The sequence below is a fragment of the Sciurus carolinensis genome, chromosome 3 (genome assembly GCF_902686445.1).
Source record: "Sciurus carolinensis chromosome 3, mSciCar1.2, whole genome shotgun sequence".
NCBI lineage: Eukaryota > Metazoa > Chordata > Mammalia > Rodentia > Sciuridae > Sciurus > Sciurus carolinensis.
Genome location: NC_062215.1, coordinates 21,701,628 through 21,772,723, shown reverse-complemented (window position 1 = coordinate 21,772,723; position 71,096 = coordinate 21,701,628). Strand labels below are relative to the sequence as shown.

Genomic DNA, 71,096 nt, shown 5'->3' with positions numbered 1-71,096 from the left:
GAGGCACGGGGGATTCGAACCTCGGCCCTTGTGCATGCTAGGCAAGCACTCTACAAAATGAGCTATTTCTTCAGTCCCCATAAAAGATGTTTTCATTTATTCTCATATAGTCATATAACTTTCAGAATATAATACTTTCTTATCTATGAATATATTTCAAAATGAACAGAACTAATAACATTATAGCTCTATGGGAATTCTTGAAACAGTGTCTATTTTTGAGTAATGAGAAGCATTATTTATTTAAATAAGTAAAAAAATACAAGTACAGTCATGTCTGTCTTTTATCTCTCTTCCTTTCTCTCTCTTTTTCCTTTTTTTTTTTTTAAACTGGGAATTTAAACAGTTTTTTAAAACTGTTGTTGCTTAACTATTGAGCCACATCCCCAGTCCCTCTCCCCACTTTTATATTTTTCATTTTGAGGCAGGGTCTCACTAAATTGCTTACAGCCTCCCTAAATTGCTGAGGCTGGTCTTGAGCTTGTGAACCTCTCTCCTCAGCCTCTTGGGTCGCTAGGATCACAGGTGTGCAACACCACACCTGGGCATGAAGCATTTCTTGACGACCCCAAGATATGTCTTTTTGTTAGATATTTCTTCCTTTTGAAATACAATTTTTGATTTCTCACCTTATTTTTAAGATCCTCGATGGTTAGGTGATATCTGCTGTAGTCATGATCGAGTCCGCGGCAAGATCCGGGGCCATATTTTTCGTACCAACTCTTGATCTTTCTCTCCAATTCTGCATTTGCTTCCTCCAGAGCTCGCACATTATCCAGGTAGGAGGCCAGGCGGTCGTTGAGGTTTTGCATGGTCACCTTCTCATTCCCAGAGAGGAGTCCCCGTTCATTTCCAAGGGCACCTCCAGCATGGCTCCCAACATTGGGGGCGCCCAGGGCACAGGAAAAACCGCCACCAGCCACAGAGCTGCCGCATGCACTGCTGCCTCCAAATCCTCCGCTGGGTGGTCTGGCTGACCCAGTTGCAGACTGTACGCCAGTGCGCCAGGAACCACCAGAAAACCGGAGCGACATGGTGTTGGGGGAAACCTGTGCCTCTGCTGTGGGCAACCGTCAAAAAACAGAATATCTGTCGGGCGCTGATGGTTTCTTGGAGCTTTTATATACCATTATTGGGGGGTGTATCCTTTTGAGTTATGTCTGCCAACAGAAAAGTGGCATCATTTAGATTAGCATGAAATTATGTATAATTGGATGATTTAAAAAAAAAGTAATGAATGTCTAACATCTCTGGGTGTTGCTTCAGGATATTTATCTCACATAAAATAGGGTTTGTTCTATATTAAGTTCATTATTTTAGCTTCTAATTTTGAGTGAGTAATCCTTGACTTTCATCTGGTTCCTAGGAATATGCCATCATTATCTAGTGCAGGCTACGATCAAATGTTGAAAGTTAACTAAGATCTGGATAGGGCTCCGTCAGCTACGGTAGGGTCTCAATTACCATCGAGATGTGCAAAGGACTAGGACAGATAGTTCATCCCATGAGAGCCCCTCCCCCTCAAAGTGTGTTATTCAAAAAAATATATATATACCTGGTGACTTCCCTGTTCTTACTGTGATTACACCAGCTACTTATGACCTTGGACAATGACACACATGTTGACGTATTCCTTTATTAAAAAATATATGAGGACCTGCTCAGTGCTCTGTGTTAAACACATAAATAAAAGACAGGGTGCTAAATAAGTGGAGAAAAGAGGGTGTTACTGAGGTCAGAATCTGATGTCAGTTCCAGACAGGGGTTGGATGGTGTTTAGTCTTCCGTGTTCCTCTAAAGAGACAGGAATGGCTATACTAAGCGGAAAGCAGAGGGCCACATGATCAGGTTGAAATAAAAGAAGGCGACTGGTCACAAGGTTAGAGCCATGGTCCAGGTGGGAGGGTGAAGGCAGGGGGGATGGAGAGAGAATGGAGTTGGGAGGATATGGGCACTGAATGACGTGGGAGAGTAGGGACCAAGGGAGGTTGGGGACAATTCTTGGCAATTGATTTCAGATGTGGAGAACTCATAATTTTAACTGAGTTAGTGATGCTGGGTTCAGGTGAAGACACTGAGTTTAGTTTTGGACCAACTGGGTTCAAGGGTTTGGTAGGATGTCCCCAAAGACAACTGATAGGAAGAGTGAATGTTTAGAATAAATGCACTGAGCGGGGAAAATACCTGAGTAGTAGTGACGGGCGGTTGTGGAGAATAGAGGGCTAGGGTCTTATTTGTATGGACGTTCAACTTCATATCTGGAAGTAATCCTGGTGAAGGAATAAAGAGAATGATGGATCAGACTGAGGTGGGTTTGGGAATTTGAAGCAGGTTCAGAAGAAAAAAAGAGGGTCAGAGATGTTTCTAGTCCTCCTGAGAAAATAGCTATATGAATATATAGAAAGAAGAAAATGACACCAGAGAGACAGTCTGAGGAAAAAGGTGGGTTATGTCACTGGGTGTCAGTATGAGGTCATGGAACCAGCAAGAATGTGAATGCGATAAAGGTGAAGGAATATTGATAAAGGAGAAGGAAGACAGGTGAAAGTTGTTGTATGAGTCCATTTTCTGTTGCTGTGACAAAGTTGCTGAGACTGAATAGCTTATAAAGAAAAGAGGTTTATTTAGGTGACTTTTGAAAGTTGAAAGTCTAGTGAGTATCCTCTAGTGAATATCCTCTTGACTGAATCACAATGTGGTGTAGAAATGTGAAGGGAAATGACCACGTGATGCAGGGGTAAGTGCTTGGGGTGGCTGTGCTTGAAATGGCTGTGATTGGGGTGGCCTTGCTTGCTGAGCTTCAGGCTTAGGTAGGAAAGAAAGGTAAACAGTTGCATTGCTATAAGGACAATCAGGGGTATCTCTGGGAACAGAGTTGCTGTAACGTGCCCTAAAGCCCAGCTGGTGCCATGGCCAGCATTGGCATGGTCTTTAAAGACATATTCTAGGCAATGTTGTAGGATATTTTTCAAGTTGCAAAGAGCCTTAGACATTGTTTAAATCAGCCCTTTGTTTGCAGATGATAAATACTAAACAATTTACTCAAGGCCATGAGGCATGTTCCCAGGTGAAAGCTTGGCATATGTTCAGGGTGACTTTGAGATTCTGGTCCCATAATGATCCTCTTTTAGATATAAATAATTACTCTATGGTGCGTGCTCACATGAATATCTGTTTTATATATGGCTATTTTAGGCTTAACCTGTTATATGAATTTTAAAATTGCTCCTTGAATTGTTGAAGTTGAAATACTAAACAATGAGTGTATTATCATATACAAAGAATCATAAATACCTTTTGTCTGATTATTATTTAACTCACTTATTATTAATACTATTTATTATTACCTATTGCTAATTATTTATAATTACTTATTAAATAAAAAACAGACTAATTGGTTTAGCACATCTGCATTTTTTTTTATATGTAAATAAAGTGTTTCCAGAAGAACATTTCACAACAAAAAGAAAACAATGTATTTTATAGTTAAATATTGCTAGGAGAACAGATTTTAAGCGTCCTCATCACAAAAAAAAGATGTGATGTTATTTGAGCTATTTTACAATGTATATGTTTTTCAAGACATTATATTGTAAATACACACAATTTTTATTTGTTAATTTGAAATAAATAATAACAGCACAAAGTAGAAATAAAACAAGCTGTTTCTTTAAAAGGCGTTTTTCTAAATAGTTCTTTTCATTCAGCATCAGGACCCCTGGTAATCCCCGGCTGCTGAGCACACGTGTCCCTACTCTCCATTTCCACCAGGGGGCAATGTTCATTTTCAAATGGTGCTGGAGAGATGGAACCTCAGTGTCAGCCTGGGTCCTGCGTGCCCTCAGTTGGTAATGGTTAAACCACTGACTTTAGCTCAGCAGTTACCTTTCCTTGAGGTTCCAGAGTAGGGTGAATATAAAGACAAGATTGCTTTACATTGCAAGTGTGCTTTACAACTTCCAAAGAGATTTCTTGTATATTATCCACTTGAAACTTACAAGGAAGCTGGCAATTCAGAGAGAGAGGCTCCCTCCTTCTTTTCAAAGATGAAGAAACTGAGGAAAGAACTCTTCAAAGATAAATATAAAATGGGGTGAAAAAAGTCCAGAGTGGGCCTGGTGACTCACTGTGGTGGCCCTTTCAGTGTATATAATTATCTTATGGTCAGGTAGAAAAATAAAACTCAATGCAAAAATTACTCTTAAAAAAAAGCATAAGGATAGTTCTTAAAAAATTCTCTTCAGAATGTCAAGTTAGTAGCAAAATGAAGCTTTTGGCTACAGTTATGCTGCCTACCAAGTGACACTCATTAATTTATATAGAAATACTTAATGAGCATCTATTATGTGCCAAGCACTGTGTTAGTAGCAGTGGGAAGATGCAGAGGGGAAGAAAACAGAAGGTTTATCAACTCACGGAACTCATTGTTTAGCGGGGAGATGGGCCTTAAGTAAATAATCATAAAATTAAAAATTGTGTTTAAAATTTGGGAAGGAAAGAACATGGAACTATTGGAGGAGGACCTAATTTTAGGTTGAGGCAACCCTTTTGAAGAAATGACATTATGCAAATACCAGAAAGGTGTGAAAGTAATTTCCAGGCCAGAGAGTGGAGGGGCATTCTGGGAGGAGAAAATAATATAAACAAATAAAATATTTGCACTTAATACGAGAAGGTGTATCAGTTTGGTTTTCATGCCCATAACAAAATACCTGAAGCTGAGTATTTTATAATGAAAAGAGGATGATGTAGCTCACAGTTCTGGAGGTCCAAGAGTGTGGCATTGTCCTGTGCTGGGCTCTGGTGAGGACCTCATGCAGATGGCATTATGGTGGGAGTACATGTGAGAGGAAGAGACCACACAGGGAGGTGCCACACAGGGAGTTCTTTTCCTCGGTTTCTTCATTTTTGAAAAGAAGGAGGGAGCCTCTCTCTCTGAATTGCCAACTTCCTTGTAAGTTTCAAGTGGATAATATACAAGAAATCCCTTTGGAAGTTGTAAAGCACACTTGCAATGTGAAGCAATCTTGTCTTTATATTCACCCTACTCTGGAACCTCAAGGAAAGGTAACTGCTGAGCTAAAGTCAGTGGTTTAACCATTACCAACTGAGGGCACTTTTATAATGATCCCTTTGAAGATCTAACCAGGATCTCATGAGAACTACATCAATTCCTTCCAAAGGTAGAGCCCTCGGTGACCTAACTAACTCCCTCACCTCCGCACACGAACGCTTGGGGGACATACTCAAACCAGCTGCAAACCATAGCAGGAAGGAAGAGTGTGGTGTCTTCAAGGAACCGAGGAAGGCACGACCGGTGAGGAGCGTGCAGGGAGGGAGGAGAGCTGAGGGCTGCCCAGGAAGAGACCATGGGCCAGGTGAAGGATTCTGAAATGAGTCCTGGACATGAAGGGAGATCGGTCATGAGATTTAAGCAGAGGAGTGATATTGGAAAGACTGCTCTGTTTGCGGTGTGAAGAATGGATGGGAGGGAGAGAGAGTAGCCATGGGAAACGATTACGAAGCCAGCTGTAGTAATGTAGGTGAGCTACTAAAGTGACCTGAGTCAGCGTAGTGGTAGTGAAATTAGAACCGGGTGGAATGGGGATCATTTGGGAGGAAGTCTTGCCGGCACCTGGTGACGACTAGCGTGGCAAGGTTGTGGGGTTAGGAAGAGAATCAAGGATGTCTCCTGTGGTGGGCAAAGTAATGGTCCCCCAGGGAAGTCCACACCCTAATCTTCAGAACCATGACTGTATTACCTTACGTGGCAAAAGGGACTTTACAGATGTGATTCAGGATCAGACATAAAGATTCTATAGAGATTTCCTTACATGAATCACAATTGGGAAGCTGAGCACTTCTGTGCAGCATTGATAGCTATGCCCATAATTGTTCTAGAATTTACTTCCCACCTTCTTAATTGTTCAATTTCTGCTACCCTCCACAGTTCAGTTCAAGAATCACATTTTTTAGAAAATCTTCCCTGATACGCCATTTTAATTTGCTTTCCAACATTGCCTTGTCTGTGCTCCTCAGTCTCTGACGTGTACATCTACTGTGGCATGTCATGGGGGATAGTTATGACTGATTTAGCCTTTTATCTGCAGGACCTCACACATGGCCTGACATGTGATGTTCAGTCATGTTTTCTGAATAACTGAATGAACTTGATCCATTGAACTAAACTCTCAGGGGCTCCAAAAGCTTCCCTCCTCCTGGCAGAGCCCTGGGATTGATTGTTCTGAAAAGGCTTCCCTGCTAATGCTCAGCCGTGAACCAGACCCTCCATGTTGTCCAGAAGCCTTGTCCTTTCTCTGCCACACCTGTTTCTGCACATTTTTCTTCTGCTCTATTCACGGAGAGGAGGGTTCTCTTGCACCAATGCTGACAGCTTTTACCGAGCTCCTTCAGGAAGCTGTTCATTTCAGTACTTACCTTCTTACTTTGGTCCCAGAGAAACGAGGAAACAGCAAATGAATTGGAAAGCATTTGAGGGACTCTGCCTGGATTCATGTTTGGAAGTAAATATCCTCACTGACTCGGGCCCAGTGTCTTAGGTTCTCAAACCACCCGCTGCGAGTGGAGAGTTGCTATGATTGCAGACGAGGGGACTCTTCTGAAAGGTTGGGACCACCTTTAACAGAGTTAAGAGATTTTCCATAAAAGAAACACCGAATATGGAGAGCTAGCGAAGGTCCTAGCACATGGGAGGCCCTGGATGACATGGGTACTCTTCATCTTTTTTAACCCCAGGCTCTGGATTGACCTTGAGAGGTATTGTAGGCATTACTCATTTTGTCATTCACTTAACCAAAATTTATTGAACCTTAACTATTTGTGTGTTGAGAATTGTGCTAGACTTGGGTTTATAGTGACAGATAAGGCAGACATGGTTCCCATTTCACTGGGATTATAATCTAGTTTCTCAAACTACTGCCCAAAGAGTTCTGGGAAACACATGCCGACAAGGTTTTTCCTACAGGTACTCTTCATATGCAAAGAATGAAAGACTAGTTCTCAATTCTTAATCTCAGTGAAGGGGGACAGTCCCTTAGGGCACATTGTATGTGTGTGTGTGTGTGTGTGTGTGTGTGTGTGTGTGTATCATAGTGATATGGCATATGGAATATGGTTGGGTGGGGGACAAGAATGCCAGATATCCAGAAATTCATGATACAGTCTGACACAAGAAATTGTTCCATATTCCACAGGATGTTTGAATCTTCCATGGGGCAGTAATTAAAGTAAAAATCCTGTTTATAATGATTTGTCTGGAAACGAGTTCCAGTTTATGACAGAATGCAAGGAATTCTTTCTGCATGGTTGTGACTAAATTTTTCACTGTGTTTGCATTAATATATGTTGCACATTGAGTTATGGGATAGTATATATATGAAGGCATGTATTTAGGATTTAGGAAAAGTAAACATACCCATTGTGCATCCTCAGAATATTTTTACTGATTAGTCTGTAATAAAATAATGTCTAGAAATCTCTGCTATATTAGAAGGAGGTCGAGGCTCAAATTCAGAGATCCTGGGTTCAAGATGTAAGTCGGCCACTTGCTCTATGTGAAGCTTTGGGCAAGTCAGTAAGTGTTTCTGAGCTCTGCATAGGTCTCAAGGTTGTTCTGAAGATGATTTCCACATAGAGAGATAAACACTTTGATAATTGTAAATATCTATGTGTACATACAGAGTGCTATTGTTCTTCCATATTATTTGATAACAGAAGTGAAAATTTTCTCACTTTGGTATGTTCTCACCACATAACAGAGTCCTACACATAAAGAATAATTATATACATAAATGGTTCTAAACAGTATTTATGATCATTAGCATCTTGTAGCCATGTAAACACCTTTCCCTTAATTAGAATGAAGTTGAAATTCCATTGTGATGATTTCATTTTTTCTATCTTGACATAGTTTCCACATATAAATAATGTAATGCATGTTGCTTCTGCCAAGATGGGACATCTTGATCTTTGTCAGCAATTTTGGAGAAAATAATCAGTTCTACTAATAGGGCAGATGAAAAAAAAAAAAAAGGCAATGAGAAGACAGGAAGTTTAGTTTGAATCTGTGTGTAGACTCCCTGTGGACATTTCAGAAGACATAGGTTGCTAGGGATAAATGTGAAGGTTTGACATATTTGACTCCATGGAAATGTTATAGGCCAGGTTATATGAGCAAAGGCTTAACAGACTCACTCCATTTTACCTTGAGACTCCATGTTATGTAAGACATATTTCTCCCATGGGAACACCCCGCCTCTGTACCCATCATCAGTTGCTTAGCATGACATGTTTGGCAACACAAGGTGGCAATTCTTGTATAATGAAAAAATTGTTCTCTTATTCTTATTTTCCTAAACAATGTACCATGTCAACAGTGATGTCAAGAGTGATTGTCTAGATGTTAGTAACCATTCCTTAGTTTGTACCTAAGTAAGGTCATTTTGACCCACTTCCCCCTCTGCTAATGATTTCAGATCTCATGATGTTAGTTTGTAATTTTAAATCATAGCAACAGACACTTATTATTGATGTACTGATTTATGGTATAAAAAGCCCTGCAACCCTATGGTCCGGGTTGTTCTCCTAATAGCCATTTTTGAGGTATTGTGTGAGACAGTCAGTCACCAGCTTAATAAAGACTCTCAAATTTGGACTTCTCAAAGTGGCGATCGGTCTGTTCTTATGTTGTGCCCCATAACATAAACTCAATTGTATAGGAAATATTGCATTTTAAAACTCCCATGGCAACATGGGATTAATTCTGTGTAGTGCTTTCTGCCCTCTGAGTGGTTTTCTATTTCTACTATTTATGGGCTCTTTGAGGTCAGAAATTGTGTTCCATTCACTATTTTATCCCCACTACCAGGTCCAGTGCCTGACACTGCTGAACGAATGATCAACCAATAAATAGTGCGCACTGTGAGCTAAAGTCTGGGATAGACATTGGGTTCATTTAGATCAATTTCAGTTATTTAAAAAGGCAGAAAGACAATGGATAAGTTTGGGGAGAAGGAGGTGAAAGGGAGTGAGTGATGGACAGTAGGGAGAATGTTATTTCATTCTTTTTCTACAAAGGCGATTTGGAAGACAAACTTCTTTTCTTTAAAATACTTTTTTAAGTTGTAGATGGACACAGCCTATTCATTTTATTTATTTATTTATTTATTTATTAGGTGGTGCTGAGGATGGAACCTAGTGCCTCACACGGCTGGGCAAGTGTTCTACCACTGGGTGATAACCCTAGCCTAGAAGATGGACTTCTTATTGGAGAAAGAAAGACCTTAACAGGGAGTCACGTGGAGCTTGGAAGGGTGAGGATATATCTGAGAGGATTCATGGCTGCTAGTCTGTTTCTTTTGGCTTCCTATCAAGTAGCAATTACCTAACAACTCCCTGTACCTCTTCCCACCAGAAGCAACCCAGTTGTCCAAATATGACTCATCCACATCCCCAAACTGACTTCTATAACAAAACACCAGGAGAACCAGGGGGAAGAATTTTAAAGATTGTATGTTAAGACTCTTTCATCTTTTCTTTCTCATAACAGGCCTTGCAGGTATAAGCTGATGTAACTATAGACAGTTTTTGGTTCGGCTTTACTTAATTCCTAGGCTCTTTAGATTAAGAGTATGACTCACAAAACATGTTCATTAAAAAAATCCATTATAAAGGAAATTATTAATTTGTGCCATATTTCTTGTTATAAAGACATTCCATGCTTTCTACTTCTTAGAGTACAAGCTTTGTTTTTGGAGCTAAAAATGCAGTACGAGTTGACAACATTTAATACACTAGACGAGGAAATAAATGTTCAGTCACCATTTTTAAAATTTTCACTTTTTAAAAAGGAAGGCTATTGAGGTTTAGTGTGCATAGAGTAAAATTTAACCTTGTTAATTTTATATCAAATGTACAATTCAATTAATTTTGATATATTCAGTTATATCATGGCCACTAGAAACAAGGTAGAGAACATTTCCATAATTTTGAGACGTTCCTTTGTACCCCTTGGTGGCAAATCCCCCCGCCCCCATCACCCGGTCTGTTTTCTAGTCCTACAGCTTGACTTACTTAAGAATATCATATACCTTGCAAGCAAAAGGTCTGGGGTTCAATCCCCAGCACTGATTAAAAAAAAAAAAAAAAGAATAATGTCATATAAATGAGATGCAGTACATAGCCTTTGAGTCTGGCTTCTTTTACTTAGCATAATGCTTTTGAATTTTCACCATGTGGCTTACAGTAGTTTCTCCTCATATGCGGTTTTGCTTTGCAGGGTTTCAGTTACCCACAGTCAACTGAAGGCCAAAAATATTAAATGAAAAATTTCAGAAACATACAACTTTTTAAATTGTGCACTCTTCTGAGTAGCGTGATGAAATCTCATGCTACCCCACCTGGGATGAGAATTATATTTGAATGTGAATTATTTCCATGATGTATATACAACCCATCCATTAGTCACTTAGCAGCTCTTTTATCAAATTGACTTTGTGGGATGGCAGTGGTAGTGTTCCACAAACCCTATTTTACTTAATAATGGCCCCAAAGTGCAAGAGTAGTGGTGCTGGAAATTTGGATACACTGAAGAGAAGTTGTAAAGGTGAAAAGTGGAAGTTTATTATAGGTATATATGAACAATATGAGGTTTGCAATGTACCTCTCTTGGACAAGTTGTGGGAGGAGGCCATTGTTTTGTCTTTATTATACAGATAAGAAAACTAAGGCTCAGAAGAATTGAAGTAACTTCTCTATGTTAACACAATGTGTAAAGTAGTGCCAGGATATGAAGCCCAGGGATCGACTTGAAAAGTCATGTTTATACCATGAGGAGGCACTTTCCCCAATTTCCACTGTCAGTCATTCCAGATGGGAAATATTGAATGTATCCTTATTTAATCAAGCTACTTCCCTGATAAAGGTGATCCTAACAAAGTTATTCTCCATTACCAAGCAAAATGTCAAGCTATTATAAACACCAAGGCCAGGGTGTAAAATGTTAAGGTCCTTAGCAGCATTAGAGAATATCTTGGGAGAAACGAACTTTTTCTATGCAGTAAAATTTCACATGGGTGCCAAATTGACACTGCCAGTCTCACTGTGCACTGCTTAGCAGGATTCTACAACAATTTTAGGATCTGTAAAAATGTGTACAGGATTAAAAAAAAATAGCTACATGACAAAGCTATATAGTATTAAGTGTCATGTACTATTGAATTTTTTTAAAAAATTATTTTTTACTACAAATACCAATATTCTTGTCAAAATTTTTAGACAGATTTTATTTATTCAACCCTAGTACCACAGTATCAAAGTTCAGTCAAGATCCTGACTGAAGTGAGAAGGGAAGAAAGGCAGAGGGGATAAAGCTTAATAACAACTGTCTCATAATAACTTGTCTCAAATCAATGTTATTGGATATGAAAACTTTTATTTCTGCAGAATAAGGACAATGGCCATCTCACATTATGAACAATGCAATAGATCCCAAGAATTTGGTTAACTTTATCAGGTAATAATTTAAAAAGATTGTGTTTCTGAACACAGCCAGCAAAGCACTTCTACACACAGTAGGAACTCAGTCCTTACCTAGCAATACCTGTTTCAGGGCTTCACAATAAGGCATGTTGGGACTTCAGTGGCAGGACTGTCTTAGACTGGTTCCCAATAAGAGTAGCTGGTACAAATATCCACATATAAAGAGGTATGTGAACTGAAGTGGAGAGCTTCTCAACTGTGGTAATATTTGGTGCGAAGTTGGTTATGAAGTCTTCACTTTGAGGAAGTCCATTCATATTGAAATATGGCTTTTGTAATCAATTTGAGAGTAAGTCTAATGTAGAGGGAATCCCAAATGTCATGCTAACCAGGGTTCCCATCCTGGGAGAAAGTGGAGCTAAACTCAAAAGGTATTGAGGAAGGTTGCTATTTAGTGGGCATGGGTAATCCAGGAGACCACCAGGGAGCACAAGGTAATCTTAAGGGGGACATATTAACTCCAGTCCCTCTAGCCTCTTTTTTTTTCATCTTATGTTGCCTAGCACAGTACTAAGTAAAGCCATATGGGTTATTATTGGTTCACAGATGTGATTGGGCTGGCCCTGAAAATACCAGGTCTTTAGAACTGATCCTTGGGCAGAACTGTGGAAAGCAGAGACCTAGAGGTGCCCCTTTGGTCACATGGGCATCATCTGATGAACACCAAATAGTTTTGCTGGTCATGATATTTTACTGGGCTGGTTTAGTTTGGAAAATATCTTTAAAACAGGATAGCAATTGGGATGAAGTAATATAGGATGAAAATAAGGGCAGGCAAATGTGAGAAGACAATCGGAGAAATGTGAAATTTCTAATTTATTTTTTGGGATCTTATTTGAAATATTTCAAATTTCCAGGATTGAATAATTTAAAGCCAAGAGAGATGGGAGCTTACATCATATTGCATATCTTTAAGAAGTATAAGATGGGGATTTCTGGACCTTTTTACTCAGTGAGATTACTTAAATTGGTTTGAGCATATCCACAAGATTAAGTAAAGATAAACTCTGACAAATTTAGATAGTTTGCATCAGTAAGAAAGTTTATTGAAATTCATTAGTAAATGAGAACAGAAAGTTTTCCTTTTTTTTTTTTTTTCATGAAAGAACACTTTCTGGTAAAGTGAAAAGAAGAAATACAGAAATCACAAAACCCCTTTTAGACACCTTATTTTCAAGAAGTGAACCTGTTTCCACAGACCATTAAGACAGAAGTGTTGAACATTTTGTAACACAACTGTATGCAATGGCCTATGTGAAGGGAGACCTTTTCATCCCGATGCGGCTTATTAGTACTGCTTCTTGGTTTCTGATTCAACCATAGATGAAAGAACTCTACCATCAGGTGTCACTTCTTCAATAATTGTCTTGATTACTCTGGTTTTGTTAGTATCTGTTGATAATAATAAAAAAATTAGAATTTAGGTTAAGCAATTTGCAAAGATCCTTGCTAATTAATAAGCAAATATTTAAAAAGAAAACAAAATTACACTTTTTTAAAAAAGAGAATTCAAATTTTTATATTAAAAAAATCCAATCAATGTTTACGCTGCAGGTGGCATTTAGACCATGCCACTCTTCAAGACGTGTCAAAAGTGCATTTTGTTAAAAATACAAATGAAAATCCTAAGATTTTCATTTTAAAAACAGTTCTAGAGCTTAAAGAGCACCAAACCATCACATAAAGTTAAAACTAATTCTGATTACCCCAGCTAGTTTCTGCTGACCTTGGTCCCTTAGATGAGGACTCTCCAGCGGAGCCGGAACTGGAGGATTTGTAGCCTCCGCTTCCGCTCTGGCCTCCGCTGGAGCTGCCACCGCCATAGCTGCCGCCGTGGCCACCGCCGGAACTGCCCCCGTGACCACCTCCACTGGAGCTGCCGCCACCGTAACTGCCGCCGTGGCCGCCGCCGGAACTGCCTCCGTGACCGCCGCCGGAACTTCCGCCGTAGCCGCCTCCACCAGAACTGCCGCCGTAGCTGCCGCCGCCGGAACTTCCGCCGTAGCCGCCGCCGGAGCTTCCGCCGCCGCGCCCGCCGCCGTAGGATCCGCCTCCGGAACTAAAAGGTGTGAGAGTCGTATTTGCTTATTTCCTAACTCTGGAAAACGGTGCCTCGCACTCCGGTTGATTGTTATTTTAGAAGAGAAGCAAACACGTTCTGAGAAGACAGTAGTGCCAAGCATGTGTTTAAAAACCCACTACTTAAAAAAAAAACATTATTTTTTTAGTACACACGGCCGTAAGATTCATTGTTACATACTCCTTTTTCTGCACTCTGCCTCCTTACACCTCCCATCCTCCCATCCTCTGGTATTGGCAAGGAATTGGGGGTTCGGATAAGCCTTGCTATTCATAATATTGAATGAAAGCAATTGGGATAATTTTTCAGTTTTCCAATTTACCTTCCCTCTCCTTCTAGCAGGCTGCGGTAGGTTTGAATTTCATTCTCCAGTCGGATCTTAATATCCAGGAGTTGTTGGTATTCAGCATTCTGGCACTCGGTTTCAGCTCTAATCTGTTGCAGCTGTTCCTCCAGGGAGGAGATCTGGCCCTGAATCTGTGAGAGCTGCACGCAGTAGCGACCTTCCGTTTCTGCCAAGGAGGCTTCCAGGGATTGTTTCTGAAAAGATGATTTTATTGTTGCTTAATGACCTCGTTGTTCAATTGGCATTCTGGAGCTTATCAAATTAGATAATTAGGTACTATGTAGAAGAATCAGGGGAATGAATAGATTAGTGTTTTATGTGTAATGGCAGCATTTCAATCTCAGTATCTTTACATTGACATTAATAGTTCTTTTCCTCCGTTAGCATAGAGTTCCAGTTTTATTTCTACTTTCTTACTCCCAGCTCTGTGTTTCTGTGATGAAATGGAAGTCATTTCACAAGGCTTAACATACCAGGGCCAGTTGGGACTGTAGTTCAATTTCTAGACCTTGAACAGTGCGTCTCAATTCAGTAATTTCGGATTTATGGCTGGACATTTGTTCAATATTGCTGTCAATTTCTGTAGTCAGTTCCTTGCTCTGGAATATTAAAAATGGGAAAATATGAGAAAAATTGGACATGTCAACAGTACTTCCATGGGCTTTATTATGAAGGGTGAATGACTTACCTTTTCATTGAACCAGGCTTCGGCGTCCTTTCGGTTTTGTTCAGCAAGTTGTTCATATTGGCTTCTCATGTTATTCAGAAGTTCAGTCAGATCAACACCTGGGGCAGCATTCATTTCCACATTCACATCACCAGTAGACACGTTTTGAAGGTCTCTCATTTCCTGTTTGAGGAACAAAAAGATTTAATGACTGCATCATGACCACCATGAACCTTTTAGAAAATTATCTGGGGGAAATATAATTTTGTGTCACCTCTTCATGGTTCTTCTTCAGGTACTGCAACTCTTCAGTCAGGCTCTCGATCTGCATCTCCAGATCAGCCTTGGTGAGGGTCAGCTCATCCAGCACCCTGCGCAGGCCATTGATGTCGGCCTCCACACTCTGGCGCAGGGCTACCTCATTCTCATACCTGAAACAAGCATGATACATATATTGGATATAATTCTTAAAAAGGAGTTGTATATGGAAAAAAAGACTGTTAAAAAGAAAATATAGAGTTGATTTCATATCATGGTAATGTTTATCATATATCAATTCACATGAGAATATTAGCAATTACTTTAAATGCATTTTCTTCCTTTGAAGCTTGCCAAAAAAGTCATATTAAAATTTAGAATTTCTCAGACAATCCCGGTTCTATCACTTTGGATGAATTCAGGAAAATGTAAATGCTATTTTGGGCATCTAAAGTCATCATTATAAAAAAAAAATTGATGTATTCATAGTGATAGTATTGAACATTTAATTAGCTTACTTCATTCTGAAGTCATCAGCTGCCAACCTGGCATTGTCAATCTGAAGCAGGACATTGGCATTGTCAGTTGTTAGGGTGAGGATCTGGAGGAAGAGGTACAGTCATTTAAAAAAAGGTCAGATGCAGATACAGCTTTTATAGTGTGACATAGATAAACTGCATTTTTATGTTAGTCTCTTCCAAAAAGTTTTGCATGGATTTTTTATTTTAAATATAAAATATTTTAAACTTATTCACATACTTAAGTTTAAATAACTTATCTTGATGTTTCTACACTGTTTTATGTCGTCTCTTTCTGAAAACTATATGTAGTGCTAAAAATGTATTAGCCTGTTTAAACTTAGTGATTTTCATGTATTTCAGTCAACTTTTGACTGGCTCACACCTGTTATTTGTTTCATTTGTTATAAATATTTCTAAGTAGATATATTCTGAACTGGTAGGTGCAATTCACAGATTCCCTGGAGGCAAGCATTATCCCATTTCCATAATGGAGATTGCATGTTTTTTGCAATGTTGCTATTGAATGTGACTTGTTATCAATCTTAATAATATTTTGTTCTTATTTAATAATTTTTCAGTTCTTACATTTGTAAATGATCTAGCATATTTAACTGTGAACTCATTATAGGCTCATTAAAACCTAAAATTTCTCAGTAATCTGCCTTATGTAAGAAAGACAAAATACATGCTGGATGAAGATTGCCATGACCATACCTTCACTCAAATTTATCTTTGATGAGACCGGATTTTATTTGGAAGCAAGAAAAATCACATAAGCCAATACAGTGAACAACTCTACTATTCTTATTTTAAGGTTTGCCTGCCTGAATTACAGGTATAGAATTAGATTTAAAGTTGCTTTTTTAAAATGTTCCTTACCTGATTTTTAAGATCTTCAATGGTTTGGTAGTATTTGCTGTAGTCACGAGGCTCCCGCTGGCTTGAGTTGCCATGCTTTTCATACCACTCCTTGATTTTACCTTCCAGCTCATAGTTGGATTCTTCCAGAGCCCGGACTTTGTCAAGGTAGGAAGCCAGGCGGTCATTCAGATTCTGCATGGTTACTTTCTCATTTCCGGAGAGAAGGCCACCATCTCCTCCAAATCCACCACCAAAGCCTCCTCCATAGCCACCTCCGCCAAAGCTGCCCCCACCAAAGCTGCCACCTCCAAAGCTGCCTCCTCCATAGCCTCCACCTCCATAGCCCCCACCAAAGCTGCCACCTCCGTAGCCTCCACCAAAGCTACCTCCACCATAACCTCCTCCTAATCCACCAAAGCCACCTGATGAGCCCCCAAAACAGCCCCCACCAGAGCTCCCACGGCTAAAAGAACCACCACTGAACCCCCCTGAGCTAAATCCTCCACCAAGGGAGCCTTTGCTGCTGGAAATTCTGAGGGATGATCCTCCTCCACCTCCTCCTCCACTGCGGGAGGAAGAGTACTGCTTGCTTGAGCTGTATCGAACAGACATGGTGATGCTGGTGAACTCAGGGAGTGCCTGCTACCTGTCACTGCTACAGTGACAAGCCTTTATATACTGAGAGGGTGTGTCTCTCATATGTTAGGGTTTGCTTACTTGCATGGTTTTCTTTTTGTCAACTTAGCATATTTGACTTATGATTGCATAAATTATCTTCAGTAATAACCAATACCAATATGTATGCTTTTGAATTTGCCCTAAGAAAAAACAGGAGATTTACTATGTTGAAATTGAATATGGGTGGAGTTCAGATGAGCATGTTTCATTATGCTTTTCATCTTTTGAAGAACATTGGGCAATTGTTAAAATCCTTTTTCCTCAGCACTGATTAAGTTTGCACAGAATGTTTGCAGAGTTTTTGGGAAAATAATTTTAGCTACAAAGTTATGGTTAAAATAAGATTTTTCACATTCATGTTTTAAACAGTTTTAATTAATTGGAACAACAAATAGCATTAAGTCTACCAGAATCATGCTATAATAAGGATATCTTGTAAAAACCTGTAACCAACCAAAAAGAAAATAAAAACATACAAATAATTTAATTAGTGTTCAAAAGTTGCTGCATATAAGAAATAAAAGTCATAAAAGTACAATTTAGGAAATTATGTGTATGTGTGTTTGTTAGGGAATCTTTTATTGGGAGAGTGAGAATATATTATTTTGTGTAGAAAATTGGAAGTAAATAACAATTGAGAAATATTAAGATGTAATGATGCCTTTGTTTTTAACATTAAAAACCTGAAATCTGACATAATTCTGGGTTATTTTGCATTTAAAATTTTGTTTTAGTTGTCAATGGGCCTTTATTTTATTTATTTATTTATTTATTTATATGTGGTGCTGAGGATGGAACCCAGGGTCTCACACATACCAGGCAAGTGCTCTACCACAGAGCCACAATCCCTGCCCCTTGTTTTGCATTTTAAAATTCCTCATAATGAAGGTTTATATGAAGAATAGTATGCAGAATTTCTCAGCACAAGAACTGAAGAATTACCTCTAGGACTTTACACTAAGTTCCGATTGACCAGAAAAAGAGAATTTAGATATGATATGTTTGCAACTAAATATTTGTTTGCAAAAATAAAATTCAGAGTAGAGAGTACTTGCTCCAAAAATTATGAACTACAATTGCATGTATGTTCCCAAACTAGGTTCTGTTTCTCAATAAACAAACAAAACACATTTTTCTTGGGCATACTGTTTCAGAATCTGGTATAACAGTTTGTCTAGTGAAATATTTGATTTAAACTTTATTAATACATGATATGAAATTATTTTATATCCACCCAGAGGCAAGTTATAATATTACTGTTCAAAAATATATTACATTTGTATGTTTATGTGCATATAGTTACCCACATTTTACAATTATACTCTTCGTTTGATACTATAATGTAAAATCCTGTGGAACAAGATGCTGAGGATAGGGATGGTGGTTATTATTTGTAATTTGTATTTCAGGAAGCTGAAGCTGAGAGAGGTGATGATTTTTTCTGAACTGAAATTATAAGCATGGTTCCTTGACTTCTGACTTTTGACCTTTTTTTAGTATAACAATGTGTATATGTATTCTCAGTTGTGGTGTATTTGGTCCAATAGAACGAAATGTTTCTAATTCTTACCATAAACCTCTCCCCATGGGAAACAAAATAAAACAGGAAGAACTTGAGAAGCTTGAAGATATTGAAAGAATAGGAATTTGGCACTCATTATTTTATTGGCAGTTTCCTTTTCAAATTAAATTTATAGCCGCATCTTCCAGTTTATGATCTAAAGAAATAGTTTCTGCAGGGAAAGGGAATGTGGTTGAGAGCATTAATGAAGAGTTGATTGTTAGAGTGGAGATTACTACCCAACAAATTGCAGCTCCTCAGACTTGTTAGCACATGCAACTGGGGCAGTAGTTAAAAGAAAAAAAAAAACCCTACCATGGGAATTTGATTCTTGATCAAGATAACATACAGTAAAAGGAGGCTATGAAAAATCAGGTTATGAAAAAAAAAGTTTTCAGTAGGTTCAGAGAGGGTGTTAGAGCCTTGAAACTAAGGAAAGCTATTTGGAAAGAAAAAATTCAATTAAAGAGAGATTTTGATTATTTTACTGGCAATTATTGAAAATTTTGGTTCTTACCAATTTTGCCTTAGTTTTAGTTTTTAATTTTCTCCACCCAGTAGAAAAAAATGAGTATTTCAATCTGGTTTCAGAGAGTTAAAAAGTGGCATGAAGGGATTTCTGTTATAATCATTAAACCTAAGAACATGTGAAATGAAATCTTTTCATAAAAGTACCTGTGAACAAATACAGGTATGGTGGGTCTTTTAGTACTGTTACATTTAATTTAAAACTACCTGTAATGAACCAGAAATTATTTATTAACTTGTCTACTTTAGAAATTGATGCCATTATTTGCACTATTCATTTTTTGAATTCTTTGGCATGAATGAAATTATCGAGGTTCCATGTAGTAATTCTGCAGCTAAGCTGGATGAAAAATTATGATTCCAGTCTTGGCACAATTTACACTTGATGCTCATAATCCACTATAACTGTTACTTTGTTATTCTCAATTTAAATTTTCTCCATGGTAAGCACATTGATAGATGTTTGAAAGATAGAAAAATGAGTGAGATTCAGTTCCTGATCTTAAGGATCTTATCAGTCATTACAATCTAATTGAAGAGAAATGAATTATAATGTCAACTTAAATGCTTTAGTAGTTCAGCTACTTAGACCCTGGGTTTGAATCAGGTGGTAGAGGTACGAACATAGTAGTTTTTATGATGTTGAACGACACCCTAAGACTAATGAGCAAGGAGCCATGTTAGAATGGGGCCACCTGACAGAATTTCATGATGCAGGTAGAATTTAAGCTGAGTGTTGGGAAGGATGAATGGGGATTTTCAGTGTGTGCAACATCAGGGAGAGAACTGCTCTGGGAAGTGGGGACTCTTATGAATATGCCAAGCAGGTTGAGACTCCAAATGGACCAGTTTGGCCAGAACAGATTGTTCATATTCATTTATTTATTTCTTCAGCAAGTTTTATTGAGCACATGCAATTTGACCTGGGTTTACCTAGGTGACTAAGATACAGTTTTTGCTCCTTAAGGAGTTCATAATCTAGTTGGGGAGGCAAACAAAGATGCACATGAATCAGGGATAATAATACGGAGTAATCTAGGCTACATTTGAGGCATGGACAGAGGGGCCGGGGAGTGCAGAGTGGCATTCCAGCAGTCTGGTAAATGGGGCAGTGGAGGGAGAGAGGTGTAGACTTGATGGATTCGGTGCCCTCCTCTCTAAAGTAGGAATAATAACTTTTGCTTAGCTGTAGAGTTATATTGGGAACCAAATGAGTTAACTAATATAAAACATTTAAAACAGTGGTTGGTATACATAGAGTAAGAGCTTAATAAATGGTTTTGTTCTTCTTTTTATTTTTACTGTAATCTCTGTTTCTTAGAGCGTGACCACTGTCCAATCCACAGTCAGCCTGCAAAATACGAATGAATGAAAGAATAGGGTTAGAAGCTGGAAAATGGCCAGTGAGGGGGAAACTTGGCTGTGCAGGAGAGTAAGGGGCAGGGGAAGCTATGGACTCTGATAACTTTGTGATGAACTATGTCCTCAGTTTTTCTCTGAGTGATACTTTCATTTCTGACTTCATTCTTTTTTTTTCTTCATCTACCCAGTCACCAGTTTTGTTGTTTTTGCCATATCTGATTTTTTTTTTCTTTTTTTTCTTTTCTCTAATATCACTGCAAACCCCTAATCCGGCTTTCACCACTTTTCTCAGAATTACTTCACAGGCTTCTGAAGTGGTTTTTTTTTTTTTTTTTTTTTTTTTTTGGCTCATCACTACATCAATTAAGATCTATTCTGTTCACTGTGGCATGATTATTAATGTTCTTAAAAACGTATTGTCATCACTTCATCAACATTCTCAAGCCTCTGTGGATGGATTAAGTCTTTTCTATAACGTTGCTCTCCTTCTGTCCAACCTCATGCCCCCTGCGGTAAGGGTGGGAGAGAGGAAGGAGTGCTGCGTTCTCCTCACAAAGCAATTATGTGGCCTTGAGCAAGACACTCAGCCATTCTGTGTCGCAGTTTATTATCCCATAAATATGGATAATACTCATTTTAAATATTAAAATATAGATGATGATGATGATGATGATGATGATGATCTGTGATCCGAGAGAAAATGTTAGCATTTCCTTTAAAAAAATCTTTTAATTACAAGCAGGTCTTTCTTTGTCACTCTGGGCCAAGACACTATGCTTTGTTCCATTTTAGGACTTGCGTTGCTCTTGGCAAGGAGTGCCTTTCTTCCCCTTGGCTGGCTTATTCAAATCATCCTACCTCAACTTCAAACTCTAGCTTAAATGACATCTCCTTCATGAGATTTCTCACCATTAATCTAGTTCATGGCTGTCTCTTTCTTTCCATTTCCTGTGTTGCCCTCCAACTGTTTCATAATATGTTATAATATTCTGGCTTCGTTATTGTTCCTAATGCAACATGACATTTAATTTCCTTCATGGAAGGGAGGGTGCCTTATAGTCCTGCTGAACTAATGGATACTCGTTGTTCTCCATGTGCCATATCACCATGTGCCTTTCCCCTCTTTCTTTTTGTTGCCTTTCTCTGAATTTTTGTCCTGTGAGTTTTGCTATTGTCAAAAGCAAAGCAAAGGCTGGTGGAAGAAAACTAACTCAATTTTGCTTTGAAAGAAATGATACTTTTAGAATTGAGGATATTGTGTTAAAATGATATGAAATCTAAGATACTATATATAGGAATTTTGAGATATCTTAAAGAATATAAAAATATATACCTTAAAATAAGTATACTTTATATAAGTAATGTTTTGTAAAGAATACATTTTGTCCCTCACTTTTTCTTCTTCATTAAAGTTTATTTTTTGGTCATGGATTTGTTGAGATGATCTTTAGGCTAGTGAACCACTAAAATCTGTGGTTCTAGTCTAAAATTTGATTTTTTTTCTTATATTAGGAGAATAGACAGTTCTGTTTGGTTTTCTGGTTAGCTGACCTGTAGGTATGGTGTAATTTAAGGATTAAATATAACATGATTTAACTTTTAAATTTCATTGGCATGTCATAGATTTCTTTTTTTGTTTTGGTCAAGTTCATTCTGTGAAAGATAATTTCTTAATATGAATAAACTGCATTAGGAGGAGAAGTTATTGATCAAGAGCAGAAAAAAGAAATATAATAATCTTTTTAGTTTTTATATAAAGTAGTAAAACTGAAAGTACTAAACCAACCAACCAACCTCTACAGATCCTAATTTTTTTATTTTAATTTTCTGTTCTAATTAGTTGTACATGACAGCAGAATGCATTTATACATTTTGATAGATCATACATAAATAGAGTGTAATCTCACATTTTTCTGATTATACGTACTGCAGGATCACATTGGTCATGCAGTCATATATGTACATGAGGTAATAATGTCTGTTTCACTCCACTCTACTTCCCTCCCTCATACCCCCTACCTTTCCTTCTCTCCCCTGTACCTAATATAAAGTAACTCTATTCTTTCCTATTCCCCCCTTATTGTAATTTAGCATCCCCATATCAGAGAAAACATTCAACCTTTGTTTCTTTGGGTTTGGCTTATTTCACTTAGCATGATATTCTCTAACTCCATTCATTTACCAGCAAATGCCAGAATTTCATTCATCTGTAAAGCTGAGTAATATTCTATCATATATATACATATGTAATATATATATAATATATATGTACCATAATTTCTTTATCCCTAATTTTAAATATTAAAATTAAACACTGTCAAAAATTCAGTGACTGTTTCTCCTCCTTCATAAATAAAAGAAATTCCTTTAGTTCTACTTGTGGTTTTTCATCCAAATCAATAATTTCACAGATGGCTAGATATGGGCTATTGGCATATTTGGGCATAACTTCTTGTTCTTAGTTAGGGAGTTTGGGCCAATCTAAATAGAATGGAGAAAGTCTTGGATTAGAAATGGTATACACAGAGGAATGGTATGACTCTACATCATGTACAACCAGAGAAATGAAAAACTGTGCTCTATTCATGTACAATAAATCAAAATGCATTCTGCTGTCATGCATAACTAATTAGAACAAATTAAAAAAATAAAAAATAAAGTATATAGTGAAAGTCATAATCCCCTAGTGTCTTTAAGTGAATATATGTGATATATTTAAATTTAAGGAAAAAGTCTTATGAAGTTAAATTAATGTCTTAATTTTATTGTTTAGAGATTTTTAAAACGCTTCACTTTAAAAGACTCAACTTGGAGCTGAAGAAATAGCTCCTTCTGGAGAGCGCTCGCCTAGCATGTGCAAGGACCGTGGGTTCAAATCCCGAGCCCCTCAAACGAGGGAAAAAAAAAAAAAAAACTATAAAAGACTCAACTCCTTAGTTTTATAACAAATGGAACTCTTTCTTTGAATCACTTTTGTGGGGTAGGAATGGTAAAGGAATAGAACTAAATAATTATTTAAATGTAACATATAGTGAAGGGGAAATTTATTATAACCTTTTTGGCTCCTTAGGGTTGATGGCTGATAATGCCCAAAGACCATTTTATTTCTCAGCTTACACGAATTTGCAGATAACATTTGCAAAGTTAGTCCTAAGTTTGAGATTATAGAACTATTGGCACTTTTCTATGTTCCAGGGCCTGTGCTAAGTACTTTACCTGCATTTTTCTCATCAAATCCTGACATCAACTTTATGAGGTAGCTTTTCTTTTTTTTAATTTGTGAATGTAAGTAATTTGCCTAAAATTATTCCATAAAGGAACTCCACTGGGATTTGAGCACAGGTTTATCTTCTGAGCATTTGCTTTAATACAATAACTCTTTTAACTCTCTTGAAGTAACCTAAAATTGTATTTTCCCACATTGTGATTTAGAAAATTAATAAGTACATAAGGGATTTTATTTCCTTTTCCAGACTGGACAAGCCTTTTTTATTATTGTTTTTGTGATTAAAAAAATATACTAATATAAAAAGAAAAGGACTAATGGGGCAAGATTTTCTGACCTTGAAGAGGTCAGACTTGTAGGTCTTGCCTGTACCCAGCCTAGACTTTGCCCTAACTTTCTGAGGGTTCTTCTTGCTTGGGTTTTTGGAGGTTCCTAACTTTGTCAGGATTATCCTCAGTCCTAGACTAGTCATTAAAATAAATCACAGCAATTAGCCACCATGCATAACTGCACTGTTAATCCTTTTATGCAACTGGCTTTTCCAGATGCTGCTAATACCCATTATGGAGATTAATTCCCTTTCATCAGGTTTTACTCTAAGTCCTGGGGAATACAATAGTGAGCACATGATATATATCTAAATTAATTCAATAGTGAACTACAACATAAAGGTGTTCTATTGCTTTGAAATTTTCCAACTTCCATAAATTCAAGAGCTATCAAACCTTTTTTGTGTCTCTCACAGATATTTACCATATTGATCATTTTGGTTAAATGTGGAGCTAAGTAGAATTTTATAGTCTTAAAACTTAGATAAATAGTGGTTATTTATAGAGCTCTAAGATGTTACATTTTTAAAATTAATTAATTAGCTAGTTAATTGAAATTGTTTTCAAGAATGAAGACCCCACAGTCTATATTGGGGTGGATTGTAACATTCTATCACATTGATACTACCAATGTGCTCTAAGCATAAGATTAGCATGAATAACAAGAACTTTCATCACTAATGTTTATTCAGCATTTACTGTGCCAGATGCTGTGTTAAGGGCTTTATGTATGTTTCCCCATGTAACCCACTTCATCCTGTAAATCAGATATTATCCCCTGTATACAGAGGAGGGAATTGACACTTAATAGTGGTTATATGTTGTACACAGATTAATACAACTAATAAGTTAGCAGCCAAGCCAGAATTGACACCAGGTCTATCTACCTATAGATCTTACACTCTCAACTATGACCTTTCACCGATGAATTTTTAATTAAGCTTGGATTTGTGGTTTTAAAGACTGTTCAGAAATATAAATTACTGTGGTAAGGATAGAACCTTATTATTCTAGCAGGTCTCTTTTAGTACAGGCTGACAATTCCTATGTATAAATGAACTAAACGGAATTTTAAGGTAAAAATTTGAAGAATATTCTTCTTTGTTTAGCTGATTTTATATGCCATTCAATCTTATGGGACTCCTGGCTTTCACAAATGTCAGGCGTGACTTATGATCAGAGTTCCTTTTAAATGCACTGTCTGAGCATGCCTTAATTCTAGATACCTGTACAGACTTGAAACTAGACTGAGTTGCCTTTGGACAAAATGGTGAAGCTGTTAGAGTTTGTCATTGGTATCTCCAACCCTCTTCTCTCTTCCTCTTCTCTAGGTTGAAATCTGTCTGCACTTTCTCTGGAGCTAAGAGCTTTTTGCACTTTAACTTTTTTCTTTATTTAGGGAGGAGATATGATATTGTTCATTCATACTAATAGAAACATAACCACTGTATGTTGTTTCAGGAACCTTGGTCTTTGCATTTTGAGCTTTTCTTTTACTTGTGAAATGAGAGATTGTTCCTTATGTTAGGAATTTCAGTCTTGGTGAGAAGGAGGAAAGAAATTTTGGGCAGAAGTCTGCTTAAATTACACTTTGCCCCCTTAAAAAGCCTGCCTTAAACAAAAATGTAATTTAGTTTTTTAATTATTATTTAGAGTGCATGAATGCATGTGGAGGAGTACACTGTAGAGAAGACTCAAGTTCCTCACTTTTACCCCCTTTTTACTCTATATACAGATAGCTTTCTGCTTCACTATGCATATATCAGAATTCTGTTTCTGTAGTCTCCTCAGCATTTTAGGAAGTTGCGTTCTCTTCAGACTCTTTTTTCCCTTCCTTCCTTCCTCCTGAGAATCCAAAGTGCCTACAAGTAGAAGCTCTGGGCTACCCCATATCCTTTGCCACAATCTCCATGTTAGTCAACTGCACCTCATTCCCACAACCAGGGTCCTTATGGTTCTGCTTTTTCTGTGTCATTCTGCTGTGTCCCTAAGGGCCCATGATTTTGCACTTTGGTGCACAGGATGGAGAAGATGGCAGTGGTACATGGTGTTAAAGAATACCTCAGAAGGTGAGGGGGGGAAGGAATGCATGGGAAGACAGAGGAGTCTTTCAATGGAAGGCACTAATGATTGGAAGTTAGGTTGAGGAAAATTGTCTTTTTATTGTTGGTGTATATATTTCTGTAACAGAGAAGAAGAATTGAGAATTAAATTTACATGGATTAGGAAAATCTGTCAACAAAACATTAATATTGCAACTTGAGAGAATAAGAAAAGAGAAACTAGAAAATGTCTCCATGCATGTAGTAGAAATAATCTAGTTCAACAAAGTGTATTGAGTGCTGACCCTACAAAGCCGCTTACCCTTTTAGATCCTCTTTCCACCATTCTCCATCTCGCTGTCTGCCCCAGAAAGACAATCTTGCCCTCTGGCTTTCATGATGTTTGCCTGTTGGAGACCCCATAAGAAATTTGGAGAAGGGAGAAGTTTGAACCTCTATTCCACTGGTCTTCTCTATGACTTGGCTGTGTCCTTTCATTGAAAACCATACTCCTCTTAAAATGGCCCTTTTTATATGACTTTCCCTTTCTAAGTTACCTTCCTTTGTCCTTTTGGGCATGAGGGTGATGATCGCTGCCCATGGTGGGATTACTACCATATCCAGACCTTTGTAAATGGTCCTTTTATTAAACTCTCCTTGACTCGCTCTACGTTGAGTGTGCCAGATGTTTCCTGCTCGGCCCCTACTAGAAGGGATCATGGAGATCATCTTCTCCAATTCCCTCACTCTAATGAGTAGATAAAGACCACAGAGGTGAACATGACTTGACTAGGGCCACATCTTAACCTGGTAGTGTTATTCTTTCTGTTCAAAGTGGTCCTTATGGTCGCGTTGTGTCTGAGGTTATATCAGAGGTGTGGGGTGTCAATAGGATGTGTGGATCCTTAAGTAAGTACTGTAGTTCCCTTTAACCTAATCAAGGCTGGAAATACAGCAACACCCTCAGAAGAGACTGATCCTTCCCAGGAAAGGATATAGAGATTCCCATTATAGGAAGAGATAAAGTGTCTGGAAAAGGATATCACCTTTGCTCTCTATCCATAATGCTCAGAGTGTGCTTCTCTCATTCTGCTAATCTCATTTTTTATGTTGCATGTATTTACCAGGGGAAGTTTCTCAAATCGTACACAACAGAACCCTCCCACCCAGAGATTCAGAATCCATTCTTTCCCCCTGCCAAGCATGAGTACAGGTAAATTGTTACTGCTGGAAATATTTTGTGTCCTTGAGATGCTATGCAATCAGTAAATATATTAAGAACCATTGACAGGCAATGTGGAGCTTCTGGTTGCTTTTTAGTAGGACTGTGACTCAAGAAAAGCTTTTCTTTAGGATGGTTTACCAGATTGGAGTGTTCTAATTGGTTTGGAAAGGACTGGGAGCAAGGGAACAAGTTAGGAGACTGTTGCAGTGTCTAGATATGCTATTATAGACATAGGAAAAAATTAAAATAATGATTATTGTTATTTAATTATTGATAGAATAGTAAGGTTCACAAGAACTAAGAGAGCAGTGCTCTATTGGTGTGTTGTCCTTCAAAGAAAAGAAGGACAGTAAAACACCATGTCCTTGAATGCCTCTTTCCATTCCCCAAAACCTAGCCAAGTTAAAGGTACAATGAGGACAGGTCTGGGCCAGAATATTCAGATAAATATTGTCTTGAAGGACACTGAATTTCTCTTATGTATGCTGGGAATTAGGGCAAGTTAATGTTATCTGTAGAAAGTTGCTTTCTTGCATGCATGCCAAGTTTCTGGTTCTGGTCATATAATGGGACAAAGCAAGCTAACCTAATGCTGTTTCTCTAACCTAATCTATAAAACCCTTCCCCCTATGGCCACTGGTTTAGATCAGAGCACTGTGGAGAGGGAAGTGCTCGTAAGGTGACTGCCCCTGGACAAAGAATAATGGGGGAATGGTGTTGCTACTTTCTGGTGAAGCGTTGGGAGCACCATGTAAAATGAAGGTGCCCCTGTCCATCCTGTTGCCACTGGACTTTCTGGTGAAGCACCTGACCAGCCCATTGCCGCTGGATCTCTCCCATAAGCATTTCTCAACAAACCTTATATTTCACATCTCATTTCACTGTTTTCTTTGGTCTCTCAGCAACCTACTCTACTACCCAAGCACAGCAGGGTGTGACTGTTACATGACAGAATAGGCAAGTCTGGAGGAAGAGTGGCTTAGAAATACAGATGCTGAATTATATTCTTGGAAGGGCTGGTGGTATGTCCTCCTCAGGGACAGCCTTTTGCTTCAGTTTCTTTAAGATAAATCAGTGCGGGTTTCACAGGCAGGAAGCTCTGGATATACATTATATTTGTTGTTCGGAAACCTTCTGGGCTTCTTCCTTACAGTCCTTCTCTCAGAGAGCCTGCTTGTGGTTGCAGTTAAAGTAGGAGGAAAGAGAATGTCCTAGGTGGGATCAGGTAATAGATAAGATCCTCTGTGGCAGCCTGATGTCTTGGAACTACAGAAACCAGCTCACCTCTCTCTTCATCTTATCGGATGAAAGGAAAGATAGTGGGAACAGTAGGTGGAAAAATAATGAGGTTATGTGAGTTAACAAGAGTTAAGTAACAATGGATGATGATCTCTTCTCCTGAAGAGCCTACCTATGAGTAGAGGTGGGGCTGCTCCTGCTGAGTGTGAGAGGGTGTTTCCCCCATCTCTGGGGAGGAGTAGAAGAATCAGCACCTACCAAAGTTTCCATCACTGAATTTGAATATTTCTTTTGCTGTTCTCTTCCTCTCTATAGCACCTCTCCCCGTCTCCCCTATGCAGTTCTATGCTCCGAAGTTGCTCTCTGGTACTCCAGAACCACATCCTACTTTGTTTGTCCTTCCTTGACAGTCTCCATTTCCCTATTTTCTCCTCCTTCCCTATTGAAATTTTTTAGCCTGCTGTGAGAACAGGTATTAAGATTGCCATCTGGTTAGTCTAATTCACTCTAAGGTGTGACTTTCTGACAGAGATGGGAAGGACTGGAGAGGTTTTCACTGAAGCTCTTTACTTTAAAAATCACCTCTTATCTAAGTGGAATTTGGGGTATTGTGAAAATTTTGTACATTTTGATGAATATAGCTAAACTATAAGGTATGTTGTAGCAAGACAGAGGTAAAGAGGACTCTTAGATATCTCCAGGTCTTTTCACATCACTTCCTAAAGGGAAGGGCAGTATCTTGGCTTTGATTTTTCCATTTTTGTATAATAGCCATTTACTGAGTGCATATTATATGCCGCATATTTTACTGGGGCTCCACAGATTCCAAGATAAATAAGACATGATCCTTACCATAAACAAAGCCATTTCTTATGGTTTGAAGTGTAGGGAACGAGACAAATAATTACAAGAGAGGATGAAGAGTTTGATAATACAGACCACAAACCATATGAAGTACTGTCAAAGAGAAACTAGTTTCTAGATGACTTAAGGAGATGCAGTTTGAATGGTGTCTTAAAGAATGAGTGAGAATTCATCGCATGGGAAAAAATACTAGATAGACCAGCATGTATAAAGGAGATAAAAACATTCATGACATATTTGAAAACTGAAGTTTTTTTTGACATAAAGTATATGTGAATAAATGCCAAGAGATAAGACGGGAAAATAAATTGGGACTACAGTGGGAAGGGCCTTTAATGTCATTCTAAGGAATTTGGACTTGGTCCTATAGTCCTGGAGTGAACTGAAGGCTGCTAAATAGAAGATGAACATGGCCTTAATTTTTAGAAAGTTAACTTTGCTTACACGTCCTGGATGAATTTTAGCAGAACTGTCATCAGGGAGATGAGATAGGGGGATTTGCAAGAGAAAGCGAAACAATGAGAATATCAGAGTGGTATGGTAAGAAGGGAAGATAGAAGATAGAAATGGTGGCTTTTGACTGTTGACTGGTTGCAGGTTGATGTTGGGGGAATCTAAGATGACAAGAGGTTTTGAGTTTTGGACTTTGAGGAATGCCATTAACTAACATGCAAATGCAAGGAGGAGCAGGTTTATAAATTTAAGATAGGGAAGATGTGATGGGTCATCTATTCAGGTGGAGATATTCCATGGGCAATGTGATTCTGGGATTCAGGAGAGGAATGGTGACTGGATTTGCAAGTTACTAGCAAAGAGATTGCATGGCTTGCACAAGTCTTCCCAGGAAGAATGGGTGGAATGAGGACCAAGGTTAAGATCTTGAGGAACTGTAACATTTAATGAGAAGCAGAAGATCTTAAAGAATCAGGAGATAGAAGTTTGAAGAGAGCCAAGGAGAAGAGAATTTAAAGATGGAATGGTCAATGGTGTCAAAAATGTCAAGTAGACTAGAACTACAAAGTTGCTTTTCAATTTGACTGTTTATTCTGAAAAGATCCTATGAGTGCTTTTGTCCTTTAGGACTAGGAAGTGAATTCTCTCAAAACTACTAACTAAATTTGCATGTGTTTTTCACAGTCCTTATAGTTTATGGATTATATAATAGGAGGATTTGTGCACATTAAATGAAACATGAAAATTGATATAATAATTTAGGAGAGAGCTGAAGGCCAAAGATTATCCATGTTGAGGCGGCCGTTGAAGCCTTTAGATCACCTGGCTTTTATAAAGGAGAGAGAGCAGAGGGTTCAGACCCAATGGTAAGGAAACAAGGTCAGGCTTGGCACGAGGGAAAATACTCAGAAAAGAGTATAAAAAGTGAATAAAGGGAGACATGCTTCCTGAGTTGTCCTGTAGCTTCTGTTGATCAGCTGTGTGAGGGGCTGCCACCGCGTGTGGTGTGCCCGCCCAACCTGCAGAACTCTTGCCTTGTCTACCTGCTGGTGTAGGGCTCCGGGCACGGCACCCATGGCTGCTCCACGGGATGGGTAGGCTGGACTGCAGCTGGTGTCTGCAGGGGACAACCTCATGAGAAACCTGCTGGACTTCTGCTGTGGCCAGGTGGTGAGAGGTTTCAGCCATGGCTCCAAGCAGCTGGGCATCCCCACAGCTAATTTTCCTGAACAAATAGTAGATAATCTTCCAGCTGATATATCCACTGGCATTTATAATGGTTGAACCAGTGTTGGCAATGCTGGTTCGACGGTGGCGAGGATAGAATGAAACTCATACAAGAATGTGAAAAAGTCCATGGAAACTCGTCTCATCCATACCTTCCAAGAGGACTTCTATGGGGAAATCCTCATGTGGCAATCTCAGACCAGAAAAGAACGATTCTTTAGAGTCACTTATTTCAGTAATTCAAGATGATATTGAAGAGCTAAGAAGAAACTAGACTTACCAGAACATTTGAAACTCGATGACAATTTCTTCCAGGTTCCTAAAAGCAAAATGATGAATGGCCACTGGTGAAAAATTACCTTAATCATTTATTTCATTCTTCTTAACTTTGTAGTCTCATCTTGCTTACATTAAAAAAAAAACAAACATTTTTCTATTGTGGTAAATTAGTTTTAAAAGTGCCATGTTTTCTCTCTCCTTTGCTTCATTAGTGTGGTTAAGGGCTTATTAATTTTGTTTACTTTTTCAAAGAACCAGCTTTTTGTTTTGTCAATTTTTTTGAATTGTTTCTTTTGTTTCAATTTCTTTGACTTCAGCTCTGATTTTAATTACTTCCTGTCTTCTACTACTTTTGGTGTTACTCTGTTCTTTTTGTAGGACTTTGAGGTGTAATGTTAGGTCATTTATTTGTTGACAGAAACATCAGTATCACCAAGTCACCAGCAGGAGAATATGTAGCAACAGAGCCAGGAGAACCCAGCTCCCAGGAAGACCTGTCCAAACTCTTCAAGCCACCCAGGCTCCTTCCATGATGGATCTGATTCTCACTGCAGGCCAGATTAACACTTTCTCCCAGAACATCAAACAATTTACTGCTCCAAACAGGCAAACTCTTCATGGCTCATGATCTTCAAGAACACAACAAAGAAAAGGCAGATGGTAGGAAAGAAGTTAGGTAGACTCTTAAGGTCATACCAGGTCAGCTCCTAGAAGAAATACACTTGCATATTAAAATGCACAGAGGTTCCCTTTAATGTCATTGCTATTTTTGACTATAATGTATTTCTAGCCAATATCAAAACAAAATCTTGACTGCTTAAAAAAAAAGTGCCATGTTATCCTATTATGCTTACAACTGTTTGATCCATCATGCTCTAGTACTGAAAATAATCATTTAAAAATTAATTGTTTTTATGTAATATATTAATTAAAACGAATCACTAGAAAGATACTAAGTGTCTTGTAATGGAAATAAAATGTATGTAAGTATGGGTAAAAAAGCAAGTCACTATGAGAACTGTAATTCTCATGGTAAAATGGGAACATGTATGTTACCTGTATAGCATATGTTGGTAAATGGAGAAGACATATGAAAGTAATGCATTAAACAGAAGTTTGATCATTTACTATAAACCTAAGGAGAAAAATACAGTCTGTAACTTTGATATTTTGTGCATTAATGTATCATTACAGACATGAAGACTTTTGTGAAATATTTTTTACTCATTTCCCTGCTGAGGTCAGTTCATTGTACTATCTCTGTTTTTGTGTAGAACTGCCTCAATTCTGAGAGGCCTACATTCCCACTGCCTATCAGTTTCTCTAGTTTGCTTTTTAAGATTGTAAAATGAGTGTTTTTCAGTTCTATAGTTTTTATTTTTTGTGTTGGTCTTTCTTTCATAAGAGTATATAATTTTGTTTTTCAACATTTGTTGACTTTGGTTCCTGCTTTAAACTAGTACTGTTATCACTTTTTTCCCCCCACTTGGAATACCCTACAACTGTATACATAAGAGATTGCATCTGTGTATACCATTCCATTCCATCACTATATACAGAGATTAGGTGCATTTCTGTATTACATTTTGGAAAAACAACAAACTTCATCTTTGGATTTCCTCAGAATTTAAATGAATACATAGCTGTTCATTTGTATTTGCCAGTTTCTTAAAGAACACAAAAATTTTATTCCCCCTACCCCCAAGAAACTATTTAAGAGTCAATTACACTATGAATAACTGAGAAAGTTATGTATTTTAATGTGATTATATGTTCCAGAGCAAATCTAAACTGTTGTAATGGTGTATGTACAAATAATTTAATGCTAGCCTGAAGAGCATTTGTAGCTTGAGGGAAAGCTATAAACAAAATTTTATTAAATATGGAGGAACTTTGGATTGTGTAGAGGGAAATGAGAGGGACATGGGAATAGGAAAGATGGTGGAATGAGACAAATATCATTACACTATGTACATGTATGATTACATGAATGGTGTGAATCTACATTGTGTGCAACCATAGAAATGAAAAGTTATTTCCCATTTGTGTATGGTGAATCAAAATGCAGTCTGTAAAAATAAAAAAAAATAAAAAAACAACAAACAAAAAAAAAAAGAAAAGAAAAAGCAAGTGAAGAGTCATCTGGAAGACTGGGAAAATTTCAGGAAATCACAGCATTATAGCATGGGTGATTCACTTGGCAGGGTTTCCAGAAGGAGGTTCTTGCAGGCCTTGAGTTTCAAATTCTACAGAAAGACCCTGGAGAATGAAACCTAGCAAAAACCACACATGATGTTGCCGTAAGATCCTTGGAGATCTGAGAGCAAGATTATTCTGGACAATGCAGGACACAGAAGCCAGTCTATTTGTCATTAAGGAAGGAAAGGGTGGAGATGGAATGAGGCTATCTATATCTTACGTTGCTGCAGCTTATTGAGTGGGTGTACAAGACAAAAGAATGGTGAGGAGTGAAGGCGAGATTGTTGGGTACAGAACACACTTCTCAAAAGAAGCAAGTTGGATTTTGAGCTCTTTAAAGGTATTTAGGAAGCATTCCCTTGTGGAAAACAAAGAAAAGGAGACCATCCAGGTAACCAAAAAGATAGCCTGGTAGGTACTTGGAAGGAGAGAGAAATCAGAAATTGTAGTGATCTAAGAAACTGAACCCTCAGTCAGCAAGAGTTTGATAACACCCATAGGTCTTCATCCTATCTTGTGATTATTTGTGTCTTGTCCCCCACCCTCCACCCTGTGATATATGGCTTCCTCAAAGGTAAGGACTGTACCTTACTTACCTTTGTGTCCTCAGGACCCAGTAAAACCACCTGTTGGATGAGTGATTTAAACTTTAATAGACATGTGGTATCATTAAGACTATATCTGAAAAAGGCATACATTTTAGAAAATGTGGTGAATGTGCAGGAAAGTGGCCTTGAACACATGGGAAAATATGTCCAAACTGGCACTCTAATCTGTACATCAGTATTGTGTGAATAGTGATGTAAGGCTGTCATCAAGTGTCAGGTCTCTTCTAGGTCAAGTTCAGTTTCTGCACCTGCAAAGCTGAGAGGAACAGTTTCTGGACTATGGCAAATTTTCCAAAGTAATTTTAATTTATATGTTTTAGAAACCTCTTGACAGTCAATCAAGTCTCATTGAGAGCCTTTTGTTTGGTTTACTATGTATTCCCATACCTTCCATTAATGGTTTAAGGAATAATATCAGAAAGCATCACTTTAAATAATTAATTGGTTTTTCATCATCACTTAAGAACTGATGATGAAAAATAGAAAGATAGTTTTAGGGAATATGTAGTTTGTTAGAAATAATATACACAAAACCTTTTTGCTGCCATTCTGTCCTGTACTCACAGCAGACATTACTATTTGATAATGACATCTTTCTGCTGAATGTAGACTTGCTGCAGAGTTATTCTTAATAATATTAATCCAGGAAGCCATGATCGGTTTCCTGAGTTGGAGCCATATGAACTAAAACTGTCTTCCCTTTCTAACTCAGATGATTTGTTTATGGATTCTAGCCATCAAAAATGCAGAATTAAACTGGAAAAGACCTAAAGGATAGTTTATCCTTTGAGTTTCACACCTTGAAAGCTAATATTATTTTTGACCAAAAGCCTCTGTGTGTTCTGTCAGAAATAATACCAGGCTGGACAAATAGGAATGGCCATGATGGAATCATCTAGACCACCAATATTCACTGTCATGTCTACTACCACACTAGAGTTTGCAAGGGAGCTTAGAGGTTATTATCACATTTCAGATTCCAACCCTTCTTACTGGGTGTATGGTAAATTAATCCCTCTTAATCTTCATGAAAGACATCCAATTCATAAATTTGAGACCAACAGTTTAGGCTATACATACAAAGTGTCTTACACGTGGCAAATACAAATGTTAGTCCTTATCACTTCTCTTGTTAAATATTCAACAATAAGCAGAACCCCCTTATCAAATATCTCTACTCTCTACTTACATATTTCTAGAAATGGAAATTTATTGTCTCATAAGGCATTCCATTTTTGAGATGCTTAAACTCTCAAAAAGTTGTCTTTATATTGAATGAAATCTACCACAGAGAATATGACTTTGCTGGTGGAGAGTGTTTTGGATATTTGACAAAGTTTAATCTGTTCCTTGAAATCTTTTATTTTTTAAATTAAAGGATTGCCAGTTCACTCAACTGTCCCTTATATGACAGGATTTCCACCTGCATTATCATTATCATTTCTAATACTAGGAAAAAATAATGATGCAACTGGGATAACACAGCATGAATTTCTGGAAAAAAATTCCTTGAATTAATATTAGGAAATTATTTTTTAGAAATGCATGCTGTGTTTTACCCCAATTGAATCAATATTCAGGGCAGTACTACTTCCAGAATGTAATACAACATGGAATTTATTGTTTTTAATCTAAATTCATAGAAATTATTTAAATTTAATAATTTAATAATTAAGAATGAGTAACATAAATGTCCCCCCCACCCTTGGTTTCAGGGTGTGGCTTCAGTGTGGCTCAAATGGCTTCAGCACATTTGTAATGGAAACTTGTTTTACTCACTTTCTGGGTTCACCCTCTTGGGTGTGGGGCCAATGTTTGTCATTCAGACATTTCTGATTGTGGTGTTGATTAAGTATTTGGCTCTTAAGCTATAATTATCTTCCTCCTTCAATTAAAATCACATTTCTATATTGCAACACATAGTTATTGCAAAATCTAGCAATACATATTGGATTTTTATTTCCCTCCAAACAAACTTTCCCTGACTATTCAGATTTTTTCTTCTCAGTTGTTCAACTGTTCGGTGTTGCTGTATTTCATTGCTGGGTAGGACATTCTTCCCAAGATTGATCAGTGAATACTTTCTGATATTGTGTTTTTGTCTGTGTCTCTTTTACTTAGAGTGATTAAAACAGACCGTCTTACTGTTTCCAGATTTTGGAATTTTGAATGACTCATATTATTATAGCCATACCTATCTGACAGCATAATTGGTACCAAAATGAAAAATTCAATCAACATGTGCTTTTATTGTAAATTGAACCAAATGACAGACTTAATAGTTTTCATTGGATTTCAACCAGTATTCCCCCCCTGAATTTTTTTGTTTTGTTTTGTTTTGGTGCTGGGAATTGAATCCAGGTTCATGTGCATGTTAAGCACATGCTTCACCATTGAGCTACACCCTAAACTTGTTTTCTCTGAATTTTTCAATCATGTGTAAACACATATAAACCTAATGTGATGTTCCTAAACATCATTTCAACCAACACATATTTGGCATACCCACATTCTGCCAGATGCTGAATTTAGTACTAGGGATTTATTTATGGATGACCAATAATACATGGCCCTACCTTTGAGAATGAATTCGATACAAACATTCATCTTCTGAAAATAAAGTGCAGACCACCATGATCACGGAACTTAGGGTTCTTTTTTTTAAAATTTTTTAAAATTGTAAATGACAGGCACATTGAACTTCTTATTGCCTATCCATTCCTATGTAATACTGTAGCACAAAGTTGTATATACTCCTCAAGGCTCTACTCAGATGCTTTTTTATGCCAAAAGAGTGGTCCTCACACCCAGCCCTGTGTATTCTCTCCCTCTTGCAAACTTCTGTATCACCTCATCTTCCTTTTCTTTCATAGGCAGGTCACTTTACATCTCAAGGTAAGGGCATTTGCATGTCTATGTGGGCTCACAGTTACTTCTGTAAATATTAGTTTGAGGGAAAAGTGTATTTTAGAGAGAGTACCTCTGAAGATTAAGAAGGCACAAGTTCTATTGTGATCAAATTGCGGGAAGTATTGTTTTTAGACTCTTTTCATGTAAAACCAGTCTTCTATCATTTGCTTAAAGAGAACTCAGTTTTGTATTCATTTGTACAAAGCACACTCTAATGATGAGTTAGAGGATTCCAAGGTTGCTTCTTTAAGAGGATAACTTTGGGACTTTTTTTTCCTTGTAAGTACTGCACAGAAACCAAGTTATTTTTTAAAAGAAACCTCAACTCTTCTTTAGATGTGTGGGAAAAAGTCCTCAGGTTAATTTCCTTTGAAAACTGTCCTGAATTAAAAGACTGCTTGTTGAAACTGAAGACACTTTCTACTGAATCACCAGATATTGAGCAATATGATTTATATCAATAAACCTTGTGAAATGGCCAAGTTAAGTTTGCATATTTTGGATACATTCTGTGTCCCCATCGAGCATCAAGTATTTTGAATATTTTCTGAAAATATTAATTGTATTCAATGGACATCTTGGTAAAATGCAAACACCTTTTAAATGTTTGTTTGTTTTTTAGGTCTGTGACAGCCTAATTTCTTTATTAAGATTTAAGAAGAAAGTAAGTAGAATTCATTTCCATGTGACTCAAGCATATTTTAAATCGAGTAATCAAAACAAATAGACTCAGATTATATGTATTCAAGGCAGCCTCTTAGTGCCTCCTGTGTGGTGGTCATGACTTCACTGCTGTGCCTTGAGAAGCTAGTGTTTGTTCATTTAGTCTTACCAAAGATGAGTGGTGGAAAATTTAGATATAACTAACAAATACATAAAAATATGATGGATATTTCAAGAAAATAATAAAAGAAAATATCTTAGCACCATTCAATATTCATGCAACAAATGCCTACTAAGCACTTCTAAGGAGGTAGTCCAATGTGCAAAGTACTGGGACTACCTAAAGGGTAGGTAATGCAGATGTTGTTCCAGCTTTTATTGAGTGAATAATCTAGCACTTGCACACAGTACCATGCACATACGCTCAGCAAGATCTGTTGTTTCCTATGCAGTGGACTGATGTGCTACATAGAGCTATGAAGGGAATCCACAGTATACGATGTACGTAATAAAATAGAAGAAACTAACTTGGCTGACGGTGGTGGTGGGCAGGCAGTGCAGGGGCAGAGACCAGTTAAGGATTCTCAGAGGAGGTGACATTTGAGTTAAGAGCTGACTGTTGAGTGGGAATTAGGCTGGCCAAAATGGCGTAGGAACCACGTTCTAGACAAAGGAAAAGAGTCTGAAAAGGAGCTGGAGTGGGATGGAACAGGATGTTAGAATTTACTTGACCATATTGAGCCCTTCATTCTGTATGTGTATGTCAAAATGTATATCAAAACATCATGTTGTATATCTTAAGTGTACATATTTTTTAAAAAGTCAAACAAGGCCATCAGGGTTGCTGAAGATGGAGAGGAGGCACACAATTTGAGAAAGGTGAGACCTTGGCCATATTTTGGTCTTTACTCCAAAAGCAATTGGAAGTCTTTGAGAGGTTTTAACCATGGAGTGACAGGATCAGCTTGGTGTGGGAAGAATTGAAGGGATGTAAGTGGAAGCTGTGTGGTTGTTTAGATGGGACACCATAAAGCATGGGCTTGGACAAGGTTGATGGCGGTGGTGATGATGATGGTGGAGAAATTAGATCATAAGATATTTAGGAGTCAAAATACCAGATATAACCAGAATGTGCTTAGACTATTTGTTGCATGAATGAGTAAATATATCTCTCATTTCAGGAAATGTGGGCCTTGACCTAGTTGAAAAACATTACCATTGAAGGATTTTGAAACCAACAATGATAGAGGGATGATTTTTCCTGGATTGTTTAACTCAAGTTCAATGTGACTGAAATGGAAGAATTTGTTAAAATAATGTTTTCTGAGCAAACCAAAAATAAATTAAATGACCCATACTGATCCTAAACAGATTTGTAATTCAGAGACAAGTTATCATGATGATATAAGAAGTTTGGGGGTATATATTATATACATATATTATATACATATATGTACACACACACACACCCATACCCACACACATGTATATTGCAAGTACTTTTTGATACACATTAACACATTTTTGGAATGCAGTTGTATATGACTAGGTTTTCGGGGTGCATTTTTGGAGAATGCAGTTAAAAAAATCTCCCTCTGGATAAAGTGGCAAATAATGATATAACCTGCTTAATTTTGGCTTTGTACCTTGGGAAATGCAATCGTACAAATATTGTCCTTTAACTCCTCAGAAATCGTCTCTGACATGCAACTGTTTGCTGTCTACCCTGGAGGTAACAGATAATCACGATAATGATGACTCAGACGTGCATGGCTTCTCCTCCCTGCCCAGCCCTACCTTCCCCTTGAGTGCTTCTCATCTTCCCACTGGCCAGCATTCAGTTCTCTTGGCTTCATCAGCTCATCATAAACTCAGCACACTTAAAAACTCTTTCCAGAGGCGCGCTGAGGAGAGAGAGAGAGAGAGCTGCCAGTGAAGACTCCAGGGGGAATTGAGTCAAATTCTTCAACCTCACACCACCCCCACCCTCTGAATAAAGAGACAGGGAAACTAGACCTCATTTTGGCTTATCTACAACATCCCTGGTGATTCTGATTAATGTGGCTCCAATTCTACAGGTTTTGTTCCAGGGTTGTCTCTTGATTGGATGTTGATTGCATATGTTTGTTTTTTTAAAGAAACACTGATGAAATTTATCTTATCAGCCAGATCAAGTCACTTTTTAGATAAGATATAAAGGTTTAACTTTAAAATCAGTGTCATCCAGAATCATCACGTAGGGTTGTTTAGAATAAGTATCCACTGAAAACTTCCAAAAGTACCTTGGATGTACTTTTATATAATGTAAAATATAATATAAAATATAGCAAAATATTTGAGTGTTATACTTTAAAAACATGCTCTGAAAATATCTGTTTAATAGTTTGAGTTGGTCCTCTTAAAGCTAATAACAATGAATGAGGAGGTGTCATATCTTCCGCCTCCTCACACTTTTGTTAAATGGTCAGCATATTTTACATGTGGGGCAATGACACTTGCCAATTAAAGATGATGATGACTTACCTTATTCTATTTTTGCAGATGCAATAAAGAAAAAAAAGGGTATGAAACTTTATCATGTATTAGTCTCTAGTTCTTAATCACTGAGATTATTGTCAACAGAATATGTAAAGATTTATGTATAGTTGGTGCTAAACAAATTTGTTGAATGAATTAATATGCAAATAATGTGATACCATATATATTTATAATTATACCAACTTGATATCATTTAAAAATTAAAATTACACTTCAACTGGCTAAAACAAGTTGTATTTGAGGCTGTTTGTTTGAAATGTGAAGCTATAGCCTTAAGTGATTTTTAAAAATTCCATAGTTTTTGCAATCAAATGAAATATTTCAAACTGGTTACATTTTTCTCAGCAGAAGCTTCTCATATGTGTATATATATATATATATATGTGTGTGTGTGTGTCTATATATACATACACATATGTACACTACACACACACACACACAATTTATATATATATATATATATATATATATATATATATATATATATAATTTAGGAGATGGGTTCCAAGTCCTTAATCTGAGCATCAAGAACATAGTGTCCTGTGTTTCTAGTGTTTTTCCTGATTTCAAAATTCTGGGCTAATGTGATTATATATGATATTATTATTGCATTTTTGTAAAAGATGAGTCATCTTGAGTTGAAAACTTGTTCTGGGTAAAATACAGAGTCAATGAGCAAAGCCTCAAGTACAATCTATTTTCCGTCAGACCCCACTGCTCTCCATGGATTGTTTTATTAGTGTGGTGTATTTAAAGGTCTACTTCTACATTATACTTTCATTTCCATTTCATTTGAAGAAAAGTTGCATTTAATTAGGAATATATGCATATTGAAACATTAACAAGGACTTTTAGCAACTAATTTTAAGGAAGACCAGAGTGCAGAAATTGTTTCTGAAAGGCGTAATGCTCATATTTTTGCATTCTGTTAAGTTTTACTCTTGTACTAGTTTTGCAAACAAAAATTGCATGATTTTGTTCTAAGTTACACTTTGCTCGTTTAAGGAAAGAAAAAACAAGAACTCTACAGTCACAAGTGATCATCTCCAAGAGTGGAGGTTTCCCTCCATCTTTTAGACTTGTTATTTACTTGTAGAGTCCTCTCTTCAATTTGTCTGTTCAGCTACATTAATCTTAGAATCTTACAGTTCTAAAGTGCTTTCTGGCTTCACATTGCTCAACTTGTGATATAGAGAAGATAAATATAATCCCCTCCCGCCAGCATGTTAACTGATAAAACTAAGCAGCCCACTAAGAAGAAATACTTCAGATGAAAAAGGATTGTACATTTCTGTTTCAAAATTGGAGCTGTTTCGGAGTGTATATGATGGGAAAGGAAAAAATAGGTGTCTGGGGGAAATATGCAAAGTCGTTAATTTCTTTAGTTGTAGAGTGTTTTTTTCTTTCTGTACTAGTATCAGCTAACATTTAGTTAGTGCTCACCATCCTCCATGTGTGAATGGACTCACTGAATCCTTCTAATAATTGCGTATGGCGGATGCTATTTCTTTTTCTCTTCTTTTTGTTTATTTGCTGTGGTGGAAAAAGAACCCAGGCTAGGCAATAGCTCTAGCACGAAGCTATGCCCCTTGCTGGTAGGCACTGTTTTGTCCTGATTTTACAGACCAGAAAACTGAAGATTGGTGATGAATAAAACCACTAGAAGGTGGCAGAGCTGGACCCCAAACTGAGGCCATCAGCTTGGGAATGTGTTCTTAACCACTGTGCTCAGGGATGCACTGGTGTGAGACAGCTCCCAGTTTTAAAAAAGGGAAAGCCCAAGTTCTGTGGCATAAATATTCCCACTGTGGCCAATTTCAGTGGTTTAATAGCCAGCTGGGAAAATCATTGACTAGTACTCATGAGCAGGCTTGGCTTGCTCTAGCGCACCTTTGCCGATCCTACGTGGTCTCTGTGCTTCCAGCACAGTATTGGTTCATCTGTCACCATCACCACAATCAAAACACAGAGCATTTCCATCAATCCTAAAGTTCCTTGTGCCCCTCCCCAATTAACCCGAGAATCCCCGCTCCTCCCCTGCTTTCAGACCCAGTGACCATTGATCTGCTTTCTGTCTCTGTGTATGAGATTTGTTTTTCCTAAAGTTTCATATAAATGGAATCATACAGTACATATTCTCTTAGTCTGACTTCTTTAGCTCAAAATAATGGTTTTGAAATTTATCCAGTATTTTTTTTTTTTTTTTTTTTTTTTTTTTAAGAGACAGGTCTCACTGTGTTCCCCGGCTGGCCCTGAACTCCTGGGCTCCTCCTGCCTAAGCTTCCCAAGTAGCTGGAAGCACAGGTGCGTCCCTCAGCAGCACCTGGCTTCCCCAAGTGTTTGCAGATTAGTTCTGTCCTTATTTATTGGCAGATTGTATTCAAGTGTGTGGATTTGTCATAATTTATTTATTTACCAGGGAAATATTTTTTAACCTAGAATTCTGGTCCTAACAAGTCTTTTATAAATGTGTCATTGCAGTGTGTTCATAGCAGTGATGAAGAGGATGCATTCAATTATCATCCCAACTTTTTTAAGTTTGATTTTGAACTTCTGATACTAATATTAAACAATGGCATTTAGTTTTAGATTCAATTCCAAGAGTTAAAAAACATTTAGTGCCACATCAAAAACCATTTACTCATTTCTTATTTTCATTTGATATTTGAGTGTATTATTTAGAACCTGAGTAGTCCAGATTGGCTGTCTGGTGCGCTAAACTCTAAATAATTGCTTTAAAAATTTTATGCATTTTAGAACTTTCAGTGGAGTAATTATTAGTTACATAAGATAGTTTAATTCATTAGGTTGATACTTTGAAAAGTGTTTGCTTTCTCCTTCTTCTCCTCTTCATTTGCCTTCTTCCCTCTGTCTCCCTCTCTTAAATAAAGTTTCTAGTATTGAGAACACCTCAAGGGACTAGGACAAACAGGTTAATTTTTCAAAGTTCCTTTCCAAGTATTGCAAATTTTCTCTCTTATGTGGAAGAAACTACCCGCCCCCCAAAACAAAAACAAAAACAAAAACAAAAAACCAAAACCCTGAAAAGAGAAGAGGGATTTTAAGAGAAAGGGATGGGGGTTGAGGGGAGGGAGAGAAAGGAAAGGACAAGAAAGGGCAGAAGGGAAGCTGGACATGATCAAGGCATAGTGTATGCATGCATGTAGATGTTGCAGGGAAGCACCTTAATTTGTACAATTAATATATGTTAATAATTGTAATAATAAAAATAATAGAGTTGTTCTCCCGATAGTCCAGCAGGGGGCACTCCTACAAAGCCTAAAGAGATACCTTTGACTTTCTAAGGTGTTTTTTTCGGGTGGTTTCCTGCCAACTGTGACCTATTTGCAAACCCATTTGTTTCGAATAATGTAAAGGTATTTCCCTCCCGCCCCCAGATTATTAGTCATACATGCTGTTTGTTAAACATTTTTTAAAAATACAAAAGAAAAAATTACTTTCCACAGCCCTTGCTAATCCTCAAGAGATTACTGTAACAGTTCAGTACATACAGTATTTTCTAGACCTTTCTTTAGCTTAGGCACACAATAAATACACATAAAAGTGAAATTATAAATTGGTGGAATTTTAGATTTTAAAATAATCACAAACAATATGCTTGTGTTTTGCTGTCTAATCTTTTCCTTAGGGTTTTTTGTTTCCTTTTGAGTAAGTTATTTTCCTTAAAGACAAACCTTCTATTTCTGCAGTTCATGAAAGTCCAGAGGGACCTTTTATGCTTGTGCAGAATCAGGGCTTGTAGTCTAGTGAACAAAGACTGGAGTTCAAGATAAGTTTGTTGCTATGCTTTGAAAGTTTGTGTTCCCCCAAATTTGTATGTTAAAATCTAATCACCGATGTGATGGTATTAGGAGGTGGGAGTTTTGGGAGTTGATTAGGTCGTGAGGGCAAAACCCTCGTGAATAGGATTAGTACCCTTAGGAAGGAAAAGAGGCCCCAGAGAGCTCCCTGGCCCCTTCCACCATCTGAAGATGTAGCCAGAAGGCACTGTCTATACACCAGAAAGCAGGCTCTTACTAGATATTGAATCTGCTTCCAGAACTGAAAGGAAATACATTTCTGTCATTTATATCCTTCCTGGCATAAAGTATATTATTACGGCATCCTGAACAGACTAAGATGAATGCTGTTAATTGCATTTTTGGGCAGTATGCATAATAATAATTGCATAATAGGGCAGTCGTATGTAGGTAATAAGAAATTTAATGTTTCCTTAGTTGAGTGAAGACTGTAGAATGATCTGACAGAGATTATTAGGAAAGGACTGTTACTCGGGACTTGATGCTATTCCATGAAATCCTGGCCATCAGAGACTCCGTGGGAAGTTTTGTGAAATCCTTCCCTCTGACCCCATAACTTTGCAGGCAACTGACTTCCTCCACAGTGTGCAATCCAGGAGACCAGAGCAGAGCTGAAAGGCTTTCATACCTGTGCTCAGAATCATGTGCTGTCACTTCCTCAACAGGTCTGCCCTCTCTCCATTGTGGGAGGCACCCCACAAGAGACAAGAGGATTAGCAGGTGAGGCTCCCTGGGGCCATTGTGGAGGCTCCAAGAAGTGATCACAAGAAGCTACAAGAAGTGATCACTGTCTAGATGGTATTTGAAGCCACGGGATTAGAGGAAACTTCCTGGGGAGCAAATATAAAGAGAAGGATGGAATCAACATTCAGAGGTCACAGAAGGAAGTCTGAGAAAAAGCTTCCAGTGAAAATAGTGTCTCAGGGAGTCCTGTGGGGGGCGGGGATATGTTCCCCAAAGAAGGAAATGCTGAGAAACTAAGAATGGCTAAGAAATGGCGGCTGGGTTTACACTTGTGCAAACCCCTCTGTCCTTTGAGTCTTGGACCATCCTGTTGTGGTTATAAGGAAAACAGATGTTATTTAAAACAGTAGCTGTTTGCAGGCACTTTTGAGTACCATGGAAATGGCCCCATGTCTTACCAGGGGCTAGGAACCTTGTTCAGGAAAAGACCTTGATAATCTCTTTGAGTGTGAAAGGTGAGGTTCTCCTAGGATGTGTGCTGCAGAAATGAATGGAGGACCTGATAGAGTCAAAGACTGATTTCAGAAAGCTGCATACCAAAGCAAATCTGCTTAAAATACCACAAGAGCCCTCTGTGGCTTCACTCAGCTCTGGAATTTCTCCAGGCTTGGCTCTTTCCCTTCCCTCCACTCCCTTGGACACTCCTTGCCCATCCCTCCCCTGGTTTCCCTATCTCATTTTGATTCCATGTAGTAAACAGTAATGAGACACAAACATGGAGTACTTTTTAAGTACTTTCTGGGTTCCTGGGGTTTTAATCTTGATGGCAACCACCCGGTGAAGCAGGTACCAGCATCACTGTCATTTCCACCTTAAAGATTGGAGGTAAAGTTACTTCCTGTTACGTAGCAGGGTCAGGATTTGAACCCAATCTGGTTTAAGAGCCCAGATTCTTAATCATTAATTCCTGCTCTTGTTTTCTTTTTAGAGTTTTGAATTTGGCAACCCAGATCAAACCACCGTCTACTCAGACTTAGACTTCGGCTGCCTCCTGCCCCAGCTCAGAATGACTTCTGTTACCAGCTTCTGGCTCTGACTCATCCTAATAGAAACCCCACTCTGGGCCCCTCGCTGCCAGCTCAGAGAAAGGAGAGCAAAGCAAAGTCTGTTCCCACTCTTCAGTATTTACTCTGTTTGCCACACGTATTTACTCTGTTTCCTTCCTTTCTCCTCTGCCTGGTTGATTTTTGTACGAAGTTTTTAATCGTTGCCCCATGTATCGGCCACTTCTTCCTCCATGTGTCCTTTAAATTCCTCTTCTGCCTCTCTCGCGGTGACATCATTCCTGATGGATGTCCACCTCTGCCCTCAGCTCTGAGCCACTCAAGACAAGGACATAGTTTCCTCATCACTGAGTCTTCAATCTGGCATGCTATAGGGTCTCAATGATTGTCCCCCCGCACTCCCCTGGTACTGGGGATTAAACCCAGGGGCACCCAACCATGGAGCTACATCTCCAGCCCTTTTTATTCTGAGACAGACTCTCAATAAGTTGCTAGGCTGGCCTTGAACTTGCAGTCCTCCTCCCTGAACCTCCCAAGTAGCTAGAATTCCTGTAGTGGGCCACCATATTCAGTCAATAATTGTCTCTTGACTGCATGAAAGAATGTGCTAGAAAATTAACAGGACAAGCATGATCCCTTGTAGTGGGCAATATAATTTTTTGGCCACCTAAATGGGCTGATGTAAATAGGACAGGACTTCTAAAAGAACCTTCTTAACTTAATCTTCATCCCCAACATCTTTGTCCCAGTGTTTATTTCCTTTATTATTATTTCAAAAACTTCTCTCTAAGCCCTCAACATTGTTATTGGAATCAAGAATGTACACATCTCATATTATTGCCATTAGTCTTTTATTAAAATTAGCTCCATTAAAGCAATGCTACTTTGTCGAAATACTGTGATTAATTAAAAACAGTCCAAGTCACCAGAAGAAAGCTCTTTAAAAGTCTACCGCAGGTCCAGAAGGTAAGGTAATTTTGGTTTGTTACGAAGATCAACATGGTTTCATGATTGTAATTGAATATTGTATCAGGAGGGCAAAAAGGACTTAAAGTGAGTAGGAAATACAAAGAGAATCAAACAGACCAAAACAGAGACTGAACTCACATAGCATCTCACTCAGAAAGCATCATTTCTAGTTGTAAATTGCTTATCCCTAAGGAACCAATCACAAGGTAGATTTTGTGAAGTTTTACATTATTTCTTCAAGTTCTTGAACTTGGGATGAGACCACCTCACCATTCACCACCTCCTGTACAATGGTCTTGATTTTTCGGGTTTTGCTTGGGTCTAAAGAGTACAATAGAATATAGGGAGCAAATGTTAGTGTTTCAAATATCAATCCAAAATTGACTGTTGTTGACCTAAGCAGCTAAATTATGTATTAGCTGAAAAAATCCATTGAATTTAAACTTTGAAAAATGACTTTTAGCTGGGCGTGATAGCACACACCTGTAATCCCAGTGGTTTAGGAGGCTGAGGCAGGAGGATCATAAGTTCAAAGTCAGCCTCAGTAACTTAGCGAGGCCCTAAGCAACTTAGTGAGATCCTGTCTCAAAATAAAGAATTAAAAAGGGCTGGAGATGTGGCTCAGTGGTTAAGTGCCCCTGGGTTTAATTCCTGATACCAAAAAAAAAAAAAAAAAAGAAAAAAAAAAAGAAAAAAGCAACTTTTACATTCTAAAATGAAATGTGTTTTTTTCCCCCAGTGAAAATGAAATGTATTCAGTATTACCTTATGCAAAAATGAATATATTTTTTCTTTTTAAAAATTTAAAAAGTATACATAGTACCTCTTTGGAGAGGTACTGGGCTTGTCCTCCTGGGCTTGCCAAAAGTTTTAATATGCTATGGACTGTCTCTACTTCTTTGCAGTATTGGGGAATACTTGCACTTGCTAGGTGAGTGGTCTATCACTGAGCTACATATACCCTTAGTCCTTGACTACTCTTTTTACTGCAAGAATACACAAATGTTTTTCCTTGGCTGAGAATACAGGTATACTTTAGATTTAAACTATTAATAATACTGGAATGTTTTAGTCATTAATAAATGTGATTCCAATTTACTCTCAGTGATTCTTATCTGCATACCTTTAGATGAGTCAATGGAATGTGTCTGAGATTTGGAGCCTGTCACGGATAAACTTTCATCGAAACCATCACTGTGAAAAGACGTCACGTGATTCCTGCTGGAATGAGAAGAAGTAAGAATTTGCTATTTGAGCTAAAAATCACAAAGGTATATGATATTATGGTCAAATAGAGAGCATATTCCAAATTTCTTGACTGAATGATGCACCTTGAGAATAATCTAGTGGTTATTGGCATTGGCACTTTTGTTTCTAAACCCTGCCTAACACGGGCTCTCAGAGTGAAGAGATCTGGAAATTAATGGAAGATTTGGTTTCAGAAATTAGATTTCCCAATTTACAGCTCTGAGTTCTCTCTCTCTAGTCCAAACTGCTATTTCTTCTGGAAGGTTTGCTAGACCTATGGGTCTGTGGGGGCTACGATCTGATTGTCTTCTTAGCATGGGGTCACTGATACTAGAAATTGGGCAGTTTTTCTTGTATATGCAGGCACTCCTTTAGGATATGCTTCTGTCCGTGGTGTCTTTGTTTATGACAGCGTTTTATGAATTATCAGGTAGGATAAGGTGTGAAAACACCTTGCACAGCACTTAATAAATCCCAGGCGTCGTATTTCCTAGATTTGTTATTTTCTATCAGCTAAAGAACCCTTTCTCCTATAGCAGAAAGAAAACTGCATTAGGTGTCTACTGTTTGTCAGCCCCAGAATGTACTTCCAACCTCCACGTCTACGCACCCTTGGTCCTCCCCGTCCAGCAGGCGGCGGTAGGTCTCGATCTCCAGCTCTAGGCGGGCCTTGGCGTCCAGCAGACGCTGGTGGTCCGCGCTCTGGCGCTCGGCGTCCGCGCGCACCTGTTGCAGCTGCGCCTCCAGGTTGCCAATGAGCTGCTGCACCTGGGACAGCTGACAGCAGAAGCCACCCTCGGTTTCAGCCAACGAGTCTTCCAAGGATTTTTTCTGCACGTGGAAGGGAAATGGCACAGACACGACAATGAAGGGTCTTGAAGACAGGAGGGCAGCCAATGGTCTAACACACTTAGGGTGCAGCGTTTTGTTTGGAAGTTGAAATGACGCAGCGGGCCTACCATGGCGAGCTGGGACTGGAGCTCGATCTCCAGGTTTTGCATTGCGCGCCTCAGGTCGGTGACCTCGCTCTTGCTGGACTGAAGCTGCTCCGTGTTGGTGCTGATCTCCTTCCTGAGCTCCCCGCTCTGCAACAGCAAAAAGGGCGCAGGGAGCTTGAGGGTTGAGCTGTCTTTCCGCGACTGTTCTCGAAGCCTTTTGCTTTTGTGTTACCTTTTCGATGAACCAGGCTTCCGCATCCTTCCGATTCTGCTCAGCCATGGTTTCGTACTGCGTCCTCATGTCGTTGAGCAGCCTGGTGAGGTCCACTCCGGGCGCAGCGTCCATTTCTACACTGACCTCTCCTGGGCCACCTGCCCGGAAACTTTGGAGCTCCTGGAGACCACGAGTGAGGAAGTGAGGCGCAGTGGACCATTGTGATTTTAGAGGACCCTAGATGCTATTGCTTTTCTGGGCCTCTTTCATTGCAACAATATTAAAAATTTTATTTTTTTTGATTGACTTGGCATAAAGACAAATATATTAATATATTTAAACTCTTTAAACATTCATTATTTTTTTCTGACTAAAAACAAAGCAAAGCAAAACAAAACAAAACAAAACAAACTTAAGATATTTTTGCAGGTCCTTTAAGTGACCATAGGCCCTATATGCTGTGCCTGGTGGTCAAAAGGATTAGTTGGTCCTCCTTCTAGAGGTTCCACTGTTTGTAGGAAGGGGTGGCCTGGTATGCATGTTGTTGGAGGGTTTTTAACTACAACTGCCAGATGAGGGCTGCAAGCAGTACCTAGACTTGTAGAGTTTGTGCCAGTCATTGAAAATCATGTAGAGACTCCTTTAGAAACTTACTGCCAGTGTCCATTCTCTACACTAGCCTCTGGTATACATTGTGGCCCATCAGAGTTCCATGCGTGGCATATATAGCATTATATATTATTGGTAGACTTGTTTTTATTTTCTAACCTTTGAAATTATATATATATATATATATATATACACATATATATGTATATATTTTCAAAACCACTAAATCAAGATAATTAAAATTCTTATTGTCATTACCTAATAATGAAAATGACAAAATCAGAAAGTGCCTCTAGTTTGTTAAACCTTAGTAGGAACCATTAATAGCAGCAGCAGCAACACACACACACACAAACACATCCAAAACAAATGGCCACTTTAACAGGCCTCATTTTAACTCCAGATTTGCAAATCTGAAATTGTAATTTTGGGTCTGGGAGAAAAAAAACCAACTTCTGACCTCCTCATGGTTCTTCTTCAGGTAGGCCAGCTCTTCAGCCAGGTTCTCGATCTGCATCTCCAGGTCAGCTCTGGCCAGGGTCAGCTCGTCCAGCACCCTGCGCAGGCCGTTGATGTCAGCCTCCACAGTCTGGCGTAGAGCCAGCTCATTCTCATATCTGAAAATCAGTTTAGGGGTTCAACACAATGACGTGGACAAGGCCACTGCCATCTTCAGGGCTATTTGGTGCATGAATCTCTGCAACTGTTTAAAAATAGCAGTGTTGTAGTGTGTGATACAGATTTTGCTTTTGTGACTCCCTGCCTTGCTCTCTCCTAGTACTATAATTAATTGTTCAGTTGGAGATAAGGAAAGGGAAAAAATTATGAGGTGACCGCTTATCCACCAGCAATGAACCCCAGTAGCACTGTGCATCTCAGGGAACAGATTCCTCTCTGGCTGACTGGCTGCTGCAGCCATGAACAATAGCAGCTCCTATCTCTAGGTGCAGTTTTTAATGGCATCCTATGAACAATTGAAAATTAAATAATCGTTATTCTTTTTGCTTAATTTTCTTCATGATTTATTTAATTTTAAACATCTATACTTCCTCATTAACTTTTGCCAAGATTTTACAGGTTGAGGATCATCAATCACCCTTGCAACTTCCTGGGTGGAAATTTTGTAATGCAAAAAGCTTTTATTCCCATGTCTGGAAGGATGGGATATGGAAAAGGAGAGAAATATAAAAATAAGTGGATGGTTAGTCTTTCAATGGTATGGCACCATCAGGAAAATAATTGTTTCAATTAACCCCTTGTCAAAAACATTGTTAGTTCATTTTGATACATTGAAAATTCAAATTTAGGACATTAGTAGAATTATGTTGAATTACAAGTCATTACAACTATGATGGTCCATAGCCTTAAGAGTAAGCAACTTACTTTAAGAATGTGTAATGTGAAGTGTGTTTGATTCGAATTACTTTTTAGAATGTGTTAGGTGCATTTGCCAAAACACCAAATGCATGGAGAATGTGAAATATTTGCTATCAATGGAGGTAGGAAAATAGGGAATAAGAGGACATGGTAGAGAGGTCAGTTGTCGTCTGTCTGTTCTACTCACTTCATTCTGAAGTCCTCAGCAGCCAGTCTTGCATTGTCAATCTGCAAGATGAGCTGGGCATTTCCAATGTTGGCAGAAATGATCTGGCAAAATAAAGGGAGACATGGAAAATGAAGTCCTAATATGCCAGTAGTTTCTAAATATATTTTTGATACAAAGTTCAAGCAGTAATACTAAAATATTGTTTCGTTAAGAGTTTAAGGCAATATCATTTTTTTCTAAAGAAACTCACTTATAAAATACTATTGGAAAATTAAACGTCCATTTCCTAGGAAGATAGTAGAAATATTGTCACTATATGGTAAGTGATAGTTGGAACTAAACTTTCTTTCTGGTGCAGGGGATCAAACCCAGGGCCTTGCACATTTTAGGCAAGCACTCTGCCACTGAGCTACTTTCCCAGACCTCTAAACTTCTTGGGTTGAAAAAATCCTCCAAGTACAGTCACTCTGAAAAATATCTAAGTTGTAGGTAATTATCCCTGTGAAATATTGTAATAATGAAAGAAAAATAATTCCCAAAGTCACTCCAGAAAACATGCTCTTACCTTATTCCTGAGGTCTTCAATCAGTGGGTAGTATTTACTATAATCACTCTGTGACCCAGAGTCTACAGTCCTAGTCCCTCGTGTTTCATACCATTCTCGAATTTTGTTTTCTAGCTCAGTGTTAGCCTCTTCTAGAGCCCGAACCTTATCCAGGTAGGAAGCTAATCTGTCATTCAGATTTTTCATGGTTTCTTTTTCTGATCCAGAAAGAAGACCTCCGTCGTTGCCAGAGAGGACAACTAGAGAGCCACCTCCTAGGTTTCCCCCCAGACCCATCCCTAGCCCTCCAAAGCCACCTCCCAGGGATCCCCCATAGCCAGTGCCCAGTCCTCCTGCCAAGGAGCTTCCCGAGCCACCACCAAAGCCAGAACTAGAACCAAACATGGTAGCAGCAGAGAAGCCTCCTCCACAGCCCACTCCGAAGCCAAAGCCGCTTCCCCCATAGCCACTTGCAACACTGGAAGCAGACATGCCCCTGGGTCTGCCCGACAGCCCACTCTGAGAGGACAGCCGCCGGGACAGCCCAGAGGTGCGCACTGAGAGTGACATGGTGTTGCTGGAGAGAGCCGGGGCCTGGGGAAGGTGGCGACAGCTGGAGAGGAAGCAGTGCCAGCAAGCCAAAAGGGTCGACTTTTTATAGGCTGTGAGGTGGATGTCACGGTTGAAAAGTTCACTCTCCCCATTTGAAACAGGGAGTTGCCCCCAACTTTTTGTTCAGCTCAGCAAGGGAATGATTTATGAATAGTGAAAATTCATTGATGTAGAAATAATTGAATAACCATTTCTATTAAATATCTGTTATACAGAAAAGAAAGCTGGGTGGAGTAGAGGTTACTGTCATAAGGAATTTTTCTTCTCCAAATTATTCTATTCCCTGTCTTCTCAGCACTGTCCAGCGACTTATTCACAATAGGAAGGCAAAAGGTGATTGTTGAATGGACAAGTTAGTGAATACTTCCTCCTAAACCTTAAGCTTCCAAGTTTTTCACTTCTCTTTCCTGTCTGATTTCTTTGGAAACCCACAATAAACCACCCAACCATGATCTAGAATATCTTTCAGTGGAAAACAGCTTCAGAAGGAATTGGGAAATGTGCTGGCGGAAGGTGGGGAATGAGCGCATTTCCCAGGCTGATCTTGGAATTTGAATTTTCAAGATTTAAAAAACTTGTCATTAAGGTGTTGCATGATTTCTATTTCCTGAAAAGAAAAAAAGCCAGTCTTGCACTGTCAATCTGCAAGATGAGCTGGGCATTTCCAATGTTGGCAGAAATGATCTGGCAAAATAAAGGGAGACATGGAAAATGAAGTCCTAATATACTAGGACTTCATAGGCTGTGAGGTGGGTGTCGCGGTTGAAAAGTTCACTTTCCCCATTTGAAATAGGGAGTTGCCCCCACAACTCACACAGAAAAAGTGCTTTTTTTTTTTTTCTTTTTGGTAGAATATTATAGTCGTTCCAGTGGTTTTTCCTCTACATAGAATTGACCTTCTTGTCAACATACATTTCCTGTGAAATCAGGGGCCTTCTCTCATTGCTCACTGCTCTGCACTGGGCAGCTTTTACATTTATTCCTTCAGCAGCTTATTTCCCATCATAGTTGCTCAAGAAAGGTGTTGACTGGTTGAATGGATGGTGTAAAAGCTTCAGATTTTATTGCCTTTGTCAATAAGGAGAAAGAAGAAGCACACTGTCCACATTAAGAAATGACTAAAACTCCAAGTTTAAGAAGCCAAACCATTTCAATCAACTGTATGATGAAAAGGGATAAATGTTCATAGAACAAACAAATGTCATCTTTATATTTGTGTTTGTTGAAAGCTCCAAAGAATTGTATCTAGTGTCCAGTTTATTTATTTATTTTTTAAATTATATTTTTATTTTCACAGACTGCATTTTGATTCCTTATACACAAATGGGGTTCATCTTTTCATGTCTATGGTTGTGCACAATGTAGATTCATACCATTTGTGTGATCATACATGTACATAGGGTAATGATGTCTGTCTCATTCCACTAGTTTTCATACCCCTGCCCCTCTCATTTCCCTTTACATAATCTAAAGTGCCTCCATTCTTCTCTCACCCCCAGCCCCCATCCCCATTATGTATCATCATCCACTTCAGAGAAAACATTTGGCCTTTGGTTTTTTGGGATTGGCTTATTTCACTTAGCATGATATTTTCCAATTCCATCCATTTATCTGAAAATGCCATAATGAAAGTTATTATACTTTTTTTGATATATTATTTGCTGTTGAAATAGATTTTTTTTTGCCATTGGTTTTCTTTGATTCTTTTTAAAATTTGTTCTGTTTAGATATATATGACAGTGGAGTGTATTTTTACATATTATAAAATATGGAGTATAATTTGGGAAAAGAAAAGGATATGACTTAGACTTAAGCATGAAAACAGTAACGTTCTGATGTGAAGTGTCCTGAAAGAAGCCTGTTTTCTGATAGAAATTGTAGATAACTGGAAACCTATTAGTGAATGCTAGGATGGTGGGAGGTCCTTAGGAATGTAAATTGTGAGCAACTTAATTGGTTAAGAAAGAGTAAGGATTTGTTTTTTTTAAACATGGACAATGGTCCAAGTCTCTACATTTTTCATTGAAAACAATTCCAGTGTTGGTTTTTAAAAATATAGCTCTCTCTCCCCACCCCACCCTCTATATATGTATATGTACATAATAGGCAATTTGGAAGATGCAGAAAATATAGATTAGGTATATCAGTGATTGTGTATATATTTTAGCCTAATTAGTACAATATAAAATTTTATAATTGATTTTCTTTCTTAAGATTATATGATTAACTATCACTTGAATTTTAAGAAAGGTGGGTATAGAGCATGATGGTAGATTCCTAAAAATTCTTTGCCAGATTCAGATTTCTAAATTCAATTTTCTCTGTATTTGATGAAATAAAATTTTCTGTCTAAATGACAGAGTTTTGCAAAGACACATATACTGAATTCCATAGTAAGGTCTACATTGACTGAGTATATTAGGGATTCATAAGCATTTTAACTAGAAGGGACTTAGTGAGATAAAATACATTAAAATTATTGTAAAGATGCGGTTTCTGCCTCTTGGGAAACAGCAACTTTCAGTTCTCCCAAAGGGGCCTTGGTTTTCTTGCAGATGGCTACTGAAAGCCTCTTCATTTTGGTGTATATGGATTGAATCTTTCATTTTATATATAAAAAAATAGTATCACTGGTATTACAGATTTTAAAAATAAAACTGGAATTCTTATTTGATTTCTAATACATACCTCTCATAACAAAGAAGACTTTCAGAAGGCTTTCTATACATTTTAAAGTGGAGATTGGGCTACTGGCAAAACACAACTTGTCAGCAATATTATTGAGCACCATTGTGATCATTAAGATTCTACTTACTCAAAACAATTAGTTTTATCATAGAAAATACTTGGTCCTTGTTTATTATTTTGCTATAGGTATATGCAGCACTTTTTATTTCTCTTGACTGTAACAATAGCCTGATGTTTTGGGGACATTTTTCTTCAATCACAGAGCTAATAGGAGGAGTGAGCCTACACCTGTTGCTCAACTTGAATGTCAACATGGTTTGGCCTTTTGGAGAATTAAATCAAGTATTTCAATCAAACCAACATGAAAGTATTCAGGCATTAGGTCTGTGGTTAGCTCCATTGTCAATGTCTACTCCATTTGCCCAATGTCTTTTGCAAATCAGCATTCAGTAAATACTCGTTGAATTGATTTTTCTCTTGATAATCAAGCTGGGTCATGAATGTATGTTACACATGAGGAAATTTTTCTAAAATTAGAGAAGAGAGTACTGGCATAAAGGCAAGTTACCTGGTATATTAATTGAGTATTAACAGATTCTAACACTCGGTAGATAAGTTTGGCTGTTACCCTCATCCCGATGTTAACACATGTACATTCACACGCACTCTCAGAAACAAGCATCCTGAGGTCTTTGCTGGGTGGCAGTGTGCCTCATGCAGAGGAAGGTTCTGCAGCCCCAGGGGCTCCCAGAGAATACTTCTTTGCTGGGCTTTATCTCATCAGGGTGAGCCTCACGATGGCCAGTGCTTGTGTTGCCATGTTAGAGTGTGGACTGTAGTCTGGAATCCTCCTCGTTCAGCACCCGACCCCGTGCATCCAAGTGTCCAGATATTATCTGCCCTGATTTCAGTCTCCCTGAAGGTGAGGTTCTTTAATCATGTGTGATCCCAAGCCAGAGTTAGCAATGTCCACTGAGGATTTGGGGGCAGATGTGGAGGGGTCACACCTGAAACCCATGTCAAATCTTCATAATGAATGTCCAGGATCAATTATGGCAATGCAAGAACTGTTCTGACGTCTGTCCCCCCAATTTTTTTTTTTTAACCATTTTCCCAAGGCAGAAATGCTGAACCCGTGGTTCCAACTTCCTTTTACTTTATTACTTAAGGGATGTATGAGAAGACACATGTTTTCCCTCAACCTATACCAATCACAAAGAGCAAATAAGTGGGATTTCTAAGTAAAGGGGTTTTAAGCAAGAGATCTCCAGAAGTTGCACATTCACTCAGGATGTGGGAAGGAGACAGCAACCAAAGGTAGACAGCTTGATGAGAGAGTCCATGATCCATTTGTGTCATTTCTTGAGAGAACAGAAACTTGTTAAGTGGGAGTGCCGCATAGAGATTTTTCCCAAGGATTCCTTAAATCTGTATTATAAGCATTTTGGCTGAGATTGTCCTTGTTTCAACTGTTAATCAGTTTATGCTTCCCCGATACTAGGACAAGTAGATCACAGACATTATTTTTTAACCTTCATAGTAAATTCTTAGGGTATTGTTTTCATCCCACATGATAAATGCACTGAGGGTCAGGACAGTAAGGGCTTATTTAAGACCACAGAGCCAGGAGTGGCAGAGACAGGATTTGAGTCTGAGCTGGGTTCAGTGGTGCCCGCTTGTAATTCCAGTGCCTTGGAAGGCTGAGGCAGGAGGATCACAAGTTCCAAGTCAGTCTCAGCACCTTAGCGAGACCCTGTCTCAAAATAAAAAACACAAAGAGCTGTAGTTGAAACAACAGTCGGAGGCCAGATGACCTGTTAGATGGCCAGCCCTGTGTAACTCGACTCTGTAAGTTCCCACTTTTGTTACTACAATGCTCCTGCCCTTGAACAGTGTTTATGAGATGCTCCTTGAAGATGGCACCTTTATATTTTTTCATTTTCAATAAAAGTATATTACTTCCAAAAAAAAAAAAAAAAAAAAAAAGAGCTGATGTGGGGATATGGCTCAGTAGTTCAGTACCCCTGGGTTCAATCCCTGGCACCAAAACAAAACAAAACAGGATTACTGTGCTACTGACAGTGAAAATAAAAAGGACACATGGTGATTCTGACCTCCCTAATTGTAAAGTCAGATTTCTGCTCTGCACATCAAGTGGGAGCTCTGGCTCCTGCATTTTAAATACAACTTTCTCCTTGGACTTCTCCATGGGCCAACACCCAGAGAATGACTCCTCAGGGTTTGTTAGAAATGATCCCATGCACGAAATTGTACAAACACACAAGCAAATTTGTCCTTAGCTAGTTTGGTGCCTTTCATTGCATCTCCAGAGATCTTATAAAGCACCAGATCAGCTTGTATCTCCTTCGCCCAGGACCTGACATTATGGCCATTAACCCTCACTCACAAGCAGCATTCTCCCAACACCCGGCGATTCCACTTCACTGCCATAGAAATCAAAACGGAGGCTATTTCTTGCTCACAGAGCCAAAGAAATGTGCCAAATTCAAAATTGTAACAGTGGATATGATCACATAAAAGGGGAATATGGTTAACTTGTGTTTTTGAAATTGGAAACAATTTTGTGCTGAAACAGTATATTTTCCAACTTTAACACTTACATATACATTTTAAAATACTCCATAATTACACATTAGGGTTACATATTATACATTTATGTTTCTATACATATGTTATCCTAGGCTATAAGCCTCTTTGGTAAGGACAATGTCTAATTTATTTTTATCCTCAATTCAAGCCTAATGTTTGGCTAAACTTTATCATTTCTTTCTTGGAGTTATTTCACTTGGAAGAACTTAAATCTTATTATTGTTATTATTTCTTTTTTTGGTACTGTGGGTTGAACCCAGCCCTTTATATATATATATTTTTTATTTTGAGACAGGGTCTAGCTAAGGTGCTTAGGGCCTTGCTGAATTGCTGAGACTGGCCTTGAACTTGTGATCTTCCTGCCTTACCTTTCCGAGTTGCTGGGATTACAGGCGTGTGACACTGTACCAGCAAGAATTTAATTCATAATGTGTTTAAATGTGTCACTTAAGATGAATTTCATTTAAAAATGATTATGCCCTAATTTACAGGTATGCTTTGACCAAGATTTATTCTGAATCCAGGTAGGAGTGAGAAGCAGCTTCAAAAGTTAAAAAGAGAAATAATTCTTTAATGACTTGTTTTTAGAAGGTGAGTCAGCCTTCCTGGGGTGGCTGGTTAGCTCAGCTGGCTTTATCATGGTGCTAATAGTCAAGTGTCCATTTGAGAACTTTCAGAAGTGACCGTGATTTTCTTTGACAGCTGCGTGAATGCACAGGCAAGTGGGAATGTTTAAAGCCAAAACCATCCTGGGCTTGTTGGCAAAGTGATTGCATAAGTTGAGGCAGAGAGGGAACTGACTAGATCCAGGGTGAACTGTTACTAAGGAGCATGTCTTCTTGGGCTGGGGTAGGGGATGGGGTGTTGGGGTAGCTCAGTGGCAGAGTGAGGTCCTGGGTTCCATCCTGAGTACTGCAAAAAAGAAAGAAAAAAAGAATTGTATCTTCCATTTTTGTAAAGTTTAGGAAATATACAACATGGAGAAAATTATTTATGTGCCATTCTTAAATCTTTAGATTTTTATTAGATAAAGTGCACACTCTTTTCATGGCAGCTGAATTAGTTTCCTAGTCATTTAAAAAATTTTTTTAAGTTGTAGATGGACACAATATTTTATTTATTTATTTTTATGTGGTGCTGAGGATCGAAGCCCTCTTTTATGAGGGCTTCACACATGCTAATTGAGCACTCTGCCACTGAACCACAACCCTAGCCCAGTTTCCTGGTCTTTGATGTCAGTATTTCTCAAGTTCTTTCCCTGGAAGATAGACCTGCCACTTTCTGCGATTCACTGATGCTTTGGCTGTAACATCTTTTGCTTTGAGTAACACTTTAAAATGCGGGGAGTGAATAAAGAATGTTGGGTTGCCTATGTTTTATGTTGTGCTTTTGAGCTGAGAGATGAACAAGATCCCAAGGAACCCTGATGAGTAGGGCTGAGTTCTGAACTTAAGGGCTCAATGGTTCTTAAAGCAAGGGAGGATTGTAGAGGCAGTTTGTGATGGCGGAAAGGAGCAAGATAAAATAGTATCCCAGGAAGGGGAATTTTGGAAGTGAACTTAGGAGAGAGAAAAGAGATGCTTGAAAGGGAATTTGAAAATGGACCTTGTCCATGAATGCGTTAAGCTGCAATCGTTACTTAGGGGTGTAATCAGGTAGCTGAGACTGACCCTGAGGGATCAAGAGTGAGAGAAGAGGGTGTCTGGGAGTGTCACTGGCTAGGCTTTGATTTTATGTCACTTCATATCAGTATGCTTTTCCAATGTGGCAGGGCTCTGTATAGAAACAATCCCCAGAGCTCAGAAAAAATAGTTGTCTCCATCCCAACCTCATTTGGAGAGGTTTCCTCTGAGTTTTTAAGCTTCACTTCTGCATTGGTGATTTCACATAAGGTGATAAAATACATTGGCAATAATTCTAATGTGTGATAACATGTAGTCCTGAATCTGAGGACTACAAATCTCTGCATCTGGACACCTGTCAGAAATAGGTTTGTGTTGTCCCCGTTCTTAGCCTGTGTAAGATGAATATTTAGACACAAAGGTTAATGTGTCACTTTCACGAAGAGACTACTGGCAGAACTGGAAGGAGAAACCTGTCATCTTGTTCTGCACGTATGTGTTGTCCCAGCTATTTTCTTTGAAAGATCACTTGAACAAAACTAGAAATAGATCACAAAGCAAGGGAGAAACTGAGTTAAGAATAATCATCCTACCTCTTTTAACAAAGTGTCATTATTGCCACCTGTCAATGGTCATGCCCAATCAATTTCAAACGCATCTGCGTAGGTCTTTTTTAACCAGATTCGTAGTCTCTGGTATTTGCATATCAAAGTTTCAGATCATTCTGAAGTATGTCTTTGTAGGTAGGAGAGAACTCACTTCTAAGAATTCTTAACATCTTTTTCTTGATATGAATTTTTAAATTTATTTTTCTCTAAAAAGTAACTTCACATTAACTCAAAGCACAGATCATGGGAACGCGAGTGGAAATGGTGAGAAAAAGGAATGAACTGAATTGAGTATTGCAAAAACTCAGAAGAAAGCATTAACCCATTATGTCTCATTATCCCCAGAGTAATTTACTAGACTGGCATACCTTGGAAGGACAGTAAGGAATACCCAAGGTAGAATCCTTTTTACTTCCTCGACAAAGCAAGAGAATGAAAATCTCTTTCCTGATGGAGGTTGTGCTGAATTGCGTCTTGTGTGTGATGTTAGATAACCAAGCTGGACATTTACCATGCTGGCTATTGTGTTTGGCTCTTGAAAATGGCAATTACAAAATAACAAAACAACCAAGGGGAGGCAAATGCCTACTTCAAAAGAGGATCGCATATTGCTTGTTGTGTAATTAGTTGCTTAAGAGGGTGTCATGCTTTAGAAAGCAGCCCGAGGTTCTGTCTTGATTTACTACTTGGTAACTGTGACTTTGGGAAAGTACTTCTCTTATGTTTTCATATGAAATACTCATAAATAAAATAGAGATAATGTATTAAGGTCCAACCACAAGAAATTGCTATTGATTGTATGTTGGCATAAGATTGTGTGGGAATTAAATGAGAAATGGGTGAAATGCTTGCCACACTGTTTGGCTCATAATGTTCAATAATTGGAGGATACTAGAAGAAAAAGTAGGCCCAAATCTACATCATGTTGGCTTAGGAACTGATTCCTTAACAAAACTCCTAAAGTGCAAGCAGTAAAATTAGGAATCAATAAATGGGATGGATTCAAACTTCTCAGCAAAGGAAGCAATCAAGAACATAAAGAGAGAGCTTACAGAATGGGAGAAAAATCTTTTACACTGCACCTCAGATGGAGCATTAATCTCCAGGTTATAGAAGGGACTCAAAAAACTTAACACCAAAAAGACCAAGTAAACCAATCAATAAATAGGCAAAGGAACTGAACAGACACTTCCCACAAGGAAAAATACAACCCGTAGAGAAATACATGAAAAAATGTCAACATCATTAGCAGAGAAATGCAATTAAAACCACACTGAGATTCATCTCACTCCAGTCAGAATGGCAGTTATCAAGAATACAAATAACAGTCAATGTTGGTAAGGAGGTGGGGAAAAGGTAAATTCATACATTGCTGCTGGACTGAAAATTGGTGCAACCACTCTGGAAAGCAGTATGGAGATTCCTCAGAAAACTTGGAATAGAAACACCATTTGACCCAGCTGTCCCACTCCTTGGTCTGTACCCAGAGGACTTAAAATGAGCATACTATAGTGATGTGACCACATCAATATTTATAGCAGCTCCATTCACAATAGCTAAGGTATGGGACTAACCTAGATGCCCTTCAACAGATGAGGGGATAAAGAAACTGATATATATGCACAATAGAATATTACTCAGTCATAAAGAAGAATGAAATTATGGCATTTGCTGGTAAATGGATGGAACTGGAGACTTTCATGCTAAGTGAAATAAGCCAATCCCAGAAAGCCAAAGACCTAATATTCTCTCTGTTATACAGATGCTGACTCACAATAAGGGACTCAGGGAGGGAGGAGTGGAGGTTTGCAGGATTGAACAAGGGGGAGTAGGAGGATGGGAATGGGAAAGACAGTAGAATGAATTGGACATAGCTTTCCTATGTTCATATATGAATACACCACCAGTGTAACTCCACATCATGTACAACCACAAAAATGGGAAGTTATACTCTATGTATGATATGTCAAAATACATTCTATTGTCATATATAACTAAAATGGACAAATAACAAAGCCGGCAGATATTATTGCTTTTAAGTGAGCCACATCGTTATTTCCCATATAATATTCAAACTCAATATCCTACTAATTTGCAAATTTCTACATCAAATTTTAAGTTTGCCTCACCGACCTATTCATTAGTATAAAACTACATTGGGCAAATTAACTTTTCCTATAAGCATTCACAGGCAGTTATCATTCACAAAGATGCAAAAGAGGTGAGAATACAGTGTGTGTGCTCAGTGTTCAGATTTTAGTTAACATAATGCTTTTGAGGTTTTCCCATGGCATTGCAGCATCCAGGCATCACTGCTTTTTATTGCTGAATGATAGTCCATTGTCTCACGACATCGCATTTTATTGATTCACTAGTTGATGGACATTTGGGTTATTTTCACTTTTGAGCTATTTTGAATAACAATACTGTGAACATTTGTGTACAAAAGATCACACCGTATGATTCCATTTATATGAAATGTCCAGAATAGGCAAATCCGTTGAGAGAGAGGAAATAGGTTTGTGGTTTTCAAGGGCTAGAGGGAAGGGGTATGGGAATGACTTTCGGGGGTGATGAGAGTATTCTAAAATTAGATAGTGTCAACAGCTGCACAATTGTGAACATCACCAAAGACCCCTAAATTATACACATTACATTTCTGTGTATGAATTACATCTCGATAAAGCTGTTACATAAAAATGGCAAGAAGCATTTCAGAATATACATTCAGCACATAAAGAAAGAGGGCACTCAATGATTTAAGCAGTTTATTATCAAAAGGAGATGCAATCTGCATCTCGCAGAAGAAGGGTCTCGCTCATGACAAGCCTGGCACACCTCATTCTTCTGCTGCTCAGCACGTGATTGGAATTTGACTCTCAAATTATTCGAGGAGCTGGGTTGAGTTTTAAAAAGTAGTAGAGACAATGGGGTAAAGCAGACGTAGCTTAAAGGTGGCAGAATTGTACAGATCCTGAAAAGCCCAAGGAGATTAACCAGGAAATTGGTTCAATTAAGAATCCAGGGGCTCCCAAAAGGAGATCAAGCAATTCAGAAATAGGAAAAAACAAATCAGAGAGAGGTTTATTTGCAATTTGCATAGACTCCTCTGCTCGGTGAGATTTAGTATAATGGAAATGTGTATAATTGATATTAGGGTCTATAGCTTATAATAGATGTGCTTCATGATACAGCTGGCAGTAATGGTGTTTTAAATATTTTAGTGCTCATTGGATTTCATTTTTGCAGGCAATTTGCAGCTCCTCTGAAGAAAACGTTTATATTTAATTACACGGACTGATAAATAGGCTTCCCCTCCCCCCTTCTGATCACTACAAAGTATTAATGGTGCTCTCAGATGGCCACTTTCTTGTTGGGAATAAAGATTACAGCCATGTTACTTTCAAAACCTCAGCAGCATCTCCTTCTGGCAGCTGTTATATACTTTCTTCCACCTCTTTGATTTCAGATGACACAACCTTGCCATCCACAACCTCCTGGACGACCGTCTTAATCTTCCTGGTTTTCTTTATATCTGAGAGCACATTAGAAGTTCAATGTTAATTCAGGCACATGTCCACTGATCCATGAAGTTCAACTTTAAATTAATATTATCAAAATTCAACTTGAAATTATTATTATTGTTGTTTTGTATGTTTTTCCTTCTTTCAGAATAAAAAAGTCGAACCCACTCTTTTTCCTTAAAATAATCTTATTCATTTTATAAGTATGCAGAAAATGTGCCAATTCTCCCCTAATTTATAAATTTCTTACTCTTTCCACCCCAATCAGAAATATGTGATCTAAAAATAAGTAAAATTCACATTTGAGTTTTATTTTTCCTTCTCAGGATCTCAGGACAGTAATAACAAGGGCCAAGAAAATTGCTCTATCATAGGGATAAATTCCCACATGGAGTTACCAGAAAGCTGCCGAGATTTCAGTATTAGAGAAATGCTCAAAATCTTAGAATACTTACCTCTCTCCTCCAGGTTGCATAACTGAAATTGCGTAGCGCTTTTATTTTTTTCGGAAAAGAAAAAAAAAAAAAAAAAAAAACAGAAGAAAGCATTATTGGCATTTTGAAACTGAAGTGCTGTCCTATCTTTTATATTTCAAAACCAGGTCTGAGTGTTATGTGTTTGAATGTTGTTTTTTATTTTTTTCCCTTTGACAAGACTTGTTATTTCAAACTCGAATGTTCTGCTTTTTGACTTGAAAAATATACGTAGCTTCAAAACTGACCCACTAAACATGCACTAGAATTTTTTTGTCTTAAAATAACAGAATAGAAGCTCAAGTCTTGTGTCCTCCTGTTTATGTCCTTGGATGTAGTCTTTGCAAATTACTTTGCTGCTCCAACATTGATGGTTCCCAAATTGGTTCCCATAGATCTCTGGGGCCTACGCTTTACATTGTGAGCCCTCAAGGAGAATTTTTAAAAGTTATTGTGCTTTCAGTTATATATTAATCATAAAAATTAATGATAATCTGTATCATTTAGATAGCCATATTCTAACTCAGTCCTACATATGACCTCAAGTTCAAAGGCCATATTTGGTATTTTGGGGGGGGTGTGTATTACTTTTTGGTATACTTTTGTCTTGTGTGTGTGTGTGTGTGATTGCTTTTGTGATACAGATTGCATTGGTGCTGGGTAAGGAGTGGTGGAGAGCACACTAGGATAGCTCATAGATGTGGACACATTACTTGATTCTAAGAGCCTTACTTTACATCTTCTCCTTCCAGAAGGCGGCGGTAAGTAGCAATTTCCTGCTCGAGTCTGGTCTTTATGTCAAGAAGAATACTGTATTCGTTGCTCTGGCGTTCGGTGTCACTCCGAATCTGCATCAGCTGGGCCTCTAGAGAGCTCAGCAGCCCCTGGATGCTGGCCAGCTGGCTGCCATAGCGAGCCTTGGTGTCCTCCAGTGTGTTTTCCAGAGACTCTTTCTAGGAGCACAAGACAGGCAGGGTGTTTCTTAACCAGAGGACTTGATGTAAGAAGTGACTCAATTTTAATTTCTTTTGGGAAGAATCTCTGCAGCTAGTCCCTGGGGGTATCCATTTCTAGCCATCCATCTAGGCAGACTCAACCTGGCAGCTAGGATCCTGACCCTGGGGTTTGGCCCCTTTGTAGTTTTCCTCTTTGCACCACTGTCCCCTCTGTGTGGTACAGTGCAGGATGTTATTGTTCTCAGTATTTGCTTCCCCACCCTGTGGGGGAAGTTATACCTCCTGTCCCTGCATCAGGCTTGGCCACGTGATTTGTGCTGGAAATGGAGAATTACACTAACTTGACCTATTGATGCCAGGCCTGGTCATGTGACTTTCTTCAGCTAACGAAATGCAGGTGAAACTGACAAATGCCTTTTCTGAGAAGGAGCTTGAAGAGCTATGTGGCCCTGCCATTACTCTTCTTTCTGCCACAACACTGGTGTGTCCCACATACAGTCCACTCCTTTGACCTTGTCCCAGGGTCACGGAGCTGAGTTGTAGCGACCCCATGATAGACATGGTATTGTCGTTGCCGGTTGCCACAGCATAATGGGCTGACCCATTTGCTTAGCTTGCAATGTCTTGACTCCTATTCTCAGCTTTAAAAAATTACTCTTTTAAGATCTAGTTTACGTGCTCCCTTCCTGATGAAATCTCCCAGATCTACTCTTTCCTCTGCATTTGAGCAGTGAGTGGCCCTTTCCTCCATTTCTTTCTGTCTTTTAATTCCTATTAGTTGTTTGACCTGTTTCCTTGTTGGTTGTGCAAGGGGAGAGGTTATTTCTTAGAGGTCTCTGCATTTCCAGAGTTCCTAAGACAGGCACTTAGTAAACACAGGCTGGATTGAGAAAGGGCAGTGGGAGGTGCTTTACCATGCTCAGGTGGGTCTGGAGTTCTATCTCCAGGCTCTGATAGGTGCGTCTCAGCTCTGTAACTTGAGTCTCTGTTCCTTTTAACTCTTCCCTGTTCACTATGACTTCTTGCTGCAGAGCTTCTGTCTGAAATTCCAAGAATGAAAAAAAAAATTATGAGTAAGGAGAGCAAGATAGAAAGGAAAGAAGGAAGGAAGGGAAGGAAAAAAGAAAGAAACAAAGGAGCAGGAAGTGAGCTATCTCCTTTTGGAGGGCAGCTTCTATACTTTCGCTCTCCCTTGAGAATTATTCTGTTACCTGTCTCTCAAACTGCTCTTTGGCCTCTTGAAGGTTCTTCTGGGCCATGACTTCGTATTTCTGCCTCATCTCATTCATGATGTCACCGAGGTTCAGGCCTGGAGCAGCGTCCACTTCCACGTTGACAGTGTTGCCCAGCTGCCGGCGCAGGGCATCCACTTCCTAAGAGAATGAAGATCCTGACTTTAGTCTGGAGCACATTCTTAGATAAGACTGGATAGAAAAGACATACGGTGTCTTATGGCTGCTTTCACTGGGGATGAGTAAAAAAAGAAGAGAATAATAACTTATGCAGGGCATCTGTGGTCCAGGTATTGCTTTCCATTATCTAACCACGAGCGGCCTTCTGGAAAGGAGTGAGGGCTGCCATCATTATTGACATCTTTATAACAGTCACCACCATCACCACCATCACCACCACCACCACCACCACCACCAGCAGCCCTCTCCCTCCCCATGTGGTTCCTCCTCTTTCTTCTTATTGGAGCTGTTCCCTCAATCCCAGGACCACTTCTGGTTATTTTCTTACCTCCTGATGTTCTTTTTTGAGGAGAATCAAGTCTTTTTTCAGCTCTTCAGTCTGGATCTCCAAGTCTGTCTTGCTTAGGGTTAGATCATCGAAGACCTTACTCAGGCCTTGGAGGTCAGCTTCCACTGTTAGGCGCATCCCCCGCTCGGTCTCAAACCTGTGAATGATTAGTGTGCAGAGACAGCTGAGGCTGAGGCTGCCCGAAGCCATTATAGGAGACAGAATCTAATATAGTGAGATAGATTTTTTATGTGGTATATGAGATCAGTTGCTATACTTTATAATGTCTCCCTTTACACATTCGTGAAATATGCATGAGAACCTAGGAATCAGATAATTTGCTCCATAATGTAATCACTGGGATTTGCAATAACTTAAAAAGTTTCAACATCCTATAAGATTTTTCTTTTCTATTTTTTTTTTTTTTTTGGGTACTGGAGATTTAACCCAGGGGTGCTTAACCACTGAGCTACATCTCCAGCCCTTTTTGTATTTTCATTTTGAGACAGGGTCTCACTAAATTGCATTAGGGTCTTGCTAGGTTGTGGAAGCTGGTCTTGAATTTGTGATCCTTCTGTCTCAACCTCCAGAAGCCACTGGGATAACAGGCCTGTGCCACCATGCCCAGTTATAAGATAATTTAAAAGAAAAATTTCAAACAATTTTTTTAAATTACTGTGTTAGCAAAGGATTCTTATTATTGATATCAATCACGGCTGACTTTACTTAATGAAAGCACATGATCCATTTTTTAAAAATTATTTTGTAAACAGATGCACCCAGTGTGAATTTTCTCAAATGGTCAGATATTCTCCTCTGCAATCTTGGATACCCTCATTTAAAAAAAAAATAGCAAACTTTAAAGCAATGATAATGCAATGGGTCACTCCAATGCTGACCTATAAAATTGGAATTAATGAAATTTTACTGCTTTAATCTTCAGATATGCATTCCCATTTCCTTCTTTTAAAACCCTTTCAGCATTAAAATGTTACCCTTCTAAACCACAAAGGACTTTTTTTGGTGATGCATTGTGCACGTTCAGGATGTCGAAGCCCCCAGTGTGGGAGCAGTTCATGAAGAGCAGTTGGATCACATGCATTCCATGACTCAAAGCAAGCGAACACAGTGGGAAATGTATTCATCACAGATTTGTCCTAGTTCTTTGGTTGGTCAGACAGTATTGCAAAACACTGGTAAATTAGTAAGTATTGGGGGGAATCAAATTCACTCTGGAATTTGATCATACATGTAGGTGCTTGAAGAAATCTGGGTTTCTGCTTGGAGATTCACTAAATGCAGGCATCTGACTCTCTTAAGATAACAGAAGGGCATTTGTACAGAAAAGGAATTCCAAGCTGTTTTGTTATTACTCCAAAGAACAGAATTAGATTTAGTGGGTGAAAAGGCAGATTTTGGGTTACTAAAAAAAATGTTTTGGCACCCAGAGCTAACCAACAAGAACAGTAGCAATTATTGGAGTATTCTGCTCTGTGCTAGGTAGTTGAATCTTAAGACTGTGGAAGAGATGTCTATCCCTGAATGTTGGGCTGGATTAGGTAGCTTCTCACATCCTGTAAGTCTTAAGATTCTGAAAACATTTAATGGTGGTTTCTTCAATAACAATAATATGGATATCTGAAAGACTACTGAAAGGAAATCTTTTCCTGAAAGTTTTACCATGGTTTTAGAGAACCTACTTCAGTCTGAAGTCTTCAGCAGCCAGTTTAGCATTATCAATTTGCAGGACACATCGAGCATTTTGCAATTGAGCGTCTGTAATCTGTGGGCGGGGGGGACACACATAAGAAAGACAGACACTTTCAAATGGATAGGAGTTTAAAATGATTGGGTGTATCCACAGTTACATCAAAGGTTTTGTTCATGTCAAAGAATTTCCACATAAGAATATGAGGAATAATAGCATGGGTATTTAATATAAAAAAATGCATGAAGTGCAACTCTGGCCCGAGGATTTGGCCGACTTTCTCCTTATTTTACAAAAGGAAGAGCTTCAGTCAACTTTGAGCCATCGAGCTTTACTGAGTGCCTTGTCTTTAATGTCGTTCCTGTCTGGAACATTCCTGTTAGCACCTCTCACCTGGTGAACTCCCCCTCCTTCACATCTCAGGCTAGGCAACGTTGATTCAAGGAAGCCTTCAGTAACATCCTCAGAGCAGAGTGGGATGAGCAGCCTTTGTTCTCAATCCCCCGCACAGCTCTCCTTGTCAGCGCTGACCCCTCTGTGTGGTAGATGCCTTTGTCCATCCTTGTTTCCTACTAAATCACATATGTTCCCCTTCGTAGTCTCCTGTGCCCAGCATGGTACTCTGTCACCTCGTTAGTGTCCACTAGTGTTGACTTGCCATATGATAGGAGTTGTTAGGATCTGGGGTATCAGGAGGGATAAGCTCTGGGCCCTCAGAAGTGGTTAACTAGTGGGGGAGTTCTCTAAGATGCATGTAGGCCAGAAATCTACTGGTAGAAGATGTAACTGTGACATGTCTCTTTCAGTGGATCTAGTCTTGGAGAGAGGGCTGCCTTCTTATGTTGGCTCTGCCCAGCCAGACGAGACGGATGACTGTGCCTCTGTATTTGGGATGATTCCAAGTTGATTCAGAAATTATGAGACAGTATGGCAGAATGGTTGGTTTATTCTGAACATTTTTAGTGATAGTCTGAAAGGATGATCTGTTGACAGGAAGAGTAATTCAAAGACCATTGCTTCATGTGCCCATAGTTTTCGAAATCCTAAATTAATCTCCTATAGAATCTGAATTCAAATTGCACTTACATTTATGATATGGCTGGAGAAAAAGAGACCTGCTGCTAAGTGGACTTTGCGCTAAAGGAATACAAGTCATAAAACAGAAATGAAAATGAAAGGGACACTTTTCTTTATTAGATAAGAACAGTAAAGAAAAAAAAAAAAAGTCCAGTGTCATATCTGACATCTTCAATTAGGAGCAAAGTCTTCTACTCTTATTCCATATGAGATAAAATAGAGAACTACACCTGTCTTGGATTACATGGGTGAAGGTCATGATATGATTGCAATAAACATGAATTGGAAGCCACAGAATATTTTATTACTGTAAAGGTGGTCTCTTTGGTGATGAAAATCAGATTATTAAACAGGGCATTTAAAAATCCTGGTATCATGAAGATCTATATATACCCTTGCTTCCCTATTTCCACCCTAAATCACTTTATTATTTAAATCTATAGTATTCTAATACTTGTAACATTTACATGAATGAAAGTAGAAAAATCCCTGAACTTTTCTAATACTTGTAACATTTACATGAATGAAAGTAGAAAAGTCCTGAACTGACCTTCAAAAATTGGTGGGGATTAGGTGACGAACTAAGAAAGATTTATTATCACACATGCAAAAAGTTAGGGCTTTTTGGAAAAATATTGTTAACTGTTCATGTATCCCGACATGGTAAGCTGTGAAAAAGATAGACTGTAAGATCGGATTAAAAATGATCATAATTTGTAATTAGATTTAAAAATTTTAAAAAGTTTGATTTAAAGTCATCCTGTTACATAGTCAAATGCTCCCACATTAAGGGTGGATGATAGGTGTAGCATTTTTACAATTAGAGCATTGCAACCTAATTAGCTTTATGACATGCATTTAGACCCGATCAATACGTTGCCCTCTTGAGCTATCAGGAAGCTCAGGAGTGAGATGGAAAACACTGGCACGGTGCCTCACCTGATTTTGCAGCTCTTGGATTTGTTTGTAGTATGCACTGTAGTCTCGGCCTGTGCTGGGCGCGTTGGCTTCGTACCACTGCTTGATCTGCACCTCAAGTCTGGAATTGGACTGCTCCAGGGACCGCACTTTTTCTAGGTAGCTTGCCAGGCGGTCATTGAGGTTCTGCATGGCCATTTTCTCATTGCCAGCAAACAGGTCCCCACCGCCGAGGAGATCGCTCCCATAGTTCACAACGTGTCGAGAGGTGGAGATGCGGGTACCGTGGCCTCCAGCTCCTCCATAAACACTGGGTGCAGCCCCAAGACGTTGCACGCTCCCCTTTCTGTACAGGGAACCGCTCACGCTGAGTGCTGGGCCCTGGGAGGAGGAACTCTGGCTTCGATGGAAGCTTCTGCGGCTGAAATCCATCAGGGATTCTGGGAGCAGCACCTGCAGCCTCAGGAAGGTTGGAGCAGTCTGTCATGGTGCTGCTGGGCTGACATTTTATGGAGTTCACAGGGAAGAAGCTCCTCCCTACTGCCATGTCACACACCTTAGGACTGACACAGTGCACCTTCCTTGACTTTTTTTTTTTTTCTTTTCCTTTCTCCTTTTGTACAGTCATATCTTTTATTCCATTCCAGAAATTACCACTAGAGGCATATCTTGGAGGCTTTTTCTCAGGGGTGATTTCTTT

The 71,096-nt window shown here is 38.6% G+C and overlaps 4 protein-coding genes and 1 pseudogene across 5 annotated transcripts in view; 1 reads left to right on the top strand and 4 right to left on the bottom strand.

Annotated features, from left to right (window-relative positions):
• LOC124979862 (keratin, type I cytoskeletal 28) overlaps positions 1 to 1,034 on the bottom strand; it is a 9,365-nt gene extending 8,331 nt beyond the window's left edge. The window contains exon 1 of the mRNA XM_047544671.1: positions 630 to 1,034. Coding sequence (XP_047400627.1) covers positions 630 to 1,034 — 405 coding nt within the window. The remainder of the gene's footprint in view (positions 1 to 629) is intronic.
• Positions 1,035 to 12,580: 11,546 nt separating this feature from the next.
• Positions 12,581 to 16,952, bottom strand: Krt10 (keratin 10). 2 transcript variants are annotated; one of them, XM_047544669.1, is made up of 8 exons: positions 16,311 to 16,952; positions 15,429 to 15,511; positions 14,927 to 15,083; positions 14,674 to 14,835; positions 14,459 to 14,584; positions 13,962 to 14,179; positions 13,266 to 13,618; positions 12,581 to 12,951 (listed from the first exon to the last, which is right to left on the bottom strand). In XM_047544669.1, exons 1-8 carry the CDS (start codon positions 16,902 to 16,904, stop codon positions 12,848 to 12,850), a joined length of 1,797 nt encoding a protein of 598 aa, XP_047400625.1. In that variant the 5' UTR covers positions 16,905 to 16,952; the 3' UTR covers positions 12,581 to 12,847. The 2 variants fall into 2 exon arrangements, with proteins under 2 accessions (XP_047400625.1, XP_047400626.1); XM_047544670.1 differs by having other exon boundaries at positions 13,286 to 13,618; positions 16,311 to 16,951.
• Positions 16,953 to 30,933: 13,981 nt separating this feature from the next.
• Positions 30,934 to 31,377, top strand: LOC124979272 (riboflavin kinase-like; annotated as a pseudogene).
• Positions 31,378 to 46,636: 15,259 nt separating this feature from the next.
• Krt12 (keratin 12) lies at positions 46,637 to 52,439 on the bottom strand. The gene is made up of 8 exons (XM_047545011.1): positions 51,882 to 52,439; positions 51,335 to 51,417; positions 50,231 to 50,387; positions 49,180 to 49,341; positions 48,969 to 49,094; positions 48,620 to 48,840; positions 47,885 to 47,955; positions 46,637 to 47,082 (listed from the first exon to the last, which is right to left on the bottom strand). The coding sequence occupies exons 1-8, from the start codon at positions 52,428 to 52,430 to the stop codon at positions 46,985 to 46,987; spliced, it is 1,467 nt and encodes a 488-aa protein (XP_047400967.1). The 5' UTR covers positions 52,431 to 52,439; the 3' UTR covers positions 46,637 to 46,984.
• A 10,462-nt stretch (positions 52,440 to 62,901) lies between these two features.
• Krt20 (keratin 20) lies at positions 62,902 to 70,833 on the bottom strand. Its single transcript, XM_047546498.1, has 8 exons — positions 70,418 to 70,833; positions 68,394 to 68,476; positions 66,694 to 66,850; positions 66,165 to 66,326; positions 65,868 to 65,993; positions 64,730 to 64,950; positions 63,980 to 64,017; positions 62,902 to 63,535 (listed from the first exon to the last, which is right to left on the bottom strand). The coding sequence occupies exons 1-8, from the start codon at positions 70,826 to 70,828 to the stop codon at positions 63,438 to 63,440; spliced, it is 1,296 nt and encodes a 431-aa protein (XP_047402454.1). The 5' UTR covers positions 70,829 to 70,833; the 3' UTR covers positions 62,902 to 63,437.
• Between the last annotated feature and the right edge of the window lie 263 nt (positions 70,834 to 71,096).

What these genes read in the sequence shown, in the direction of transcription:
- Krt10 (XM_047544669.1), bottom strand. Translation starts at nt 16,904, where the DNA reads ATGTCTGTTCGATACAGCTCAAGCAAGCAGTACTCTTCCTCCCGCAGT. An exon ending in AAGCCTGGTTCAATGAAAAG is followed by an intron (nt 14,585 to 14,673) that starts GTAAGTCATTCA and finishes TTAATATTCCAG; the next exon opens with AGCAAGGAACTGACTACAGA. An exon ending in GTCAGCAGAAACTAGCTGGG is followed by an intron (nt 12,952 to 13,265) that starts GTAATCAGAATT and finishes TATTATCAACAG; the next exon opens with ATACTAACAAAACCAGAGTA.
- Krt12 (XM_047545011.1), bottom strand. Translation starts at nt 52,430, where the DNA reads ATGTCACTCTCAGTGCGCACCTCTGGGCTGTCCCGGCGGCTGTCCTCT. An exon ending in TTGAAGACCTCAGGAATAAG is followed by an intron (nt 51,418 to 51,881) that starts GTAAGAGCATGT and finishes TTATTTTGCCAG; the next exon opens with ATCATTTCTGCCAACATTGG. An exon ending in CTGGACGGGGAGGACCAAGG is followed by an intron (nt 47,956 to 48,619) that starts GTGCGTAGACGT and finishes GTCTTTTCACAG; the next exon opens with TGATGGTTTCGATGAAAGTT.
- Krt20 (XM_047546498.1), bottom strand. Translation starts at nt 70,828, where the DNA reads ATGGATTTCAGCCGCAGAAGCTTCCATCGAAGCCAGAGTTCCTCCTCC. An exon ending in TCCAAGAGCTGCAAAATCAG is followed by an intron (nt 68,477 to 70,417) that starts GTGAGGCACCGT and finishes CCCCGCCCACAG; the next exon opens with ATTACAGACGCTCAATTGCA. An exon ending in ATGCAACCTGGAGGAGAGAG is followed by an intron (nt 63,536 to 63,979) that starts GTAAGTATTCTA and finishes ATGTGCTCTCAG; the next exon opens with ATATAAAGAAAACCAGGAAG.